The sequence below is a fragment of the Triticum urartu genome, chromosome 7A, assembly GCF_056163025.1.
Source record: "Triticum urartu cultivar PI428250 chromosome 7A, HENAU_Tu73, whole genome shotgun sequence".
Lineage (NCBI taxonomy): Eukaryota > Viridiplantae > Streptophyta > Magnoliopsida > Poales > Poaceae > Triticum > Triticum urartu.
Genome location: NC_141879.1, coordinates 724,925,004 through 724,997,092, shown reverse-complemented (window position 1 = coordinate 724,997,092; position 72,089 = coordinate 724,925,004). Strand labels below are relative to the sequence as shown.

Sequence of the window (72,089 nt, the reverse complement as noted above, 5' to 3'; positions counted from 1 at the left end):
CCTCTCGCGTGATACGCGATTCCGATGCGACTGCGTGCCAAGTTTTATAGATGGAAACTTCTTTAGATGCAATGCCATCTCAAAAACAACTCAGAAACAATTGTATGATTGATCATAAAACACATGCATTGTTGTTCAAAGAACTGTCTCATGAATAAATTGTACCATAATTGCGAACATAGTGTGAAACAGAAAAAAATGTTTGTTTGCAACAAAATAATCCTGGTTTGAAGCTTAAACTGGTTGAAAAACAATTGAGCCTACTCCATATTGTCTTCTCCACTGCCAAAATCCAGTGACTTCTTGCGTTGCGTCGTTGGAGATTGCGTCGGGCTTGGCGACGACCCATGTGCTTCAATCTTTTTCTCTTTAACATCAATATAACCATACAACTTAAGTTGTTCTTAGTCTTTCTTTGCCAACTCTCTAGCAAGACCCTCCATTTCTTGGATTCTCACTTCCTGTAGAAAACCATAGGAATTGTATTAGGAAGAACTCAAAAAAGACGTAGCCATAAACTAGATGCATGTAACATTTAAAATTTGAACCTCTGAATCAATGCCATCCTCGGGAAAACAACCCGCAGTTCTATTGTACACAATGTACAGGTGACATGTCTTGCTGCCATTCAGATCAAAAAGCATTTTTTGTACATCATCTGGTCCTGCAATCAAGAACATTCCTTCTGGTAGCTTCCACACAGACCCGGGTAAGAAGTAGTACAGTTCTTCTCCCAGTTTGCAACCAAAAGTATCTCTCATTTCACTCATAATGAGATCGTAGGTCACTTTGGCGGGTTCAAAAATTCTGACTTCTGCCGGGTGTTCATCAAAGTATGCTCTCAGGACATGTGACATCTCATCATCCCTACTAACAAAAAATTCCATGACCAGCACCTAGTATCTCACATCAGAGTTGATACATTCAATGAGTAAAGGGGCAAACATAATTATTTATGTGCATAGCAACATTGCGGCGTTGTTACCTGCTTTTGTTGAATGTATCCTTCATGTGGAGTGACTGGGGATTGTGCCATCTCAAACCTTCTCGCCTTGTTATGTGGAATGTATCCTTCATGTGGTGTGACTGGGGACTCTGCCATCACAGGCTTCTTATCCTGCGTATGAAACGTCGACAGTGGGTTTACACACAAGTTTTGAAAGGTCATACCATATCTTGGGTATGCATCGTTGCGAGGTACTTACAAGGGGAGAATTGATGATATGTTGTTGGGGTGGACTGATGTGGCATTGAACGGGTGACTCTATCGCAATGTCTCGAGTGAATGGCGACTATGCCGTCTCATGATGCTTAGCCTACATACAATCGCCGACATAAGGTTGCCACAAATTGAAGATGTTTGTATCATAGAATACGTAAGTCCTTAATATATAGAATCGGTGCGAGATACTTACAGGGGGAGAATAATTGAAGACATGTTGTCGGGGTGGCCGTGAGATCGCACGGTCTTCTAACATATGTCCTTCCAAGCGGACCTTCTCCAGCATGGCCTTATAATCGATGTCCGACCGCTCCTGTAGCAGCTTACTGTCCATATCCGCACGTGCCTGAAACACATACGCATCCATCCTGACTCGCTCTGTCTGTATAACACTGTCCACAAGCTTCCGGTCCTTCTGCAACGTTTGATGCATTTCCTTGTAGCCAAGGACAAACTTTTTTTCCATGTACTCACAGTCCCTCTTATACTTTTCTTCAATCTCAAGACGCATCTTCGCCATCTTACGGGAAAACTCCTCACGCTCCTCCTTTATCATCCTGTCCACGTATGAACGTTCTTTTTTCAGTTTCTTATCTACCTCATCGCGATCCTTTTGCACCTTCAAGTCGATCTCCCGGCGCGCTTCATGCAAAGACTTGTCGTACTCCGCACGGTTGTTATGCGCCTCTGAGACCCTGGTCCCTACAGCAACACATATACCCATAGTATGAAAACTGTATCCACAACCTCATCCAACTAATTCGAAACAATACGACCATGAAACAATATTCAGAACCAGTTCTTACGATCAACTACTACAAACTATCAATCAAAAAGCTCTTGCATGACATCCTATACTCGAATTACACCAGAACTACTCAACTATGGCAAAACCTGGATTTTCTAATCTCTTCGGAAATGACTTCTTTGTCGAATCAATGGAAAAAATAATCAGCACTGCAATCGAAGATGGGAGCAGCCATGGAGGAGACCTTTTTAATCCGGCGTTGGTGTGGAAGCTTGAGAAGCGATGGCGTGATCCCGGCGATGGCTATGTGAGGAGAAACAAGGTAGATGGGGTGGTTAGGATAGGGTAGATATGCGGTATAATGGGAAGGTATATATCCGTGATTGTAGGGTTAATTAGTTATTTTAAAGTAATGCGCTTCGATGCAAGTTTTTTTAAACGAGCGTGATCTTTTCGGGGTTTCCAAAACATGTGCACTGACCGCGGGTCCAACCACATATCATAGAAGCCCGAGCCATCGCCGTGCCCGTGCCAAGCCGCCGCCCACCATTGCCTCCCTTTCCCTTGCCCCACCAAATTGTTATTCTTCTCCAGCGACGAAGCCTGCCATCGCCGGTGGACGGTGAGAGACGAGAGATGTCCATGTCCAGTTCGGCCTCTCCGTCATCATGGCCGCGGTATGGTTCACTGCCGATGACCAGATTCCCCGACTGCCCATGCATCGCGCCACTGAAGCATTTGATAACCATATCGGAGAAGAATGGAAACCATGGGCGGGAATTTGTGAAATGCGATAGCAAACCAGAAGCGGGGAAGGTTAAATCTATGTTCTGTTGTGTATTTTTGCTATGAATTCTGACCCCAGATTTATATTTATTTCCTCGGAATTGTGATTTAGGGTTTCCCTTCCCTATTTCAGAAGCTGAAAACATGCAAGCATTTTGAGTGGCTAGATGAATACGTTGAGAGGCTTCAAACGGATGGCTTAATTGATTTGCCCATTGATTTGAGGCACGGGGCAACCCTAGAGGCAGATCTGCCATCGGCGGTGGATAATAAGGGCTATGCCAATGTTCCTCTGATGGTGGCGGATGCGGAACTCAAGGTGGAATTGAAGAAGATGAACAATAACTTAAGGTACTTGATCGATCTGAATAAGCACGCAAATCTGATGGCCGCGGGATTTTATTTTTCAATAATTGTTGTGGGATTTGTTTACATGTTGATCATCACACATTAGAAGTTGTTAACAAATTATTTCAGTCAGCTTCTGTATAAGCAATGTCATTTGTGCTTAAGGCCTTGTATGACCAGACCAAGGAAAAGCTCATTCGTAATCTATTGGAAAGGAAAAATAAAATTGAAAACTGATTTCTTGTTTCCAAAATAAAATTTGTGCTTAATGCCTTGTATGACCATATTCTGCCATGTCTTGGGGCACAACAAGATGAGGCAGTTTCTGTTTGAACAACAAATTTTTTATGTTAGCAAATTTGTAACGTATTCTTCTCTAAAAAAGGAAGAGCAATAAATTCATTCCAAGAATTTGCAGAAATAATTGTCAACCCATTTTCGTTGGTAATTACGAGATATGTTCGGTGCAATTAGTGGCTAACTGGGTTTTTTTGAGGAATAGTGGCTACTTGGTTTGATACATGCCAAACGTTACGTTCAGATTAGTTGCATTATTTCGTTCATTTTTTACCCAAAAAATCTATACAAAGTGTTAATTGGACAATGTGAACAATGTGGCATGAAGGTTGTCGGATGGTACTGGATGGAATACATTGTAAACCAACCCTAAACCCAAAAAACCAAAAAACCCTGAACCCTAAACCCTGATAACCCTAACCCCCCCCCCCCCAACCCACACACACACACACACACGAAACAGTAAAAACATTCAAAATTTTGCCCCACGTGGAAACCATTATGCATGAATTCTCTATGGGGTCATGGGATGCCATGAAGAAAGTTTGGGATTATACACGCAAGTACGATCTCTGACACGCGCATTTCCGGCCTAGCATCACAACACCCCGAAAGCACTAGCTGGGTTCCTCACCTGTATGAAACCAACCCAACATCGATCCGGTCCAGTGGATGGATGCATGCTCTATGTGGCACGAAGTTTGTCGGCCGATCCAGTCAACGGACCGGATCGATGCTACCGGAGGGAATCCATTGTAGACCAATTCTCCACCAATGTCTGGTGTGTGCTACGTCCACCATAAGACAAACATAGTTACGTCAACCCTAGAACCCTTAAACCCTAAACCCTGATAACCCTAACCCCCCCCCCACTAAACCATAAAAACATTCAAAATTTTGCCCCACATGGAAACCATTATGCATGCATTCTCTATGTGGTCATGGGATGCCATTAAGGAAGTTTGGGATCATTAGTACATATACGTGCAAGTACGATCTCTGACACGTGCATTTCCGGGCTTGCATGTCAACACTCAACCCTAAACCCTGATAACCCTAACCCACCCCCCCCCCCACTAAACCCTAAACCCTAAACCCTGATAACCCTAACCCCCCCCCCACTAAACCCTAAACACTGAACCCCTAAAACCCTAAACCCTAATAACCCTAAACCCCTAAACCCTAAACCCCTAAACGAGTTGACAAGATTTTCTTATTTCTTTATATCATTTATCCAAATCTCACATAACTCACGCGGCCCACCCCTCCCTAAATCCCGCGATTACAGCTCCACATTCTAACCACCCGGGCCGTCCGCACCTCCCACGACCGCTGCAAGATCAGATCGGAGACGCCGGTCGCCCACGGAATAGAGGAGTCGGCGGCCACCACTCGCTGCCCACCGCCAACGTGATCTGAGGGCTCGGACGTCAGTGTTCTTCTCGCCGCCTCCTCCTCGCGTGAACGCGCCGTTTTTCCTTTGTGCCGTCGACCGCGCTATACTGGCACTTATAGTTTCCCACGCACTAACCGCCGCCATCTACTCGGTGGCACCATCTCCAAGATAAGGTATTACCTGATCGTAACTCTTTATAATCGTTGTCCGCCGCTCCTTTAGTAGTTGAACCCTCATAGGTTTTGCACCCAAATAGGTTCTGTGCTTAAACCCATAAGTTGATCATATGTTAAATGACCTAGTTAATTTTGTGAAAATTAATTCTCTGCTAATTTTGTTATACATTTTCCAATTTTGTTCAGATTAATTGAGCTGGATTTTATCATTGCATAAGAGCCAGCAATGTCAGTTTCAGATACGAACCTTCATAATGGAGAAAAGCCCATCTCCGAAATTACCGATGCGGTAAGTAATTGACTGTTTGTGTACAATCGTTTCGTACACATAATTCATGTGTACTCAGTATAATTTAATGGCATGTAACAGGAACTCGCCGAAAAGCATGGTCATATGAAGTTAGTATGCTCACAGACAAGGTTCGAAAAAACCATGAAACTGTTGTCACAAGACCACAAAAAGTACATCATATCAGAAACCAGTCTTGGCGGTCTAACCCAGATGCATGAAGTGACCCTATGATGCATAATGTTGGTTAGATTAGCCAAGAGCATAGATATGGACACGCAATCCATTACCATCGGTAAAACGCCAATTCCTATAACAAAAGAGGACGTGCAAGGTATATTTGGCATTCCGATAGAAGGGGAGGATATAGAGCCACATAGGGAAATGCAAACCGACACAGAATTGTTTACCGCCTATGTAAACAATGGGCAAATTTTGATTTCTGACCTTGAAACGGCGATCCGAGCTTCCAAAGCCCCAGACGGCGATTTCCTGAGACGGTTCATTCTGTACACAATTGGTACTGTTCTAGCACCAACAGCACAACATTATATGGACTCGAAATTTCTCAACCTTGTTACAGATCTTGAAGACCTTCGGAAATTTAACTGGGGATGTTTCACACTTAATCACTTCTTCAAGTCCGTTCACAAGTTTAGAAATCGAGATCACGTAAATCTACAAGGAAATCTAATTCTGCTCCAGGTTAGTGATAGATCACTACTTAATGTCCTTTAATTATTGTTCTGTTGCATATCTGTATGGTGATGAACTAATTTATTGTGTAGTATTGGTACTGGGAGCACGTGCGTAGTGGCCGATTAATATATGCTTCTAGACCCCCTCCATTGATCGCACGATGGGACGAAATGATGGCTACTTTAAGAAGCGATGCTTACGAGAAAGGAGGTCTTCATAACGGGCTGGTACCTATCTACAATTGAACTTTCTATATCTGATTTTTTATTTGGTACAAATGGTTCATTATATTTTATAAAAATAGGCTGTCATGGAAATTTGTGCTCCTCAACGACCGTCCGAGAATTCTAATAATTTTCCAAGAAAAAAAGATGAACATGTGCATCAACATGATTCGTATCGAGCACCATCACAAGGACAGCAATTTAGTAGCCAGCAAGTATGTACTCCAAGGACTATTTGTTTTTGCAATATCACAAATAGGTGTCATGGAACCTCATTCATTTAGCTATTGTTATCAACGAGGTTTTATTTTGTTTACACAGATTGAAATGGTAGTTGAAGTCATGAATGCACGCATTACTGATCATGAAAAGAAGGTAGGCAGGAAGTTAATGGAAATTGAGCACAGATTTGATGTCAAATACCAGACTCTAGGTGAAGACTTGATCGACATGAAGACTAAAACTGACACTAATCCTAGGTTGTCGAAGGCCGAGGACGAAATTAAAGACTTATGGAGGGAACTCCATGTATGTCATACTGTGCATTTTGTATTTTTTTATGAATATTTTCCTTCATGTTCATTATTGTTTGCATTGTTACAGGAATTAAAATACGAATTTACAAGCAACCGACAATCAGTGTCACAGAAAGGAGGCATGCAGGTGATCAATATGGCCCAACACGTCAATATCCAAAAGTAAATAACTAATGATGAACTACCTTTCTTCATTGTAGGATCAAGTCAATGTGTGCAATTCATGCCTGACAGGAACTCCTAGGGCTAACCAATTCACGACAGGGACTTCGAGTACACCAAGTGCAAGACATGTGACGGAAAACAATGAGGAACCACAATTAACTCCGATGAAGCCTGTCTTTGGTAATGATTACAAGTTCACGGTTGAGGACATAGAGACAGCCGTTTACATCCGCGGAACATACGACCCTGTTGAAATAGCTAGAATCGAAGACATTTCCCTCACAACAGAAAATCTGAAGCGAAATTTGGACGACAAATACATTTATGGTGATGTAAGCCCATTATACTCTATTCTACATCATTACTGCAACAACTGTCTTATTATTGTATGATTAAAAATTTGGCAGGTTATTATGGCATATGCTCGCATTAGCCAAATTGAGAATGATACTACCTCAATCATATCCCCTCAAGAAACCGAAAAGCTGTTAGAAATGAAGGGGTGGTTCCTGTTGGACGTGCAGCCTCATGGTTAGCTCGTGTAGCAGGAAAATTTGTAGGGCGCCGAAAGGTACACGTTTTCCACACTTTCATAGTTTACGTACACACTGTACACGAAAAATTTCGGTTCTCAACCCAACCCAAATTTTACTGCAGGTGCATGTCCCACTCAATGTACACCAAAACCATTGGATGCTAATGATGTTTAATTTTGACAAAAAAGAAATTCAGACTCTAAACTCCATGAATTATCATTGCGACAAGACCAAGGAAGATTCTCTTGTAAGTGTTCTCTTGCTGCATCTTTTGATCCGCATGGAACATGAGCTCCCAAAGTATCGTAACCCTATGTATAACTCGTCGTACCCTAGGTGGACTCGATTCAGTTCTGCATTAACGAAGCTGTCAAGAAAGGGTTGATATCACCAGCTAATAACATCAATTTTGCCTAATGGACCAAAAAATGCTATGAGAACATACAACAACAGACCGATGGGTACGCATGGCCTCATAAATTATTATTTGCATACACGAATAAGATAACTGATCTTTAACTAAACATCGCAGGACTTCCTGTGCGGTTTGGACACTGCAGTACATGTTGTCATGGAACGGGGATGAAATGACCGATATTTTGAACCAGGTAATTGAATGCCTAATTTAAATTTGTACTTTGTTTAGCTTGAAAGCTATGCTGACGTCAGTGTCGGTTATCCAATATAGGCAAGGATAGATATTTTCAGGTGGAAAATATGTACAGCCTTACTGCATTCAAATTGCAATGCGCTTCGTCTCGAATCATATAAGTTCCCCATAACGGTTAGCGCTACATGAAGAATATATCATTTATTTCATAAGTCTCATGAATAGAACTAACGCAGCACTCTCTCTTATACAGAAGGAGGTGTACGATGCCCGGCAAGGAGTTCTACCTGATGCTTCAGAAGAGGACGTACAATTAGTCAACAATCCTGATGGTTCCAACGAACCTGACACATCCAACTCCCAGAAGGATACCGGTGCACCCAACTCCCCCAAAAGGAAGAGAGCACGTGGACGCCCGAGAAATGTAGTCGATCCCGAGCAAGCAGCAAAAACAAAGAGTCTTAAAGAACTGAAACTTAAATTTGACAACAAGACCATAGCCAACCAAGTGTCTTCGTTACCATCACGGTCACGCAGAGAGCATAAACCAGCACCAGCTTTATTGAGCCCATTCAAACACAAATAGGTAGCATCAATTGATACATGCTCATGCTCATGCTCTACTTCTAGCATCATTTGATACACGTTTTGTTCTTATCATAAAGTGGAAATAGGTACTTTTGGCAATCATGAGCATCCTCTACTTATTACAATATCTAATGCATTGATACATTCTCATGCTCATGCTCTACTTTTAGCATCATTTGATACACGTTTAGTTCTTATCAGAAAGTGGAAATAGGTACTTTTGGCAATCATGAGCATCCTCTACTTATTGCAATATCTAATGCAGTGATACATTCTCATGCTCATGCTCTACTTTTAGCATCATTTGATACACGTTTAGTTCTTATCAGAAAGTGGAAATAGGTACTTTTGGCAATCATGAGCATCCTCTACTTATTGCAATATCTAATGCATCATCAGTACAAAGCTTGATTTGGCAATAGGTGGAATCGGCAATCATTTGCATGCTTTAATTTTGTCAAAAATTAATGCATAGTTCAGTTGTAACTGCTCATAGATATGGCAGGAACATGCTGAGTTATACACTAAACATAGTCATGCCAAGCTATAACTACCATAGTCATATTATTGGAGTTCCTAGCATGCATCACCGTACGGCAGAATAACACAGCAACCATAACATAGACCACAGTACGATACTTGAGTTGCTAAGGCCTTGTACAATGCAAGGTGCTTAGGGGAGTTGCTTATAGAAATAAACCAGGCTTTTCTTAAGAACATGTGCTTATTTGTACAGGGTAGACGCATAACTAGGCGTCTCTCCTATAGAAATAGGCACCGATGCTTCAGAAATACCCTGTTTATTTTTCTAAGCACCACCCTAAGCATCTAGCATTGTACAAGGCTTAAACATGCATCACCAAAATAGTATTAACAACTAGGAACACTAAACCAGAGTAGCAGCAAACTCTTAACATAAACGGCAGATCAACCACCGCTCAGCATAGGTTCAGACATACCATAGGACATCAGTTTTAGACTCCAACAACAAACAAACATAGATAACATAACAGGACACGGCGGTCCTGGGGCAGCAGCAGCACTCTAGCAGCATATCACTTCTCTCCCTTCTTCAATGCATGTTGTAGGGCTCATTGACTTTGACAATCTCGAGGAAGCGTGCGTAGGCAGCATGTTTAGCCAGAGTACTGGCTTTATGCTTCTTACCATGTCCATTGCCAGTGCTGAAGGCATGCTGGATCATGCCATCTATGCCGCCACCGATCACCTTGCAACAGAAAGGGCACCCAATCTTGCCAAAGAAACGGTACTTGATCTTCCCAGCAATCAGATGCCTCAGGGTGTACCGGCTCTTGCTGTGCCTGCTGTCCATGATGTAGTCCACGTCGTCGTCATCCTCCTGTGAATTAGTGAATTAGTACACATAGAAGAACTCAGCTAATCTATTATGGTACATTGAGTTTAATTACAATGTTTTGAAAGTACACATGTGTAACATGGCAACTATCTATTTGCTAGAAACAAGGCGTATGTGCACATACATAATTGAGCCAAAGAAATTGACATGCATAAATATGGACAGTGGAATAGTTGCATTTATAGATTAGTGCACAAGTAGTACATAATTAACACATGAAAGACTTCATGAAGTGGCTTGGTTTAATGATATTTGATACTTGTTACAGGTGTAATTCTTATTGGAATCAGAAAAATGGCTTCATTATACTCCTCCATGTTTCACACAAGAGGGTTTGTTCTATCTACTGGAATGAAGAAACCATTATTCTTTCTGACAGCAGCAATACTGCTTCTCCAACATTGTTAGACCCTGATAAGTTTCAGAAGGAAATTGGTAAAGGAGCTATGGGGTGTCTCACTGCTCATATTGATGAGAGATGTGGCTGTGATCATCTAGATAACATACTGTGGAAAATTGGCTAGATGAAATGTTTTGATTTTTTGGTATCCAGTGGATATGTACTGTCAGCCCATAATTATTAAGGGAGCGATCACTTCCTTTGCAAAATGGAAATCTGTATAGAATTTGCAAATGGATCATCTATGAACATGTGTGCAAACTAATCATCTATGAACATGTGTGCAAATTAATTCATCTACATAAACTAAAATGAATCAGGAACTGCAGCATTTTATCACTGTCCTTGGGAAGCCAATGGAGAATCCTTCCATATATCCATTGTTTAACCCACTTTTTTCATTAATGTATCCCTGCCATGAACATTTTCTTGTATTTGGGTTCATTACCCCACTTCTTTAATTAATGTATCCCTTGTGAAACTTATGCTCATCTAATTAACAAGACAAACCCCAATGCCTTGAAAAAAACCCAGAGTATCTGCTGGAATCAGAATGTGAATCAGATTTAAAAATCCACATCCAACATGAAGATCTATGCTAGATCCCTACAATCCTACATACGTAGAACTAGCACGCCCAAGTGAAATTGATGCTCATCTAGTTTACAAGAAAAACCCCAATGTCATGAAAAAACAGAGGAAAAAACAGAGTACTACCTTATATAGCTCGTCGATGGCATCCTCGTCGAAGTCGCTGCCCTTCCTGCAATCTACGTTGAACTCCTTTATGACGTTCTCCTTGAAGAGCTCTTCGATTTCGTCATGCACCTTGCGCTTACGCCTTCTCATCTCCTCGTCCTCCAGATCTTCCCCGACCTTGTGCTCGCCGACGGGTGCCTCGACGGCTGCGATGGCAGCGGGAGCAGGCACAATGGTCGCTGCACCAGCAGCTTCCGCCGCTACGGCGGACTCTGCCGCTCCACCTACGGCTACAGCCACGGCAGCAGATTGCGCTGCTCCGATGGTTGCCTCCGGCTCGTCCGCCACATCTTCACGTCCGCGCTTCATCGTCAGTCGAAGACAGGAGGAGGGAGGCATAGGAAGGGAGGAGGGTGGTGAGGAAGGAGGAGAGGGTGGTGAGGTGGTGAGGAAGGAAGAGAGGGTGGGGAGAGGACGAGGGTTTTCTACACGATTTGGGGAAGAAATGCACTGCTCCTGCCTCTTGGAGTTACCGAGAAGCCGCGAGTGCCGATTTGACTTGACACACCCACCCGGCCGTCCCCATTCCACGTGGGGACGTGGCGGTCGTGCACGCGGTCGTGCACCTCCTGCGGTTTGCCATCAATTGCTATCGGTCTCACAAGTGGGTCCCCTTGTCATCCACACAATCGAGCCACCACATGTACCACATTTTTCTTTCTCCCCATCTCGACCACTCCACATCTTTATGTCTCCCCTTCTCGACCAGCACCGCCGCCGCCGCCATCTCCCGACGACCCCTCTCTTCGCTGCCGGTGCGCGGCCGCCGCCAACTCCGGCAAGTACGTGAGATCTTCCCTCTTCTTCCCTTCCCCAACCGCATCTCCCTACGGAGGCGAATCTGAGCCGATTGGTATGGACTGAAACTTAGTTTTTGGATTGGATCTTGATTTGGTTTCTATGGTTTGAGACCAAATCAATCAATTAGTTTAAGCCGCCACTACCACCTACTGCTGCTTCAAATCCAAGAGCCGCTATTGCCGGCCGGAGCTCGTCGGCTCTCTCGAGCTTTGACGCCATGTCTGATCTAGATTCATGACGTGCCCTCACATATGACTTTGTCCATGGTTTGAACCTTTGGATTCAATCCAAAAGTTGAAAACGGTTTGGACTGGGTTGGATGATCAGCGTGTATAGTTCAGTTTGGTCTAGATTCTAAATGAAAATATCTGGATTGGTTTGGTTTTGATGTGTGCCGTGGATTGGACTGGTTTTAGTTTGGATGCCGAACTATTCCCAGGTTTAGATGAGACGGGCATTGCCATTGTCATTGGCATTGCTTTATTACGTAGATGATATAAAATAGATTGATTGGCCATTGCCAGTATAGGTTATCACTATGATTTATTATATGTATGATCTTTGTATTGTACTATGTACAATTCATCTTAGAGTTCAACATGTTCTGTGTAGAATGGAGGAAGCACAATGTGGACGCTGCAACTCACGGTGCCGGACCAGCCTTTCTTCTGCTACGCTGTTCGGCATCTACTTCCAGCCTTCTTTTGTTTTTGCAGCGGTAACAGTTTATATGAACCTTCTGACAGTACATTCTTTTTGTTTTTTTGCTATTTCCACTAATGTATTGTGTCTGTTATTTGTTTTTATCTTACACAGATCGTACCATGCAATGTGAGATTGGCATTCAATGAGCTCATCGCAGACACCATGACCTTCGACGCTCTTGGGGGCCCATACACTATGCAGGTCGAGAAGGGGCGAAAGATAACCCAGATAGGAGGAGATGATTGGGATCGTTTCATAGCCCGCATGCGTCTTAGTGGGGGTGAATTGATCAGCTTCTCGTTCCGAAGAGATAGGCCCAGGATTTTGTTGGGGAACGTAGCGTAAATTCAAAATTTTCCTACGTGTCATCAAGATCTATCTATGGAGAGACTAGCAACGAGGGGAAGGAGAGTGCATCTACATACCCTTGTAGATCGCTAAGCGGAAGCGTTCAAGTGAACGGGGTTGATGGAGTCGTACTCGTCGTGATTCAAATCACCGATGATCCTAGTGCCAAACGGACAGCACCTCCGCGTTCAACACACGTATGGAAGGGAGACGTCTCCCATGCCTTGATCCAGCAAGGAGGAGGGAGAGGTTGATGGAGATCCAGCAGCACGACGGCGTGGTGGAAGTAGCGGGATTCCAACAGGGCTTCGCTAAGCGCTGCGGGAGGAGGTAGATGTGTCACGGGAGGGAGAGGGAGGCGCCAGGCCTTAGATTGGTTTGCTCCTCCTTTTCCCCACTATATATAGGGCCAAGGGAGAGGGGGAGGCGCAGCCCTTGCCCCTTCCTCCAAGGAAGGGTGCGGCCAAGGGTGGGGAGGAGTCCATCCTCCCCAAGGCACCTCGGAGGTGCCTTCCCCTTGTAGGACTCTCCCCTTTTTTTCTCTCTTGGCGCATGGGCCTCTTGGGGCTGGTGCCCTTGGCCCATATAGGCCAAGGCACACCCCCTACAGCCCATGTGGCCCCCCGGGGCAGGTGGCCCCACCCGGTGGGCCCCCGGGACCCTTCCGGTGGTCCCGGTACAATACCGATGACCCCGAAACTTGTCCCGATGGCCGAAATAGCACTTCCTATATATAATTCTTTACCTCCGGACCATTCCGGAACTCCTCGTGACGTCCGGGATCTCATCCGGGACTCCGAACAACTTTCGGGTTACCGCATACTAATATCTCTATAACCCTAGCGTCACCGAACCTTAAGTGTGTAGACCCTACGGGTTCGGGAGACATGCAGACATGACCGAGATGACTCTCCGGTCAATAACCAACAGCGGGATCTGGATACCCATGATGGCTCCCACATGTTCCACGATGTTCTCATCGGATGAACCACGATGTCAAGGACTTAATCAATCCCGTATACAATTCCCTTTGTCTATCGGTATATTACTTGCCCGAGATTCGATCGTCGGTATCCAATACCTAGTTCAATCTCGTTACCGGCAAGTCTCTTTACTCGTTCTGTAACACATCATCCCGTGATCAACTCCTTGGTCACATTGCGCATATGATGATGTCCTACCGAGTGGGCCCAGAGATACCTCTCTTCTTACACGGAGTGACAAATCCCAGTCTCGATTCGTGCCAACCCAACAGACACTTTCGGAGATACCCGTAGTGTACCTTTATAGCCACCCAGTTACGTTGTGACGTTTGGCACACCCAAAGTACTCCTACGGTATCCGGGAGTTGCACAATCTCATGGTCTAAGGAAATGATACTTGACATTGGAAAAGCTTTAGCATACGAACTACATGATCTTGTGCTAGGCTTAGGATTGGGTCTTGTCCATCACATGATTCTCCTAATGATGTGATCCCGTTATCAACGACATCCAATGTCCATGGTCAGGAAACCGTAACCATCTATTGATCAACGAGCTAGTCAACTAGAGGCTTACTAGGGACATGGTGTTGTCTATGTATCCACACATCTATCTGAGTTTCCTATCAATACAATTATAGCATGGATAATAAACGATGATCATGAACAAGGAAATATAATAATAACCAATTTATTATTGCCTCTAGGGCATATTTCCAACAGTCTCCCACTTGCACTAGAGTCAATAATCTAGTTCACATCGCAATGTGATTAACATTCACAGGTCACATCGCCATGTGACTAACACCCAAGAGCTTACTAGAGTCAGTAGTCTAGTTCACATCACTATGTGATTAACACTCAATGAGTTTTAGGTTTGATCATGTTGCTTGTGAGAGAGGTTTTAGTCAACGGGTCTGAACCTTTCAGATCCGTGTGTGCTTTACAAATCTCTATGTCATCTCCTAGATGCAGCTATCACGCTCTATTTGGAGCTAATCCAAATAACTGTTCTGCTTGGAGCTATTCTAAATTGTTGCTCCATTATATGCATCCGGTATCTCTACTCAGAGCTATCCGGATAGGTGTTAAGCTTGCATCGACGTAACCCTTTACGACGAACTCTTTTACCACCTCCATAATCGAGAAAAATTCCTTAGTCTACCAGTTACTAAGGATAACTTTGACCGCTGTCCTGTGATCCATTCTTGGATCACTCTTGTACCCCTTGACTGACTCATGGCAAGGCACACTTCAGGTGCGGTACAGAGCATAGCATATTGTAGAGCCTATGTCTTAAGCATAGGGGACGACCTTCGTCCTTTCTCTCTATTCTGCCGTGGTCGAGCTTTAAGTCTTAACTTCATACCTTATAACTCAGGCAAGAACTCCTTCTTTGACTGATCCATCTTGAACATCTTCAAGATCACGTCAAGGTATGTGCTCATTTCAAAGTTCCATTAAGCGTTTTGATCTTATCCTTATATATCTTGATGCTCAATGCTCAAGTAGCTTAATCCAGGCTTTCCATTGAAAAACACTTTCCCAATAACCCTATATGCTTTCCAGAAATTCTACATCATTTCTGATCAACAATATGTCAACAACATATACTCATCAGAAATTCTATAGTGCTCCCACTCACTTCTTTGGAAATACAAGTTTCTCATAAACTTTGTATACACCCAAAATCTTTGATCATCATCAAAGCATACATTCCAACTCCGAGATGCTTACTCCAGTCCTTAGAAGGATTGCTAGAGCTTTGCATACCTGTCAGCATCTTTTAGGATTGACAAAACCTTTCGGTTTGTATCACATACAACCTTTCCTCAAAAACCGTCGAGGAAACAATGTTTTGACATCCTATCTGCAAGATTTAATAAATAATGCAGTAATTTCTAATATAATTCCAACAGACTCTTAGCATCGCTACGAGTGAGAAAGTCTCATCGTAGTCAACTCTTTGAACTTGTCGGGAAACATCTTAACAACAAGTCGAGCTTTCTTAATGGTGACATTTACCATCATCGTCCGTCTTCCTTCTAAAATCCATCTGTACCTAACAGCCTTACGACCATCAAGTAGTATTCCCAAAGTCTACACTTTGTTTTCATACATGGATCCTCTCTCGGATTTTATGGCCTCGAGCCATTTATCGGAATCCGGGCCCACCATCGCTTCTCCATAGCTTGTAGGTTCATTGTTGTCTAGCAACATGACTTCCAAGACAGGATTGCGTACCACTCTGAAGTAGTACGCATCCTTGTCATCCCATGAGGTAGTGACTTGATCTGAAGTTTCATGATCACTATCATAAGCTTCCACTTCAATTGGTGTAGGTGCCACAGGAACAACTTCCTGTGCCCTGCCACACACTAGTTGAAGAGACGGTTCAATAACCTCATCAAGTCTCCACCATCCTCCCACTCAATTCTTTCGAGAGAAACTTTTCCTCGAGAAAGGACCCGATTCAGAAACAATCCCTTATTGCTTTCGGATCTGAGACAGGAGGTATACCCAACTGTTTTGGGTGTCCTATGAGGATGCATTTATCCGCTTTGGGTTTGAGCTTATCAGCCTGAAACTTTTCACATAAGCGTCGCAGCCCCAAACTTTTAAGAAATGACAGTTTAGGTTTCTTTAAACCATAGTTCATACGGTGTCATCTTATCGGAATTACGTGGTGCCCTGTTTAAAGTGAATGTTGTTGTCTCTAATGCCTAACCCATAAACTATCGTGGTAATTCGATAAGAGACATCATGGTATGCATCATATCCAATAGGGTGCAGTTATGATGTTAGGACACACCATCACACTATGGTGTTCCAGGCTGTATTAGTTGTGAAACAATTTCCACAATGTCTTAATTCTGTGCCAAACTCGTAATTCAGATATTCATCTCTATGATCATATCATAGATCTTTTATCCTCTTGTCACGACGATCTTTCAACTTCACCCTGAAATTACTTGAACCTTTCAATAATTCAGACTCGTGATTCATCAAGTAAATATACTCAACATCTACTCAAATCATCTGTGAAGTAAGAACATAACGATATCCACTACATGCCTCAGCACTCATTGGACTGCACACATCAAAAATGTATTACTTCCAACAAGTTGCTTTCTAGTTCCATTTTACTGAAAACGAGGCTTTCAGTCATCTTGCCCATGTGGTATGATTTGCATGCCTCAAGTGATTCAAAATCATGTGAGTCCAAACGGTCCATTTGCATGGAGTTTCTTCATGCATATATACCAATAGACATGGTTCGCATGTCTCAAACTTTTCAAAAACGAGTGAGTCCAAAGATCCATCTACATGGAGCTTCTTCATGCGTTTTATACCGATATGACTTAAGTGGTTGTGCCACAAGTAGGTGGTACTATCATTACTATCTTTTGGCATGAACATGTGTATCACTACGATCGAGATTTCAATGAACCATTCATTTTAGGTGTAAGACCATTGAAGGTATTATTCAAATAAACAGAGTAACCATTATTCTCCTTAAATGAATAACCGTATTGCGATAGACGTAATCCAATCATGTCTATGCTCAATGCAAACACCAAATAACAAATATTTAGGTTTAACACCAATATCGATGGTAGAGGGAGCGTGTGATGCTTGATCATATCAACATTGGAAACACTTCCAACACATATCGTCAGCTCACCTTTAGCTAGTCCCCGTTTATTCCGTAGCTTTTATTTCGAGTTACTAACACTTAGCAACCGAACCGGTATCTAATACCCTGGTGCTACTAGGAGTACTAGTAAAGTACACATCAACACAATGTATATCCAATATACTTCTATCGACCTTGCCAGCCTTCTTATCTACCAAGTATCTAGGGTAATCATGCTCCAGTGGCTGTTCCCCTTATTACAGAAGCACTTAGTCTCGGGTTTGGGTTCAACCTTGGGTTTCTTCACTAGAGCAGCAGCTGAATTGCCGTTTCATGAAGTATCCCTTCTTGCCCTTGCCCTTCTTGAAACTAGTGGTTTCACCAACCATCAACAATTGATGCTCCTTCTTGATTCCTACTTTTATGGTGTCAAACATCGCGAATATCTCAAGGATCATCATATATGTCCCTGATACATTATAGTTCATCACGAAGCTCTAGCAGCTTGGTGGTAATGACTTCGGAGAAACATCACTATCTTATCTAGAAGATCAACTCCCACTTGATTCAAATGATTGTTGTACTCAGACAATCCGAGCACAAGCTCAACAATTGAGCTTTTCTCCTTAGTTTGCAGGTTAAGAAAATCGTCGGAGGTCTTATACCTCTTGACGTGGGCACGAGCCTGAAATTCCAATTTCAGCCCTCAAAACATCTCATATGTTTCGTGACGTTTCAAAAACGTCTTTGGTGCCTCAACTCTAAACCGTTTATCTGAACTATCATGTAGTTATCAAAACGTGTATGTCAGATGTTCGCAACATCCACAGACAACGTTCGAGGTTTAGCACACTGAGCGGTGCATTAAGGACATAAGCCTTCTAAGAAGCAATGAGGACAATCCTCAGTTTACGGACCTAGTCCGCATAATTGCTACTATCAACTTTCAACTAATTTTTCTCTAGGAACATAATTAAACAGTAGAACTAAAGCGTGAGATATGACATAATTTGCAAAATCCTTTTGACTATGTTCAGGATAATTAAGTTCATCTTATGAACTCCCACTCAGATAGACATCCCTCTAGTCATCTAAGTGATTACATGATCCGAGTGAGCTAGGCCGTGTCCGATTAACACGTGAGACGGACTAGTCAACGTCGGTGAACATCTTCATGTTGATCGTATCTTCTATACGACTCATGCTCGACCTTTCGGTCTTTGTGTTCCGAGGCCATGTCTTCACATGCTAGGCTCGTCAAGTTAACCCTAAGTGTTTTTGCATGTGTAAATCTTGCTTACACCCGTTGTATGTGAACGAAAGGATCTATCACACCCGATTAACACGTGATGCTTCGAAGCGACGAACTGTAGCAACGGTGCACAGTTAGGGGAGAACACTTCTTGAAATTTTAATGAGGGATCATCTTATTTACTACCGTCGTACTAAGTAAACAAGATGCATAACATGATAAACATCATATGCAATCAAATAGTGACATGATATGGCCAATATCATGTAGCTCCTTTGATCTCCATCTTGGGGCTCCATGATCATCTATTACAAGAACATGATCAATCTCATACATTACATATATCATTCATCACATCCTTTTGGCCATATCACATCACATAGCATACCCTGCAAAAACAAGTTAGACGTCCTCTAATTGTTGTTTGCATGTTTTACGTGGCTGCTATGGGTTTCTAGCAAGAACATTTCTTACCTACGCAAAACCACAACGTGATATGCCAATTGCTATTTACCCTTCATAAGGACCCTTTTCATCGAATCCGATCCGACTAAAGTGGGAGAGACAGACACCCGCCAGCCACCTTATGCAACTAGTGTATGTATGTCGGTGGAACCGGTCTCACGTAAGAGTACGTGTAAGGTTGGTCCGGGCCGCTTCATCCCACGATGCCGCCGAATCAAGATAAGACTTGTAACGGCAAGCATATTGAACAAAATCAACGCCCACAACTACTTTGTGTTCTACTCGTGCATAGTAACTACGCATAGACCTAGCTCTGATACCACTGTTGGGGAACGTAGCATAAATTCAAATTTTCCTACGTGTCACCAAGATCTATCTATGGAGAGACTAGCAACGAGGGGAAGGAGAGTGCATCTACATACCCTTGTAGATCGCTAAGCGGAAGCGTTCAAGTGAACGGGGTTGATGGAGTCGTACTCGTCGTGATTCAAATCACCGATGATCCTAGTGCCGAACGGACAGCACCTCCGCGTTCAACACATGTACGGAAGGGAGATGTCTCCCATGCCTTGATCCAGCAAGGAGGAGGGAGAGGTTTATGGAGATCCAGCAGCACGACGGCGTGGTGGAAGTAGCGGGATTCCAACAGGGCTTCGCTAAGCGCTGCGGGAGGAGGTAGATGTGTCATGGGAGGGAGAGGGAGGCGCCAGGCCTTAGATTGGTTTGCTCCTCCTTTTCCCCACTATATATAGGGCCAAGGGAGAGGGGGAGGCGCAGCCCTTGCCCCTTCCTCCAAGGAAGGGTGCGGCCAAGGGTGGGGAGGAGTCCATCCTCCCCAAGGCACCTCGGAGGTGCCTTCCCCTTGTAGGACTCTCCCCTTTTTTTCTCTCTTGGCGCATGGGCCTCTTGGGGCTGGTGCCCTTGGCCCATATAGGCCAAGGCACACCCCCTACAGCCCATGTGGCCCCCCGGGGCAGGTGGCCCCACCCGGTGGGCCCCCGGGACCCTTCTGGTGGTCCCGGTACAATACCGATGACCCCGAAACTTGTCCCGATGGCCGAAATAGCACTTCCTATATATAATTCTTTACCTCCGGACCATTCCGGAACTCCTCGTGACGTCCGGGATCTCATCCGGGACTCCGAACAACTTTCGGGTTACCGCATACTAATATCTCTATAACCCTAGCGTCACCGAACCTTAAGTGTGTAGACCCTACGGGTTCGGGAGACATGCAGACATGACCGAGATGACTCTCCGGTCAATAACCAGCAGCGGGATCTGGATACCTATGATGGCTCCCACATGTTCCACGATGTTCTCAATACCTAGTTCGATCGTCGGTATCCAATACCTAGTTCAATCTCGTTACCGGCAAGTCTCTTTACTCGTTCCGTAACACATCATCCCGTGATCAACTCCTTGGTCACATTGCGCATATGATGATGTCCTACCGAGTGGGCCCAGAGATACCTCTCCGCTTACACGGAGTGACAAATCCCAGTCTCGATTCGTGCCAACCCAATAGACACTTTCGGAGATACCCGTAGTGTACCTTTATAGCCACCCAGTTACGTTGTGACGTTTGGCACACCCAAAGTACTCCTACGGTATCCGGGAGTTGCACAATCTCATGGTCTAAGGAAATGATACTTGACATTGGAAAAGCTTTAGCATACGAACTACATGATCTTGTGCTAGGCTTAGGATTGGGTCTTGTCCATCACATGATTCTCCTAATGATGTGATCCCGTTATCAACGACATCCAATGTCCATGGTCAGGAAACCGTAACCATCTATTGATCAATGAGCTAGTCAACTAGAGGCTTACTAGGGACATGGTGTTGTCTATGTATCCACACATGTATCTGAGTTTCCTATCAATACAATTATAGCATGGATAATAAACGATTATCATGAACAAGGAAATATAATAATAACCAATTTATTATTGCCTCTAGGGCATATTTCCAACAGATTTTTGTTATCTATCTAAATTTGATTCCGGATAGTGAGGATGAAGTTCATGAGGAGGAAGATGGTGCTGATTCAGATGATGACGATTCAGATGATGATGAGAACCCACTTGTTGAATACCTGTATGCCCAAGGACTCAGACTGGGCGACGAGGAAATCGGCAACCTCTGGGACATGCTTCCGCTACGTGAAGACTACCTAGGGAAGCCATTCGTGACCCGCCTCACAAGGACGAATGTTAACCGGCATATCATGGTATGTTACTTAGTGTGGTAATTACATGATATGCATGCTTAGTTAGTGTAGTAGTTCATATGATATGCATGTTGTAGTACTGTGATGAGAGGCCTAGTTTAGAATTCATTTAGTGAAGAATTTTATGACATGCATGTAGTGTAGTAATATGCGATGATATGCTTAGTGTACGCAGTAATCTAATGATATGCCTAATTACTGTAGTAATTTGATGCTTGGCGTATAGTGTAGTGATGTGATGATATATATGCTCAGTGTTGAATCCAATGATATATGTGTCTTGAAGTGTATGCTTTGTTGATAATTGCATGTGACATGATCATATATCATGTCAACTGTTTTTAGAAATTACCTAAGAGGTTACTTGAACGCTGTGGCATCGACCCGGACGAAGAAGGCATGGCTGCTGGACTACGCCTTACCAGAACGGGCTCCATCACCAGCTGTGCCTATGCAGTGGACACGGACGGTCGCACTGTCTTGAGCAGGGCAGGGTGGAAGAAGTTCCTTTGTGGCAAGAATCTTCGGGTAGGACAGGCCATCCTACTCACTGTTGCGAACACCCGTCGCCATGACTTGACGATGATGATCACCATCCACCTCATTTAGAACTGGGGTGGGCCATGTATCAATGTGAAATGAACTTGTTATGTTAGCTCTTGTTTGCGAGTACTTGTCATGTATTACCGTACCTATATCTACTCATATCTAGGTACTATTGCTTGTGATGGATTGCAACTATTATTAACTGGTAACGAATGCTCTACTAGCTATGATTATTCCACTGTGTGATGTTTTATAGGCTGTAGTGTGACACGGTAACTGTTATATATGGTAGAGGCTTGTCTCTAAGACCTTGTACAATGCAAGGTGCTTAGGGATGTGCTTCCATTGTGTGATGTTTTGTACGTGCCAGGTTGTAGTATGAAATGCTAACTGTTCTCAATGTTGGAAAAAGCGGTAGGCGTAAGCGAGGCGATTGGCCTTCGCCTAGTGCCTAGGTGGTGCTTAAGCGTCCTAGGCGCAGCCTAGGCGGTAATATAGATTCTACTATCAGTGTGTATTTGTGGTTATTATATGTGTACTGATGTTAATTTAGGGCAGATAAATAAGTTAACTACCAGCTACTACCATTTGAATATGTGATGTTTGGCATTTCAGTGCAATATGGCATGATTTCTCGCTTGGTTAAACAATTTGTTGCATGCACTGCCTAGACTACCATTTATGCCCTAGGCGAGGCGTTTGGCCATCGCCTAGCGCCTAGGCATGCCTAAGCGCCTCCTAGGCACTGCCTTTTGCAACAGAGACTGTTCTATATGGTAGTGGTTGGTCTCTAATTGGACCGACATGTTGAACTAGTATCAATGGTAGAGGCGTTTCGTTATGCGCCACATCCAACAGTTCACATAATTAATTATCCAAAGATTAAGGTATGAAACCCTTGGTCATACATAGCAACATTTCGTTCCTAAAAATTCAAGTACTTCCACATTCAAACTAACTAATACTACAAATTCGAAGGAACTACTTAATACATTAACAGCACATAAGGAAGTAGCCCTGGTCCAACGGCTTGAGAAATGACGAACAAAAACTGAAAGAAGAAGGATCAGCCAGTAGCAGCACCATCAGCCTCCCAGCCTCACAACTTCAGCCAGCCTGGTGAACTCCAGGTTTTTTCCTGCAAAACACACATGTGATGTTGGAGGCAAGAAAATAAATATGCCAGGGGTCTTGTCATGGCATCTAATCGCACGGAATGCTAGTACAAATGATGGAGAACAAAACATCCAACATGAGCAAATTCATAGGAGTTCTAGATCCATGGATACCATCAATAAAAAATGCTCAGTTTTAATTCAGACACAAGACTTGGTGAAAACATGCATATTTCATATCAGCAACATTGATATGGCATCTTTGCAAGCTTGGGTCAGTGACTTGTCTTGTGTTTCATGGCATGAAAATAATTTTAACAATAAATAGACATGAAATTGACCCAAACTCATGTACAAAGTTAGGCCATATGATGCATGGATTAATTCACACATAAATGACAAAATGCCAACTTTGTATAGAATTTGCAGTACTGAAATATTTCAGTGTGTACCGGTGTGTACTGAAACTGCAGTAGTGAAATAATTCAGTGTGCATCGGTGTGTACTGAAATTGTAGTAACGAAATATTTCAGTGCCTACAGATGTGTACCGAAATATTTCAGTGTCTACCACTACAACATTACTAATTTTGCCTAGGGCAGTACCGAAATATTTCAGTGCCTACCGGTGTGTACCGGTGTCCACCATTACAACATTACAAATTTTGCCTAGGGCAGTTCCGAAATATTTCAGTGCCTACCGGTGTGTACCGAAATTTCAGTGTCTACCACTAGAACATTACTAATTTTTCCTAGGGTTCATATGATGCCTAGGGTTCACATACATCATAATCCATCCTCCAAATCCATGTACTCAAATGTTGATGCAATTCATTGAGATTAAAATGCCATCTAGCATTCCCTCTCTGAGCTATTACGATCAGTATCACCACGATGTAAGCACAAGCAGTAGGAAGATGAGGAGTGGGGAAGCTTACTCTAAACATAGCTACCGCCGCCGTTCATACGAGGAGAGCGGCGAGGGAAGCGTGGAGAACGGCGGGGAAGCGAGGTCGCGACCACTGTCCTCCTCATCTTGCGCTTCGGAGTCCCGGTGACTCGGTTGGAGGCTGCACAATCTGCAACGGCACCTCGTGCACGGTGGGTTCCTGATCCAGTGGATGCTCTACCCTGGATCTGAACGCCCACCACCTCCGCCTGGTCCACTCGCTGGACGAATTGGCCTGCTCCATCGCCCAGAGGAGGATCTCGATCTTCTGAATCGGTTGCGCGGGCGGGGGAAAAGCTTTGCCCTCTCCTTCTTCGTCAAATTCTTGAGAGTGGCCATTGCCGTCCAGCTCATCTTCCTTGTGTTGTCAAACCAAGAACGGATCTCCCTCGACCTGGCCAACTTGACCTGGTCGCCGCCGGCGATCTGCACGAAGTCGGTGTTCTCGCCGCCGGCCATCAGCTCGATCTGCCGTGGAAGAGGGGGTGGGGGGGTTGCCTGAGTGGAGCGAAGTTGCAGCGGCAAGAAGGAGGAGATGACTGCGGTGGACTTGGAGGAGAGGGAGGACATGGCCGCCGATGAGTAATTGTGGAATGTGTAGCACCATGGCGGCGGTTATGCATTCGACGAGAGGGGCAGCGCGTGCAAATTTTCCTAGGACTAAACTTCCCCTAGATTAAAACGCGTCCCCACCTTGTCACGAGTACCGGCCCCACTCGTTTTAGTACTTTCGCGTACTTTCATTGGAGTACTACCCAGTACTTTGTATTTATCTGCCATTAGATCGACATCAACGAACGGTTCTAAAGAAGCCCAACCACTCTAAAACTTGTAATATTCATAAGAAATCCCTAGAATACTCTTGGCATGGCAAAGAGGCATGAATTCTCTAGTTTCTCAGACCCAACATAAAAAACATGGTAGTATTATAAATCACCCGTTGCGTAGCGCCGCGTCGACATCTTAACAGCGAAGCGAGAGGAAGATGCTGATCACCACAAATATTTTAACCCCAGCCATAAGTTTTGTTCGACCTACATCATTTGGATTGGATAAACTATCTTCGGCTGTAAGCTAACTTGCTGGAATGCAACAACAGAAGATTGTCTTGAACGCTAATTTGTAAAAGTAATAAGCAAGATACAATGAAAAATAAGATATCTAATTTAACTGCCCTGCCAGCAAGTTGCACCCAGATAGTAGTTATTCTGATTTCTAAACCAGTGTACTATTCTGATATCTGAAGCTAATTTACTCTGAGATAAGAGTCCAAGTGTCAGCATCAACCAGCTTCTACACCTACATGTTCTTCTATTGCCAATTTACCATCTTTCATAGATTTCTTCTTACTCTTCCTTTTCGTATGAGCATCACATCACAGATGAGAAAAGGGGAATCAGGAAACATGCATAAATATGAACAAGAGAATTCAAGGAAAGGCAAAAGCTGGTCTAAACCACAATGGACGAGCTCGATGCACTTGACCTTGGTACAGTGCTGGTTTCCCCACGCACGACGGCGACAGCGCTGCCCAGGCAGTACGGTGGGAATTCGGTCGGCGGTGTGTGCGGGGTGCGGTGTTCCCCTTTTATGAACCCTGAGCAATGTGTGTATGTGTGTGATGCAGGTGTTCTGAAGATGCAATTGTGGGAGGGAGGGAAACCAAAATCAGATGCAGCATGTGTTCCTGCTGATGCAGTTGTTCCACGAGCAGGAGATCAGCAGGGGCACGCCGGAGCACCTTGCCGCCTGAGGAGCCGGGCCCTGGTCAACAGAGAAAGGTGCTGTCAGAGAGAGAGAGAGAGAGAGAGAGGGAGAGAGGGGGGGGACTTGCTAGCGGAGGAAGGGTGGGGCAGCCGAGATGGCCGGACAACCTCAACCCTATCGAACGGGGAGAGGCGGCGGCGCCGATGGGAGGGCCAGCTCGGGGCTCCCCATGCTCGGGGAGGGGGCGGGGGGGATCTGTGTGCCGGTGAAGGAAGGGTGGGGCAGTGGAGATGGCCGGACGGCCTGAACCCTAGCGAACGGGGAGGGGCGGCGGCGCCGATGGGAGGGCCCGCTCGGGGCTTCCCATGCTCGGGGATGGAGAGGAGGCAGGGGGATATGTGCGCCGAGGAGAGGGCGGTGCCGGGCGGGGTGACGGCGAGGCGGACGGTGAATGGAGGGTGGGCAGCGGCGCGAGGAGAGGAGCGGCGCGTGGGGGGAGACAGGGGAGAGCGTGGGGTTGAGACAGGGGAGGCACGGGGAAGAGATAGTGGGCGGGTCGATTTGGGCCAAAATGAGGTCTTCGCGCGTCTATTTTCGCTAAGTCCCACGCTCACTCATAAGCCTGGTGCACCAGGGTAAGCCTAGTGCCATAGGAAAAAACACACGGTTTATAATTTTTTTATTTCAATACAAAAAGTTTATTAATTTTACTTTTAATAATTTATGTGTTTCATTTTATTGTATTTTTATGATACTTATTTTAGTTTTCTTTTTATTGTATTCTTATTCTATTTTTATTTCATTGTTTTTATAAATGATACTCTCTCCCCTTATTTCATTATTTCCACTCTTTAAAATATCGGTCAATATTCCGGTAAAAGTTTGGGCGTGTTTCAAGTAGACCTCACCTGTGGCCGCCTGTAAACCACACCATCTCTGATGTAGTCTCTAGGTATCGAGAGGGAACGAGTCGGATTTGTGAAGGAAGTGTGGGCCCTATTGCTCAGTTGGCCTCGAAACTTCTCGTGCTCTCAAAGAAGGCCATCGAATGACACGTGTCAGGCCCCCGTATTTTTCGGACCCGCCTAGAATATTTGAGACATTTATTGCACTGTTAGGGTTTCGGAGCCAGAAATTGCAGATCTGCAAGGCGGCACATGAAATCATGCCCAGAAGCGGCATATAAAATCCGATGTGATGTCTTTGCGACATGCGTAGGCCTTTTGCAGGCGAGGGAGGGGCAGGCCCAGCCACCGGGGGGCAAAATTACCTCGGCTCCATGCCTGATCCAACCGCTTAAATCCTCGAAAAATTATATAATGCCAGAAACCCTCGGGAACTGGCATGGTGTCATCACATGGCCCCTGTAGGGTGTGGTAAAAGTTTGGGCCTGTTTCGAGTAGGCCTCACATGAGGCCGCTTGTAAACCACGACATCTCCGATGTAATCTCTAGGTATCGAGAGGGAACGAGTCGTGTTTGTGAAAGTAGTGCGGGCCCTGTTGCTCCGTTGGCCTCGGAACTTCTAGTGCTCTCAAAGAAGGCCATCGAATGACACGTGTCAGGCCCACGCATTTTTCGGACCCGCCTAGAATATTTTGAGACATTTATTGCACTGCTAGTGTTTCGGCGCCGGAAATTGCAGGGGGAGAAACGGCCTCGTCGGGTCGACACGGAGGCAATCTTGCGGTGGGTTTGGCACGGACCTTGTTCCGAAGTGTTCCTATTGGCTGACCTACCACAACCGGGTGGAGAGGTCCATTGGTCAAAGCCCGTCCGGCAAAAGTCAAAGGGTTAGATCTCCTGGTCAACCGCTGCAGGGTTTGGCGGGACGGGGGCCTTGGGGGTAGCAATGCTACCAGAGCATCGCGCGGGCCCCTCATACATGCCTTAAGGTGTGGTGGCATGTCCGAAGAGGTAGCACGCGGCTCCGGGGTGTGGCCCCCCTCACGGACGACGATGACACGGTATAGTAAACGTTCTGCGGTAACAGTGCAGCGTGAATATTATTGGTTACTCGGAGCACGATGAAATCATGATTTTATTACACGGCATGGGCACACGTGATATAGGACAGATGGTAATTTTTCATAATGTAGGATCTTTGGGGACATGGCGTGGGCATCATTGGTGACTTCGCCAATCACAAAATGTTGTGCAATCTTAGTATCTCGGAGGTATTCTTAATGTAGGATGTGTGTGTGCGTATTCATAGTATACCAACCTGGCAAAACTGAAAAAGGAGCACAACACTAGCTTTTGCACACAGAAAAACCAACCAAAGTAAAAATACAAACAAAACCGAAAAATCCTCTGAGTTTGACACCAACGTCTGTCACCTGCCAATGGCACTACAACCGCAACAGCCATCAAAGAAAAAAATGACCGATCACTTCCACCACCAAGCTCGACGCGGCTCCATTGCTGATGTAGTTTTGCGGACCTCCAAGATGGCTCTCAATAAAGGCGAAGCCATTGTCGTTGAATGAATCAGACCGAGCAACACCCTAGGCATGCAATCGAACACCAGATCAAGCACCCCCACAGGACTAGACGTCGGAGGAGGAAACCATACCCGCCCGCCACAAACCATGAACCACGAACCAAGCATACAATCCACCATCTTCCAGATGTCGCATATGCAAACGACAAACTGCATCCGCTCCTGGACTATCTCACAAGATCCACGCCGATGCTGGAGCATACGTCGTCGCAACGGCGGAGTCAAAGGACACAGGTCCACCACGAGGATACCACCGCCGCCGCACCATCCTTACTTAAACGGACTGGTTTTTAAATCCAACCCAACGTGGATCACCTCGTCGAGGAAGGATCTGAAGATTTTTTATTCGGTGCAACCATCGCCACCACCAAAGCAAAGATGATGATACGCCCAAAACCCTAAGCTACTAATGCCTAAACCGATCCACACGCGTGGATCCGGCGACCCCCCTCACCACTGGCAACCAAGGTCGTCGGCGGAGAGGAGCCGCCGGAGCACGACAGCGGAGAGGAAGCGCCTTGACGACTGGATGCTAGATCGCCTTTTTTTTTGCATGGGTCGCCTTTCTTTCTTAGAAAAAGAAAGTGATCCTAATTTCTCGTATGTACATGTACGTGAGCATCTATGATTATACTGTTTCAAAAAATACTACTATGAGAATTGTATATGGCCACGTGTCTCCACTCGATTACTAGTGTTGGGTAGATATGTATGATGCACTAACAAATTATAACAACCGATCCTTTTTTATAGATGGAAAACTACCATCCTTGTAAGCAGGCGAACGCATGCAGGCGAATCTAACAACTTCTGTTGCGTCCATATACAGCTTCACAACAAAAATCTAGGCAGCTGCTAGGTAGGTTTCTCGGCTTCTTCGGCAGGTGGCGACTGATAGATCTCGGCAATGGTCGGTCATTGCGCCCCGGCGTGCCACTGCCCCTCGCCTGCAGCGGCGTTCATGCCGCCGGTAGCCGTCAACCATTCGCGCTCGACAAGCAACAAAGCCAGATCTTCAACGGCGCCGCTCCTCGAACCCAGGCCCAGACCTGCCGTCGTCGACGACGAATCTCACCGAAAGTTCCGGGTATGTAACATCCTGGAACGGATGATCGATCTGCATGCGTGAATTCTTGACAGAACTCTTGATCCTGTCGCATCGATCGTACCTAGTTTGGCGTTTCATTCTTAATTTTCCTTGGCGTATACAGTAGCAGTACTCTACATCTACATGTTAATTTGTGGAAGTCCGTGTGATGCATGCATTGTGCAGTACTTCGGCGTCTCCGGGTACATGTTCATGGCCGCCGTCATAGTGGCCTCAATATTTTGGCCCGATTGGCAAGACTCACTCACCACCGCCATCGTGTTCTCCTACTCGACGGCGATGATCCTCCTGCTTCTCAAACATTGGGACAGCAAGGAAGACCAACCAGCAAGGCGATGCCATGAAAGCACATGGGTACGTAACGCCGCGCACTAATGCTCTACCTTAACAAAAGAATTATTAGCCAGATTGTTAGGATTGATCCATATCGTGTGAATTTTTCGTCTTCTAATTTAGGTGCAGATGTTGGTGGTCACCGGGATCATGTTGATCTCCTTGGTGTTGATGGTCTCCATTTTCCCTAATAAGTGGGATCACGTGGCCATGATTGTGTTCGTCTCCCTGGTGGCCGCCGCGTTTAGTTTCTTGCTTCTCAATGTCTGGGATGCGCAACATGAATGGGAACGGGCACAGGCTGCATCGGCAGGATTTGACGAAACGTCCACGGATCTCGCATAGCCTTCTGTATTCCACATTCCGGAGAAGAAAATATTTCCATGTATAAGTAAATCCTTTTTTACATTTACACTTTTCTCAGTGTTCTGTTTGTTCCCTATATCTTATTAATTGTCGCTCAAACGGATGTATCTAACATTGAAATACGTCTAGATACATTCATTTCTTTTCTTTTTTGCGGGTGAAAAGGGAGTTTATTGATCAATCAGGTAAATCGTTCTTACAGAGGTCAGGCACATCACCTGGCCCCGAGCCGAGCCACACAGCGGTGCACTCTTCCAGTCTACCAAAATTAGCTAGGTAATGGCTCACGCCATTTTGCTCACGGGCCACATGAGCAAGCTTAAAATCTCTCCCTTCCCTCATTAATCTCTTGGTTTGGTCCACTAGCATGGCATAACGTGACCGGTCTTTCTCAGGCCTAGCCAACATATTGTAGCCGACGAGGCAATCCGTCTCGATCTCAATGGGTAGCTGCGTCCATTGTATGGCGAGGTTGACGCCCTCCATGCATGCCGACAGTTCTGCTTCCAGTGCGTCCGAACACACACGTAACTGCCTACAGGAGGAGAAGATGATCGCTCCCGAGCTGTCTCGGAGCACCATTCCTGCGCCCGCCGATCCACTGCGTGGGCAGAAGGAACCGTCAACATTTAGCTTCGTCCATCCAGCCGGCGGCAGCACCCACTTCGCCGTTTTTATTTTATTTTAGAAAAGGAGGATGACCCCCGGTCTCTGCATCTGGAAGATGCATACGGCCACTTTATTGATTATTCTCAAGGACCTTACAAAGTATTACAACAATGTGCCTGAATTCACCATCTTGGCAACATATGCCACTACTCCTATTCAAAATGACGAAGGGGTGCTAGTTGGGCCACTACCCGAACCACTCACCTAAGCCTAACATCAAAAGCCGGAAGCCGAAACTCATTCGGAAGCCCCAGCCGAGCCACATACCGGGTCTGGGGCACAATCCGGTCAGACGCACTCGTGTGTCGTCGCCGCCATCTTCCACAGGTCCGTCTTCAGATCATATTGAGGCTTCTACCTTGTCTGGCCACTCTACCATCGACATCACCATGACGCCGGACAGCAACCTCCTCCTCCGCGAATCCATCTCCGTGCATCGGACGCCGAGCCTCCACAGCGCCATGCCGCCGATATCCGTCGCCATCAATGTGTGAGATGAAGCACCGCTCCACCATCCCCCCAGCCAGCACTTAATCCAAAAACGATGCCCCCAGGAGGGAAAGCGATAAAACGCCATCATCATCCGATCCGGAAGACCCAGATCTAGGGTTTCCCCCGGAGCATCCCGAGCCTGATGACGCAGACTGCAACGACGATGCCTCGACAAGGGAATGACATCTAAGACGCCGCCATCGTCCGCCATGACCGTAGTCGGCACGATTTTCATCGGCAGTTGCTCCACCAGACGTGCGCCGCCGACGTCGCTGGTCCCTTCAACCGGAGCAAACTCCAAAACAATGCCCTAAAGAGGGACTACGACGCAAAAGCGCCACCATCGTTCGATCCCAAGGAGATCTAGGGTTTCCCCCGAAGTTGCTCGCGCTGTCAAGGACCAGACAAGGATAGAATCCCGCGGATCTGCCCAGCTGCCGACGAGTCGCACCCACCACCGTGTCGACGACAGACCAGCGATCAAGGCCCACGCATGGGCATAGATCTGGCCGCGCCGCCGTGAACCGATCCGGTCACGCCACCGCCGTCCCTGGCGGCCGCGACGCACCAGATCGCGAGACCTCCTGCCGCGGGGAAGCGAGGTTGCCGATGCGCCGCCACCACCCGTCGTGGCATCCGGCCCGCCCTCCACGCTCCGGCCCAGGGGCGCTGTCCCGCGCCAGCCCCACCCGAGCGAGAGGGCCCGAGTCCCCGCCGCCGCCGTTGATCTGACCTGTAGAGGAGCCTGCAATATTGGCGTTCTTGGCTGCGCCACATCAACCACCTGCTTGCCCTTCATTGGATCAGCGTTGGGGTCATTCTGAAGGCCAATCAAGGAATCCACATAGCTGAGTAAAAAACGTCGGGATGCGACCACTGGTGGGGCGGGCTTGTTATGCGTCAGCTCGTTCCGGACATGCCAGCAGCGCCAAAGCGTCATCATCAACTCCATCCTCTCCGTCTCCGGCAAATCAGAGGGCTTGGGCCAGCCACTCCGTGCCCGTTCACTTGAAGCTTGCTGCCGATAGAATTCTCCACTGTTCGGCCATGGCTTGCCACAGCCCCAATGCTCTTGGGCATCTGCGAAAAGCATGAAAAGTGTCCTCCGGCTTAGTTGCACAGAGGGGACATATGTCAGAAATTTCCAATCCGCGGCGTTTTTTATTTACCCAGGTGGGTAAGCAATCGGTGAGTAATCTCCAAACAAAGGTCCGAACCTTAGGAGGAGCAGGGCACCTCCAAATAAAAGCCCAGACGGCTCGTCGCCCGTCCGGTGCCCTGCTCGCCGCGACTAATGAAGGCCGGAGACGATCCTCCAGAGCAAGTCGATAAGCACTCCGTACCGAGAAGCATCCATTTCTCTCAGGCGCCCATGCAATAAGATCATTGCCCATACGAGGTGATGTCTTGATCATTGCAATCTCGTCTGCATCTACTGGAAAGAAGGTCTCCCGTAGTAAGTCTTGGCGCCATGAACCATGGTTGTCCAGTAACTCAGCCACCCTACGTAGCCTGCAACATCCTTGCGGCGTGATCGGCCGGCACTCACCATTCCTTGGGATCCATCTATCACGCCATATGCGGATGGAACTCCCATTCCCAACACGCCATATCAAGCCCTTTTTGAATAGTTCTAAGCCATGCTGCACCCCTTGCCAAGTTCCAGAAGCACCCGAGGAGAAGACCGTGTCTTCGAGGCTCCCATTTGGATAGTACCGAGCCTTGAGGAGACGCGTTCATAAACTGTCCGGGTTCGAGAGCAGACGCAAAGCTTGGCATGTGAGGAGGGCCTGGTTGAACATGCGAAGGTCACGGAACCCAAGCCCACCCAGCGCCTTCGGTTTTATTAGATGGATCCATGCTCGCCAGTGCATTTTCCTGCGCCCCTTCTCAACTCCCCAATAAAAGTTACGTATCATCTGCATGAGATCCTCGCAAATCGACACCGGAAGTCTGAAGACGCTCATAATATAAGTTGGGATCGCCAAAACTACAGACTTAATCAGTACTTCCCTTCCACTTTGTGCAAGCAGTTGGGAAGCATCCCATTCCACCATTCTCTTCATGTACTTCTGTTGCAAATTCTGGAACTTGCTTTTAGACATGCGTCCATTTGGAGTAGGTAGTCCTAGATAGCACTCCTCAAAGCTTTGTTGCTGCACCTCCAGCACACGTACCACCTCCTCTCGGATCACTGCTGGGAAATGCTCCCCAAACAGAATGGAGCATTTTTGAGGATTAATAAGCTGGCCAGTAGCAAGTGCATAGGTAGCTAGCGCCTCCTTGATGTTATTGGCCTGTTGTACTGTAGCACGGAAGAAAAGCAAGGTGTCGTCGGCAAAAAGAAGATGTGAAATACCCGGTGCCCGCGGGGACACTCGAACTGGCGTGATTCTTTGGGTCTGCACTCCCTGTTTTAAGATAGCCGCCAAACCGTCGGCAACAAAATGAAATAAAAATGGGGATAGAGGATCTCCATGATGTTGCCCACGCGACGGTGCAAATGAATCTGAGAGGGATCCATTCAGATTGACACAATACCGGACCGAGGTGACGCATGTCATGATCCATCTCACCCACTGGTCCGCAAAGCCCATCTTTTGCATCACTTGCTCTAGGAATCTCCAATCCACCCTGTCGTATGCCTTTGACAAATCCAACTTGTAGGCACAGAAACTCTTCGCTGGATCTTTCTCTTGCCTAATATAATGAGTGCACTCAAACGCAATCAGTGCATTATCTGTGATAAGTCGCCCTGGGACAAAGGCACTTTGCTCTTCAGAAACAACATCACCTAGGATCGGCCTTAGGCGATTAACCAAACACTTTGCAATGATCTTATACACCACATTACATAAGCTGATTGGACGGAACTCTGCTAAATTCCTCGGGTTATCCACCTTTGGGATGAGCACTATGGTGGTAGAGTTCACCCCCTCTGGCATGGTCCCGGTAACAAAAAACGTTTTCACCGCCGCAATAATATCCTCTTTAAGAGTGCCCCAATGACGCTGAAAAAATCTTGCAGGAAATCCGTCCGGACCGATCGCCTTGAGAGGTCCAATCTGAAAAAGAGCATCACTGATCTCCTTGTCAGTGAAAGGTGCACACAACTTTGTATTCATCTCCTCTATGATCACTTCATCGATCAGCTCCACCACTGTGCCAGGATCAAGATTTTGGTCAGCTTCAAACAAACTACGAAAATAGGATAGCGCCATACCTGACATCACATGATGTTCCGTTTGGTAAACACCATGAGCGTCCACAAGCCCTTTAATTTTATTCTTTCGAGCTCTCCAAATTGCTTTCCGGTGGAAAATTTTGGTATTGCGATCACCATGTTTTAACCACTCCAGCCTAGAGCGTTGAAGCCACATCATTTCCTCTTTGTAGAGTAATTCATTCATAAGGTCAGCAGCCTACCGAATTTCGTTGCGGTCAGCGTTCATGTTTGTGAGCTCCTCCAAACGTGTTCTGGACTTCTCAATTTCTCTAGTAATGTTCCCCAGCTTCTTGTTGCTCCCTATGTAGTGCTGCCATAGTTGACCGAAGAGCATTGCTAATCATGCCCAAGTCCCCTTTCGCACCTGCACTGGACCAAGCCTCCGCCACCACTTCTGCTAGCGCTGGCTCGCGCTCCCACATCACTTCATACCTGCGTGTTCTCCCTACTCGGACCTGGGTTTCCTTGATGCAACGTATGATTAATGGGCAGTGGTCAGAACAAGGTGAAAAGAGGTGGGCCACCTCCACCTCAGGAAAAATATCTCGCCAAGTGTTGTCAGCCACCGCCCTGTCCAACCTAACCTGCACATTTGCTCTACCGCTTCTCTTATTATCATAAGTATAGGGATATCCGGAGAAACCCAGATCGACTAGCTGACAAGTCTCGAGGCAGTCTCTAAAAGCGACCATTTGGGCTTGGGGTCTAGGAGTGACAGAAAGGTGTTCAAACTCCCAGAGTGCCTCATTGAAGTCACCCGCGACAATCCATGGAATGTCAGACGTGTTCTTCAATCTGCATAGACTCTCCCACATAAGATTCCTGTTTTCCACCCTTGGTTCTCCGTATACAAAAGTAACCCGCCAAAGGGGGTCGAAAGCTGAGACACGAATATAAGCATCAACCCATCTATCATTAACATCTTGAACATCGACTTGCAAAGTTTCATGCCAAAACAGAGCTAATCCTCCACTCTTTCCTTGAGTACTTATTCCATCAAAACCCTTCAGTCCTAAACGATTACGGATCCTAGCCATATTACGTTTTTGTTGCCTAGTTTCACATAAGAACACCAGCTTCGGGGAATGGACTCTACATAGAGCCTGAAGATCACGAACTGTGCGAGAGTTCCCCGCCCCTCGACAGTTCCACACTAAGCAATTCATTGTGACTGACGGGGTGCCACACTTGGCCCCGTCAGTATACCAGCGGCCCCAGGCTGGTTGCCTCCAAATCCACCTCACACTCCTTGCTGCTTGCTTCGTCCTCCAGTTTATTTTTTGCTTTGACAACTCCAGTTTGTATGAATTGTTGAGGCCCTGACTCAACACGAAACGGCCCCTGATGTCCCTCCACCATGGCCGTCATGGCGTCTGCATCGGAGCTTTCATCGGGTGTAGCCTCCGTTCCATCGTTCGGCGGCTTCGGGAGGGTAGAGTCCACCAGGGGTGCCCCTTGATCGCCCCCACCGCCTTCAGGCTTCTCGTTGGCTGCAGCCGCCAGGAGCGCTAGCGCAAGCACCGTCGAAGACATGACTGTAGGGAGGACTTTCTGTTGGGGATCGTAGCAGAAATTCAAAATTTTCTACGCATCACCAAGATCAATCTATGGAGTAATCTAGCAACGAGGGCAAGGAGACTGCATCTACATACCCTTGTAGATCACTAAGCGGAAGCGTTCAAGTGAACGGGGTTGATGGAGTCGTACTCGCCGTGATCCAAATCACCGATGATCCTAGTGCCGAATGGACGGCACCTCCACGTTCAACACACATGCAGCCCGGTGAAGTCTCCCGTGCCTTGATCCAGCAAGGAGAGAGGGAGAGGTTGGGGAAGACTCCGTCCAGCAGCAGCACGACGGCGTGGTGGTGGTGGAGGAGCGTGGTACTCTAGCAGGGCTTCGCCAAGCACCGCAAGAGACGAGGAGGGAGAGGGGTAGGGCTGCGCCAAGAAGGAGATGTTCTCGTGTGTATGGCAGCCCAAAACCCCACTATATATAGGGGAAAGGGAGGGGCTGCGCCCCCACCTAGGTTTCCACCCCTTGGGCCCTGGTGGGGGGGCGCACCAGCCCACCTGGGGCTGGTACCCTCTCACACTTGGCCCACACAGCCCTCTAGGGCAGGTAGCCCCACCTGGTGGACCCCCGGGACCCTCCCGATGGTCCCGGTACGTTACCGATAGCACCCGAAACTTTTCCGGTGACCAAAACAGGACTTCCCATATATAAATCTTTACCTCCGGACCATTCCGGAACTCCTCGTGATGTCCGGGATCTCATCCGGGACTCCAAACAACATTCGGTAACCACGTATATCTATTCCCTATAACCCTAGCGTCATCGAACCTTAAGTGTGTAGACCCTACGGGTTCGGGAACCATGCAGACATGACCGAGACGTTCTCCGGTCAATAACCAACAGCGGGATCTGGATACCCATGTTGGTTCCCACATGTTCCACGATGATCTCATCGGATGAACCACGATGTCGAGGATTCGATCAATCCCGTATGCAATTCCCTTTGTCTAGCGGTATTGTACTTGCCCGAGATTCGATCGTTGGTATCCGATACCTTGTTCAATCTCGTTACCGGCAAGTCTCTTTACTCGTTCCGTAACACATCATCCCGTGATCAACACCTTGGTCACATTGCGCATATGATGATGTCCTACCGAGTGGGCCCAGAGATACCTCTCCGTCACACGGAGTGACAAATCCCATTCTTGATTCGTGCCAACCCAACAGACACTTTCAAAGATGCCCATAGTGTACCTTTATAGCCACCCAGTTATGTTGTGACGTTTGGCACACCCAAAGCATTCCTACGGTATCCGGGAGTTGCACAATCTCATGGTCTAAGGAAATGATACTTGACATTAGAAAAGCTTTAGCAAACGAACTACACGATCTTGTGATAGGCTTAGGATTGGGTCTTGTCCATCACATCATTCTCCTAATGATGTGATCCCGTTATCAACGACATCCAATGTCCATGGTCAGGAAACCGTAACCATATATTGATCAACGAGCTAGTCAACTAGAGGCTTACTAGGGACATGGTGTTGTCTATGTATCCACACATGCATCTGAGTTTCCTAACAATACAATTCTAGCATGGATAATAAACGATTATCATGAACAAGGAAATATGATAATAACTAATTTATTATTGCCTCTAGGGCATATTTCCAACAGTCTCTCACTTGCACTAGAGTCAATAATCCAGTTCACATCGATATGTGATTAACACTCAAGGTCACATCCCCATGTGACTAACACCCAAAGAATTCTGGGTTTGATCATGTTATGCTTGTGAGAGAGGTTTCAGTCAACGGGTCTGCAACATTCAGATCCGTATGTACTTCGCAAATTTCTATGTCATCTTGTAGATGCAACTACTACGCTACATTTGGAGCCATTTCAAATAACTGTTCTACTTGGAGCTATTCTAAATTGTTGCTCCATTATACGTATCCGGTATCTCTACTCAGAGCTATCCGGATAGGTGTTAAGCTTGCATCGACGTAACTCTTTACGTCGAACTCTTTATCACCTCCATAACCGAGAAACATATCCTTATTCCTCTAAGGATAATTTAGACCGCTATCTGGTGATCTACTCCTAGATCACCTTTGTACCCTCTTGCCAAATATGTGGCAAGGCACACATCAGGTGCGGTACTCAGCATGGCATACCGTATAGAGCCTATGACAAAAGCATAGGGGACGACATTCGTCCTTCCTCTTTCTTCTGCCATGGTCGAGCTTTAAGTCTTAACTTCATACCTTACAACTCAGGCAAGAACTCCTTCTTTGACTGATCCATCTTGAACACCTTCAAGATCATGTCAAGGTATGTGCTCATTTGAAAGTACCATTAAGCGTGTTGATCTATCCTTATAGATCTTGATGCTCAATGTTCAAGTAGCTTAATCCAGGCTTTCCATTAAAAAACACTTTTCAAATAACCCTATATGCTTTCCAGAAATTCTACGTCATTTCTGATCAACAATATGTCAACAACATATACTCATCAGTGCTCCCACTCACTTCTTTGGAAATACAAGTTTCTCATAAACTTTGTATACACCCAAAATCTTTGATCATCTCATCAAAGCATACATTCCAACTCCGAGATGCTTACTCCAGTCCTTAGAAGGATTGCTGGAGCTTTGCATACTTGTTAGCATCTTTCAGGATTGACAAAACCTTCCGGTTGTATCACATACAACCTTTCCTCAAGAAAATCGTCGAGGAAACAATGTTTTGACATCCTATCTGCAAGATTTCATAAATAATGCAGTAATCGCTAATATAATTCCAACAGACTCTTAGCATCGCTACGAGTGAGAAAGTCTCATCATAGTCAACTCCTTGAACTTGTCGGAAAACATCTTAACGACAAGTCGAGCTTTCTTAATGGTGATACTTACCATCATTGTCCGTCTTCCTTTTAAAATCCATATGTACCTAACAGCCTTATGACCATCAAGTAGTTCTTCCAAAGTCTACACTTTGTTTTCATATATGGATCCTCTCTCGGATTATATGGCCTCGAGCCATTTTGGAATCCAGGCCCACCATCGCTTCTCCATAGCTCGTAGGTTCATTGTTGTCTAGCAACATGACTTCCAAGACAGGATTACGTACCACTCTGAAGTAGTACGCATCCTTGTCATCCCACGAGGTTTGGTAGTGACTTGATCTGAAGTTTCATGACCACTATCATAAGCTTCCACTTCAATTGGTGTAGGTGCCACAGGAACAACTCCTTGTGCCCTGCCACACACTAGTTGAAGAGACGGTTCAATAACCTCATCAAGTCTCCACCATCCTCCCACTCAATTCTTTCGAGAGAAACTTTTCCTCGAGAAAGGACCCGATTCTAGAAACAATCCCTTATTGCTTTCGGATCTGAGACAGGAGGTATACCCAACTGTTTTGGGTGTCCTATGAAGATGCATTTATCCGCTTTGGGTTCGAGCTTATCATCCTGAATCTTTTCACATAAGCGTTGCAACCCCAAACCTTTTAACAAATGAAAGCTTAGGTTTCTCTAAACCATAGTTCATACGGTGTCATCTCATCGGAATTACGTGGTGCCCTATTTAAAGTGAATGTGGTTGTCTCTAATGCCTAACCCATAAAATATCGTGGTAATTCGATAAGAGACATCATGGTATGCATCATATCCAATAGGGTGCAGTTATGATGTTCGGACACACCATCATACTATGGTGTTTCAGGCTGTATTAGTTGTGAAACAATTTCCACAATGTCTTAATTCTGTGCCAAACTCGTAATTCAGATATTCATCTCTATGATCATATCATAGATATTTTATCCTCTTGTTACGACGATCTTTCAACTTCACCCTGAAATTACTTGAACCTTTCAATAATTCAGACTCGTGATTCATCAAGCAAATATACTCAACATCTACTCAAATCATCTGTGAAGTAAGAACATAACGATATCCACTACACGCCTCAGCACTCATTGGACTGCACACATCAAAATTTACTACTTCCAACAAGTTGCTTTCTAGTTCCATTTTACTGAAAATGAGGCTTTCAGTCATCTTGCCCATGTGGTATGATTTGCATGTCTCAAGTGATTCAAAATCAAGCGAGTCCAAACGGTCCATTTGCATGGAGTTTCTTCATGCATATACACCAATAGACATGGTTCGCATGTCTCAAACTTTTCAAAACGAGTGAGCCCAAAGATCCATCAACATGGAGCTTCTTCATGCGTTTTATACCGATATGACTTACGTGGCAGTGCCACAAGTAGGTGGTACTATCATTACTATCTTATATCTTTTGGCATGAACATGTGTATCACTATGATCGAGATTCAATAAACCATTCATTTTAGGTGCAAGACCATTGAAGGTATTATTCAAATAAATAGAGTAACCATCATTCTCCTTAAATGAATAACTGTATTGCGATAGACATAATCCAATCATGTCTATGCTCAACGCAAACACCAATCTCGATGGTAGAGGGAGCGTGTGATGCTTGATCACATCAAGCTTGGGAAAACCTTCCAACACATATCGCCAGCTCACATTTAGCTAGTCTCCGTTTACTCCGCAGCCTTTTATTTCGAGTTTACTAACACTTAGCAACCGAACCGGTATCTAATACCATGGTGCTACTAGGAGTACTAGTAAAGTACACATTAACACAATGTATATCCAATATACTTCTATCGACCTTGCTAGCCTTCTCATCTACCAAGTATCTAGGGTAATTCTGCTCCAGTGGCTGTTCCCCTTATTACAGAAGCACTTAGTCTCGGGTTTGGGTTCAACCTTGGGTTTCTTCAATAGAGCAGCAGCTGATTTGCCGTTTCATGAAGTATCCCTTCTTGCCCCTTGCCCTTGCCCTTCTTCAAACTAGTGGTTTCACCAACCATCAACAATTGATGCTCCTTCTTGATTTCTACTTTTGTGGTGTCAAACATCGCAAATATCTCAAGGATCATCATATATGTATCTGATATATTATAGTTCATCACGAAGCTCTAGCAGCTTGGTGGTAATGACTTCGGAGAAACATCACTATCTCATCTGGAAGATCAACTCCCACTCGATTCAAATGATTGTTGTACTCAGACAATCTGAGCACAAGCTCAACAATTGAACTTTTCTCCCTTAGTTTGCAGGCTAAGAAAATCGTCGGAGGTCTTATACCTCTTGACGTGGGCACGAGCCTGAAATCCCAATTTCAACCCTCGAAACATCTCATATGTTTCGCGACATTTCAAAACGTCTTTGGTGCCTCAACTCTAAACCGTTTAACTGAACTATCACATAGTTATCAAAATGTGTATGTCAGATGTTCGCAACATCCACCGAGGACGTTTGAGGTTCAGCACACTGAGCGGTGCATTAAGGACATAAGCCTTCTATGAAGCAATGAGGACAATCCTCAGTTTACGGACCTAGTCCGCATAATTGCTACTATCAACTTTCAACTAAATTTTCTCTAGGAACATATCTAAACAGTATAACTGAAGCGCGAGTCACGACATAATTTGCGAAGACCTTTTGACTATGTTCGGGATAATTAAGTTCATCTTATGAACTCCCACTCAGATAGACATCCCTCTAGTCATCTAAGTGATTACATGATCCGAGTCAACTAGGCCGTGTCCGATCATCACGTGAGACGGACTAGTCATCATCGGTGAACATCTTCATGTTGATCGTATCTACCATACGACTCATGCTCGACCTTTCGGTCTCTTGTGTTCCGAGGCCATGTCTGTACATGCTAGGCTCGTCAAGTCAACCTAAGTGTTTCACGTGTGTAAATCTGTCTTACACCCGTTGTATGTGAACGTTAGAATCTGTCACACCCGATCATCACGTGGTGCTTCGAAATGACAAACTTTCGCAACGGTGCACAGTTAGGGGGAACACTTTCTTGAAATTTTAATGAGGGATCATCTTATTTACTACCATCGTTCTAAGCAAATAAGATGCAAAAACATGATAAACATCACATGCAATCAAAAAGTGACATGATATGGCCAATATCATTTTGCTCCTTTCGATCTCCATCTTCGGGGCTCCATGATCATCATCGTCACCGGCATGACACCATGATCTCCATCATCGTGTCTCCATGAAGTTGTCTCACCAACTATTACTTCTACTACTACAGCTAACGGTTAGCAATAAAGTAAAGTAATTACATGACGTTTATGTTGACACGCAGGTCATAAATAAATTAAGACAACTCCTATGGCTCCTGCCGGTTGTCATACTCATCGACATTCAAGTCGTGATTCCTATTACAAGAACATGATCATCTCATACATCACATATATCATTCATCACATCCTTTGGCCATATCACATCACAAAATACTTGCTACAAAAACAAGTTAGACGTCCTCTAATTGTTGTTGCAAGTTTTTTACGTGGCTGCTATAGGTTGCTAGCAAGAACATTTCTTACCTACGCCAAAACCACAACGTGAATTGCCAATTTCTATTTACCCTTCATAAGGACCCTGTTCATCGAATCCGATCCGACTAAAGTGGGAGAGACAGACACCCACCAGCCACCTCATGCAACTAGTGCATGTCAGTCGGTGGAACCGGTCTCACGTAAGCGTACGTGTAAGGTTGGTCCGGGCCGCTTCATCCCACAATGCTACCGAATCAAGATAAGACTAGTAACGGCAAGTAAATTGACAAAATCGACGCCCACAACTACTTTGTGTTCTACTCGTGCATAGAAACTACGCATAGACCTAGCTCATGATGCCACTGTTGGGGATCGTAGCAGAAATTCAAAATTTCTACGCATCACCAAGATCAATCTATGGAGTAATCTAGCAACGAGGGGAAGGAGAGTGCATCTACATACCCTTGTAGATCGCTAAGCGGAAGCGTTCAAGTGAACGGGGTTGATGGAGTCGTACTCGCCGTGATCCAAATCACCGATGAACCTAGTGCCGAACGGACGGCACCTCCGCGTTCAACACACATGCAGCCCGGTGACGTCTCCCGTGCCTTGATCCAGCAAGGAGAGAGGGAGAGGTTGGGGAAGACTCCGTCCAGCAGCAGCACGACGGTGTGGTGGTGGTGGAGGAGCGTGGTACTACAGCAGGGCTTCGCCAAGCACCGCAAGAGACGAGGAGGGAGAGGGGTAGGGCTGCGCCAAGAAGGAGATGTTCTCGTGTGTATGGCAACCCAAAACCCCACTATATATAGGGGAAAGGGAGGGGCTGCGCTCCCACCTAGGTTTCCACCCCTGGGAGTGGCGGCCATCCCTAGATCCCATCTAGGGGGGCGGCCAAGGAGGGAGAGAGGGGGGCGCACCACTAGGTGGGCCTTAGGCCCATCTGAGCCTAGGGTTTCCCCCTTTTCCCTTCTCTCTTCGCCTTGAGCCCGGGTGGGGGGCGCACCAGCCCACCTGGGGCTGGTCCCCTCTCATACTTGGCCCACGCAGCCCTCTAGGGCAGGTAGCCCCACCTGGTGGACCCCCGGGACCCTCCCGGTGGTCCCGGTACGTTACCGATAGCACCCGAAACTTTTCCGGTGACCAAAACAGGACTTCCCATATATAAATCTTTACCTCCGAACCATTCCGGAACTCCTCGTGATGTCCGGGATCTCATCCGGGACTCCGAACAACATTCGGTAACCACGTATATCTATTCCCTATAACCCTAGTGTCATCGAACCTTAAGTGTGTAGACCCTACGGGTTCGGGAACCATGCAGACATGACCGAGACGTTCTCCGGTTAATAACCAACAGCGGGATCTGGATACCCATGTTGGTTCCCACATGTTCCATGATGATCTCATCGGATGAACCACGATGTCGAGGATTCGATCAATCCCGTATGCAATTCCCTTTGTCTAGCGGTATTGTACTTGCCCGAGATTCGATCGTCGGTATCCGATACCTTGTTCAATCTCGTTACCGGCAAATCTCTTTACTCGTTCCGTAACACATCATCCCGTGATTAACTCCTTGGTCACATTGCGCATATGATGATGTCCTACCGAGTGGGCCCAGAGATACCTCTCCGTCACACGGAGTGACAAATCCCAGTCTTGATTCGTGCCAACCCAACAGACACTTTCGGAGATACCCGTAGTGTACCTTTATAGCCACCCAGTTACGTTGTGACGTTTGGCACACCCAAAGCATTCCTACGGTATCCGGGAGTTGCACAATCTCATGGTCTAAGGAAATGATACTTGACATTGGAAAAGCTTTAGCAAACGAACTACACGATCTTGTGCTAGGCTTAGGATTGGGTCTTGTCCATCACATCATTCTTCTAATGATGTGATCCCATTATCAACGACATCCAATGTCCATGGTCAGGAAACCGTAACCATCTATTGATCAACGAGCTAGTCAACTAGAGGCTTACTAGGGACATGGTGTTGTCTATGTATCCACACATGTATCTGAGTTTTCTAACAATACAATTCTAGCATGGATAATAAACGATTATCATGAACAAGAAAATATGATAATAACTAATTTATTATTGCCTCTAGGGCATATTTCCAACACTTTCTTCAGAAAACAGTGCCCAAAGGTGTTCTGTCGATCTGGTGGTTCACGATCTCGATGGACTGTTGCGTCCCAAGCGTCCGGGTCAGGGAGATGTATCGGGTTACCCAGGTGTTGTTCCTTGGCGTATGAGTAAGGGATTCCATCTACGATGGACTCCTTGCTCGTGTGGAGTTGTAGTCCGAGCGGCCACGGGAGCCGGGGAACGACTGCGCGGACGAAGCCGCAAGCGCGCCATAGGACGGGCGGCGCCCGCGCGTGGCAAAGGTCATCATACCTAACTGCACAATCATTTGATTCTTGGCCAACGGAGTGACGAAGATGAGATAGGACTTTAACTCTTATTGACCTCCAAGTTAGATACATCCATTTCACAACAATTAATATGTGATAGACGGAGCACTAGTTTAATTGGCATCCAACTCTTCATGATTTTCATGTGGGTGACTGAAATTTAACAACCCATGACTTAGTCTTAATGCGACACAAAGGGTGAAAAACGTAAGGTTTGATTACGCGGATGATAACCATGAAAAGGAACATGGACGGAAGGCTGAATCAACTACTCCACCGGATTAGCATAGCCTCATAAATTAAAATTACTCAGAGAGGCGAAAGCCCTGACTGATCTCGGTTAGTGCTGGCAGCGGTGTCATTTCCCTCCTAGTAAGCGTTGTTGAGGAGCCTCCTTGTATTCCCATGGGGATGGCTCTCCAGGAGAAATCACTAACTCCGGGTCTTGGAATGGGCGACGGTGACGGCTATGTCGAACGTCCTTGGAGTCGTCGCCTTGGAGAGCCAGGACGCGGATGTTTGCGTGGTTCCCTCTTGTCTTTGGATTGGTGGCCCCGGATTGTCGATGTTTGTGTGTCGAGGCCAGCTTCTCCACATGGCTTGGGTGCAATTCGCGTTGCCCCTCGAGACGGAGGACAAAGGATTTTCATCTCGCGAAGAATCAGCAATTGTGTTGCTGGAAGAAGTGTTATATGAGGACTTCGAGATCAAATAGAGAATATGTATCTCCATTCCTCGTGAGCCATTTATTTCTCCGAAATTACAGATCAGAGTGATAAAACACGAACCGCACGGAACCCACCTTTTTTTTACCGCCACTATGTGTCTGCAGGGGAAACACAACCCGGCCGCCTCTCAGGAAAGGGGGGTGGGCCTACCTATCCCGAGGGAGCAGCTGAGAGGTTCCAACGTTTGATCATCCGCATTAGAGAGTTCTGCAGGTCCTTGAGAGAATGTTATCCAGTCAGTTATGACTTGACCATGGTCTGAGGTGAAATGGGTCCCGGTCACTCGTACGTGGGAGCAAGGGATCAGCCAACGATCGGACGAGCTCCAAGCAGGGAGGAGAGAGGGAGGCAAGAACCATGCTTTCAGAGAAGTGGCGGTCCGAATCCATTCTGACAAGATAAAATAGCAGACTAAGTTGAGCTGTAAGGGGGGTCTCGGTCGATGCGTCTCATAGGGGGTTGTCTGACTTAACATCGAGGTGGCAGGCCCGGATGATTCGGTTTAGTGGTTGTGGTTTGCGAGTGGTCGTCTTGTACAGCTTGGGCTGTGAACTGTTGGTTCGTGCGGCACTGCAGCTCGAGGTCAAGCAGTGGTACGTCTGGCCGGCCGGCGGCCTCAGATGGTGGTGTTGGTGGGCTGTGCAAGGCGCGGTGAAGCAATAGGAAGTCAAGGCGGTGACCTTGGAATTTCAGCAACTTTGATGGCATTTGCTTCGTGTCGTGTGGGCGACGAGATGACCTTTGATGTTGGTTGTGGGCGCTTTGGGAGTAGCAGATGGTGCATGATCTTGTGGATTGCTTGTTCTTCATTGACCACGGAGAGTCCCGTGTCTGCTCCTCCCATAGCAGTTGTGGATTCTTCTCTTTTTTAGTTATGTGAGGCTGGCTAATTTGATGAAACAGTTTTTCGTTGGCTCATGTATGTGAGGCTGGCGTATTTTTGTTGAGCTTGATGTGCCATCGGCATGAGTGGGCTCAGGTTTTCACTTGGTTAATTTTCCGCAGTTGACTGAGCAACAATCTTCTTAATTAATGAAAAAGGAAAAGCTTTTGCCTTGGTTTCAAAATAATAATATTCGAAGGTATTTTCATTTGGCTATATTCGTGTTGTATGTTGTCATCTGCGCCTACAAACTCTTCACCTTAGTGCCACCAATGTTACATTTTTTTGTATGATTTACATATGTTATGATCGAGCTCATCATGTGTTTCTCTTGACTACGCAAAAAGGCCTATCACCTGTTACAAACAATCTTTAGGGATAAATGTCACATGATCTTAAGCCTAGTATTCGAACACCTAATGTACATATGACATAACAGGATTTGGGATTTATTACGGGTTTTGAGGGAAGCCTTTAGACTGATCGATGCACCCCTCATGTGGCCTATGGCTAAAACTTGCGTTCTCCAACAACATGGAGATGGGCGGGGGAAAAATACATGAACTCGTAGCAAGCAGCAGGAGTGCCGCCATGACTGGCCTTGCGACGGCTAGCGGTGGAAAGGACCTTCGAGTCCCTCAGACCCTTCTCTTTAGGATCAGTTATTAGAGAGTCCTCTCCTTACCGTGTCAAAACCACGTTAGCTCACAAATGATAGGATCTCCCTTTTTTAATACTACGGGCTGCGGAAGAAGATGATCGTGTCATGTTAGTTTTGAGGATTTTGGCATGCATGTGCATGAATGGCTGTAATCTCCAGTAGTTTATGTAATGGAATTTGGTGGAGATACATGAGCCACAGATTCAATCTCGTTTCATGATAGTGTCGATTATTTTTGTGAACTACTGTAATCTATACTGGTTCTATAAGGAAAATTAGTGTGGAGACATGACCGCTTCATTATTTGAACAAAAAATGACCTCGATTATATGTACTGCCCGTCATACGTGTACTGGACAAAATCCTGTGTAATTAATTTTATGCGTATGCATTAGACAGATTCTTTGTAAATGAATAAGTTTAATATTAAGGTGAAGAGGCAGAAACAAGTCTCACATAATCAAACATATTTGTTATTAGATGTTCTTGGTCAGCGAGACATATTCGTGTGGGAGTGTGTGCTTTATTATGGGCAATCTGGAATTGCAGAAATGATTCGGTTTTTAACAGAACAACAAATACTCACTTTTTGCAGGTTATCTTCAGAGCCACTGCATTGATCCGTATGTGGTCGCTACTCACTCCGACGGAGGCCAGGGAGCGTTTGGTTACTGCATCTACCCAATGGGAGATGGTAGTTCGGGCTATTTTCAACCGATTTGGATGGCCGTCATGTAATAGGATAGGCATGTAGTGCTCTTATCTTTTCATGTCAGCCGGTTGTGGCTTTTTACTTGTACTTCTTTGGCTCTTTGGAGCCTCTTCTTTTGTTGTTTGAGACCTGGATGCTTTTGTTGAATATTTTGCTTTTTAATAATATTAGCCGTATGCACCATTCAGATGCAGAGGCTGGGGCATACCCCCCTTTTCGAAAAAAAATTAGATGTTCTTGGTGAAGAAAACAAAGTTCATAGGAAGGGAAAACGTAAAATCTAATCTTAGCATATTGACATACATTTAGATGTGTAACATATCAACATCTATGGCACCAAATGTGCTTCATTAGATTCATTATGAAAATCGTATATATTTATGTATATAGTTGATATTGTTGATATTGTAGATATTTGCAGATTTTCCTATAGGCCAGGTCAAACATAATGTTTTTAGTTGTAGGACTTCAATTATTTTGAATTGAAGGGAGCATTAAGAAACCAAATGGTTGATAGTCTAACAATTCAGGTAACTAAATCAGTTGTTGATTAAGGTACTGCCCATGTATGTGCGGGGGTGGCTTTGCTAGTTTCAAAAAGAAGGGAGATTCATGCATGTGGGAGCTCATCATCAACATGGGCACGTGATGCTAAAGCACCCTATCTCGAGGAACCTAATAGTCAATCGACATTGCATAGAGACGGGAGGAGCCACTTTGCTTTAATGAGCACACTAATTAGTTCTTACCGTGATGTTAGAGCAAAGGACGAATCTTCTACAGAAATACCTATTTGTTGGTTCCGAAAGGGAAAGCTCCAGCTAACCCTCTTCAGGAGGACAAGACATTCTTACCGTGCCCCTTTTTTAATTCTATGACTTGTTCTTTCCATCAAGCCCACCTGCATGCCCCCTTTTCAGTACACCCAGCTAGCTAATGCATGTATAGTGTGCGTGTGCGTGTGTATATATACAGACCCACCAACTTTCCCCCTTCCATAGCCCAGCTAACTAGGAGTAGCACATCGATCAGCAAACGAACGTCCGGCAGGCACTCAACACAAAACACAAATATGCGTTCAGCTCGCGACCTCCGCCTCGCGGTCTCGGCCCTCCTCCTCCTCCTTCTGCTTTCAGCCGGCGTCCTGGCGGCAAGAGCCCAGCATGAAATCGGTGAGCTCTGCTCCGCTCTCTCAAACAAAAATCTTATATCTTAAATCCAGCGCATGTACGTGCATTTCTTGATTAATTCTTTCATCATTAATTAATTTTACCAAGTATATCTCTTGCATGCAGACGATGAGTCAGAGTTCAGCTACATCCGCGGGTCGGAGAACGGGCCGGAGAACTGGGGCAAGATCAAGGAGGAGTGGGCGACGTGTGGCACCGGGCGGATGCAGTCGCCCATCGACCTCTCCGACCGCCATGCCGCACAGGCACCCAACCTCAGGTACCTCAATCACTCCTACCTGCCTGTAGATGCCTCCATCATCAACCGCGGCCACGACATCATGGTCAAGTTCAACGGCGACGCCGGGAGCCTGTGGATCAACGGCACCGCGTACCACCTCAAGCAAGTCCATTGGCACTCCCCTAGCGAGCACCGCGTAAACGGCCGCCGGTACAGCCTCGAGCTTCACATGGTTCACCTCAGTGCCGACAACAAGACTGCTGTGATCGGCATCCTCTACAAGATCGGCAGGCGCGATCATTTCCTTCACGAGGTATGTTACGTGTCTCTAATCCATCTCCTGCCAACCAAACTTTCTTTAATTTGCACGGAGTTAAAGTTGTCAACTAATCCATAGTGCAGCTGGAGCCTTACCTGAAGAGGATAGCAGATACCAAGGAGAAGGAGGAGATGGTAGGCATGGTGGATCCCTGGGAGGCGAGGGGAGATGGCGAAGCGTACTACCGGTACATGGGCTCCCTCACCACGCCGGCGTGCGATGAGGGGGTCATCTGGACCGTCATCAAGAGGGTACCTACGTTGTTAATAACTTTTACCGAGCACATTTAGACCCAGATTCTAAAATTACGGGAAATTTGCTTACGGACATACGAACAATACTGCTCAAAAGTACATGCATTTTGCAGGTTGCCACCGTGTCGACTCACCAACTGAAGCTTCTCACCGACGCTGTCCATGATGTAATTAAGTTGTTCCATTTATTAATTTCTCTAATCTTTTTTCAAGAAAGCAAAGTGCATAAATTTGTATGTTTGTACTGTGTGTAGGGCTTTGAGATGAACGCGAGACCCCTTCAGAAGGTGAACGGAAGAGATATCAACTTTTTCTGCCCTGATGATCACCATGAGCGCTATTACGCTGCCGCTGATCAGTAATTAGGTTCAAACTTCAGGCAGCCTGAGGGATAGACATCATGCGTGTTAATGTAAGATAATCTCGCTCATTACGTACCTTAATTTGACTTGCTTATTATTGCCGATAAATAGTTGTTTCTAATGGAAAATATATATTTTCCCATGCCCTCAGTTTTCGGAAACCACGACGAAGAACCATTGATTCGATGGAGCATTGCAATGATGGTGACTCTGCACCAAGCGGAGATGTTCATAGTCTCGGCACGTTTGTTAATTCCATTGTAAAGTCGAAGTCACAGACATGTGTCCAATAAATAATTTCAAGCGGAGATGTTCATAGTCGTTGTTGTTAGTATCTTCAATAAATAATTTGATGACATGTGTCCAATCTACGCCATCTTATTTGCGTTTTCTTTCTTTCTGTTTCAACAAAAAGCGTCTCTATCACGGATGTGCCATATTGTTGCCAAGATGTGCTAGCTCATGGATTTATTTCTTCAATCATTGCACATCAGATCAAATCCATCTTATTATGTTGTATCGTTGCCATCTTTAATTACAGTCCCTTTTTCATATTTTATTTAAATCTATGTATTCTTCTTCTTCTTCAAGAAAGTGTGCTACAGAATCTGAAAAAACAAGTGTGCTAGAGATCTATATTTGTTCGTCTTCCTTCTTTACCGCACTATATACGGGTGCTAGCATGCCCAGTTGAGTGAGATAGTGCTATGCTTGTGTTGTTGGCTTAGTATCATTCACATTTTCCTCAAATTAAGTCTTGACACTTGTCATGAATTGGATCAAGCAGTTTGCACGTCTGGAGATGTGCATGGGCCGACCAATAATGCCTAGCTACTGCACTGCAGACCGTCCATGACAGGAGCATCTCCCATAGGCTGTACGAGATAGCAATAAGGTTTTGGTTCCCGAATGAGGCAATTTTACCGAGGGGACTGGTAAATGTGGTTACCACAGTTACCAGGAAATACCGAGAATATTTTGAGCAATTTTACCGAGGGGGACTGGTAAATAAGTGAATGAACGAATATTCGAACCAGAGACCTCTCAAAATAGGAACTAGGTTGCTATCAACACGCCAGAACCAACTCTCATGGCATTAATTAGATCCTACGTACTTTACATTACAGTAAATCGTGTGTTTAAATTCAAAATTTTCAAAAAAAATGGTATTTTTTTCTCAGTATGGCGATTTACCGAGGGGCACGGAAATACGCGGTAACCATGGAAAATCTTGAAATTTCGACCGGTAACCAAAACAGTGGATAGCATGCAGGTGCATCTCGCGTACGACGTCGAGCACTCGAGCTCACTTTTCCGGGGTCCTTTTCAATTGTACCTATCCCATAGGCTGCGAGACATCACATGGAATTATACGAGAGAGACAGAGACAGAGCGCAAGAAGTCTAGATTTACTTGATACATTGGTGCCTACCTTTGTCGATTCTGCCGATGTCCCATTCATAAGATTATTTTAGGTTTGTACTCTGATGTTAATTAACCTGCCGATTAGTGGAGTAGGTACGAAAATGTGGAGCAGGTAACAAAATCTGGGTAGATTATTCAAAATGTTATCTGCCGTGCGGAGGGTGTGCGGCTGTTTTCCTACCTATTTATGCTCAGGTCCCTTTCATCAGAATAAGGAGGACACTGAAATTCATGTAATCTTCAACTTCTTCTCCACGGCTTTATTCAAAAGGTAGCTAGTAAACGCAAACTCATGCAAGTGCTTTTTGTTGCTGGTAAGTAGTACTAACGTGCTCGTTTGGAGTTATACTAGTCAGATGCCCATACATCAAAGTTCTCGCTCCATCTGTTCTAGTCTGACAAAATATAGTGGAACACATCAAATTATCAGGTGGAGCATCTTTTCCCGGTCTTAGTGTTCACACTGCAGAGTAGAACATATGCAAACTAATTAGTACATGAATAAACAAAAGGTGCAGAGACGACGGTGCACAAGTTTAAATTTATGTTGAACATTGAATGTCTCGGAAGGACCCTTCCTCGGACCCTGCGCAAGCGGGAGCTACATGCACCAGGCTGCTCTTTTTTTATTGAATGTCTTAGAAATACTACAATACTAGTATTCTAGGTAAATATGCATGTTGTAATTACCTTCATGCTCAAGTATTTGTACAAGCAAGAAGTTCCTAGAAATATTAGGAAACACCGATGTCCGGAGAATTTCTGTGCTGTGGAATATCACAAATCCTGTTGGGTGCATCATGTTTCATGTTTCCCTGAGCACCGGCTTCAGGCAAGCTGTAACTCAAGATGGGGGGCCTTTCAACGACCCCAACCCGGCCTGCGAGTGTGGCATACAACCAAGGAATGGACCGAATGAGTGCATTGTCACAAATATATCTATACCTATCTCTTCGCTATACTACTTAGAAAAACTAAAGGATCCCATTTCATCCTCTCCTTTGTACAACCTTCCTATGTCCCGGCCTTTTCCCATCTCCTGTTTATCTTTTTCTCTTCCATCTCTGATTTTTCTCTAAAATAATAATAATCTTTATCAAATCATAACTGCTTAACAAGAAGATGGCATTTCCTCCCATCTCTGGTCTTTCTCTGAAATAATATCTTTTTTCGTAATTCAACAAATTCTTACCAAATAATTCTTAACAATAAGATGGCAGGTAAATCATGGCACATACAAAGTCTTGCTAAGATTTTATAAAACCAATGTAATAATAGACGTGCAATCACATGCTAATTCTTTATCTCTTCTAATTAAAAACAATGTAAGGTTCCCATTCCACCACTCTTTTGTACAACTTCTTATATACGTTCCACTCTTTTTTCCTCTTCGATCCTCCAAACTCTCATTTTTCCCCCATTCATTCTACCCAAAATATAATAAATTGTCGCATGTTTTATAACCATACCCAAAATGAAAACATAATTTGTTTGGCAAGTCATTAAATTCTTACCAAATAAGTGTTTAACAATAAAATGACAGGTAAACCATGGTGATTGCACGTATCAATATAATAATAGACGCGCAGTCATGGGCTATTTATGTAGAATGTTTATACTCTCATTGCAACATAGCGGCAATTGTCTAGTACTACTTGAAAAGAACGTAAGGTTACTGTTTCACTGTCTGCTTCATCCATCCTCTCTGTCCCTCCTTCCCTTCTCATGTTCACTTTTTTCTTCCATCTCTGATTTCTCTCCAAAAAATATATATTCTTTGGTAACTCAATAAATTCTTACCAAATAACTGCTTAACAATAAGATGGCAGGTAAATCATGGCAAATGCATACACAATCTTGCAAAGAATTTAGCACACCAATATATTAGTGGACGTGCAATCACACGCAATCTAATAGAATGTTTATACTCCTGTTGCAATGCACGGGCAGTTATCTAGTACCAATACAAAAGGACCCAAAGGGTGGACCATCAAACCACTTCAATCCAACGACCTAGACTACTCCAATGGTGAGTGCTTAATATGTTTAGCAAGCAATTAATATCATACCAAATACCAATGTCAATGAAAATCACATAATTAACACCCAAATAATATCTTACCTAATATCGACGTGTAGTATACTGCCTAATACTCCCTCCGTCCGCGAATAAGTGTACTTCTAGCCTTTGTTCTAAGTCAAAGTTTTAAAATTTTGACCAAATATATACAAAAGAGTAGTAACATATATGACATAAAATTGATATAGTGTGAAATTACAATTCAAAACAAATCTAGTGATACTAATTTAGTGTCATAAATGCTGCTACTTTTCCCTATAAAGTTGGTCAAAGTTTTAAAATTTTGACTTAAGACAAAAGCTAGAAGTACACTTATTCATGGACGGAGGGAGTATCAGTTATCCTACCTAATATCTATGTTCAATTAAAGTAGTTTCTAATATCAACGTGCATTGCCCGTACACATTACTAGTATATACAAAGGACTGATATAGGATTAGGTGGCGATTAGGTGGTGGCTGCAGCCATAGAAGGAAGACTGATGAGAGCAAGCATGTAGCAATAGTCAGGATCATACGATCCATACTAAATTTGTAGTCCTTAGTGAAGTTAATGCCTATACATCTATCGTACTCATAAGGAACTGCCCATTTTCACATAAATACATGCATGTAAAGAATTAGTTTAATTGGAGCTTTCTCTCATGTATATAGAGTATTAGGGCATATCCCAGGCATGTACCCATTTTAGGTCTATTTGTCATGACTGTCATGTCCAGAGAATTTTAGCCGGCCAACACGAGCGCCAGCTTCGGTATTCCAAAATCCCCGAATCTAGCCCCAATCAAGAGGTGGCGTAGGGGAGTCAAGACGTGCGCCACGTCTGACCAACAGTCCTTCCTTGCACCCTTTTTAACATCCTCCTGGCTCACTCTTTACATCACTCCAACCCAAACCCTTAGTCGCTACCCCATCGCGATGGGCAAGAAGATGCCGTAGAGAAGCGCGGGCGCTGCAGGGCACTGTGGCTGCTCATCGGCTACGGTACGACGAGCCACCGCAGCGACGGATCTGGTAGGAATTTAGGCTGCCATTCGCGCCGCCAAGGTGACACCCAACCACCATAGACTGGTCTGTTCGCACCACCACACCGCCACGTGTCACCTGGGCCATCAACCTCCATCGCGTAGGCATGTGTCAAGCAGGAGCCCTGTTACGAATACTGGTCCAGTTTCGAGTGGGAGGCGGAGTCCCCGCATTTGCAACCACCAGATATCAAGTCCGACTGACATATCTGGGAGGGGCTAAGAAACTCTTTGATTGACTAAGAGCCCCCACAGGTGTAAGCCAGTTGTCATGGCGACCATCTTTAGTGCCATCCATCCCACGGCACCGCATCCCCACCAACAGGGCCGGCCCTAGCATCTTAGAGGCCCTTGTGCGAACTTCTGAACTCCACCGGCCATGGGCCCTCGCCTTGGCACGGCTCTGACTGCCACGACTATCACCAATAATGTTGTGGCAGGTGTGTAGTGGCCGCGACCCGTCGGAAGAACCGACAACGAGTTTCATCCAACGAGAAAAATCATTGGTTGCATGGTGCCTAATTAGTGGAGTATTGCATGCTTTTTTTAGCTTGAATCGGAGTATTGCATGATGCATGGGGCCTAATTAAAGGAGTGTTGCATGCTTTTTAATTTTTTGGGAAGGAGTATTGCATGCCGCGACTCATACTTGCCAAACTAAATGGGATTTTTGGCTGCATGGAATGGATACACATCTCACACTGCATAGATCCGGCATTAATTGAGATCAATAATCAAGGATATTAGCAGATTGGCTGATTTCATGGCCAAAATTTTTACCGCAGAGTTAATTCCTAGCTTGGTCGCGCGGCGGGAGTAGGTGACTGGCTGAATGGTTGTCTCTTGGCTGGTCTTTTTACCTTCTCTATCTTTTCTTCTTCCTAATATGCTTATATATCTACTAGAGACATGCAAACGGATGGGCCCCTGCTTTGGCTGGGCCCTAGGCGGTCGCACTCCTCGCCATGCCCAGGGCCGGCCCTGCCCACCAAGAGTTCTACCTCGATGGGTCGAGTGGGTCAAACGGTTAGGCGTCCTCATTGCGCTCGCAATGTTCCACCATCTTGGAATGATGCTGGGTGGTCCACTCAATGTCCTTCACGAAGACACAAGTGGCGTCGCCGCACGTTCTCGCCGAGGCCTAGGTTACGGATTAGTCAAATTTGAAGGGGTCTGAGGCCCACCGCCTGCGCCTCCTCAATCAAGAGTTGCTTCGTATGGCCATCATGTAACCGGATCATGACATCCTCCACAAGGCAGAGGACGACCACCACAGCCAAGAGGTAGCCGAGAGACTGCAACGCAGGTGGGACGCTGCATCCCAGGTAGATGCCACAGTGGCGCACACGGCTAGAGTGACTACGGCAGTGGCGGTGATGACGATGGCACTAGCAGTGTCCTCGAAGGACATGCATCCCAGGTCGTCGTCCAGCTTATCCAATAGATTTTGGTTTTAGATTAAGTTACTTCCATATAGTTTGCTTGTGATATATCCGAACTGCAATAAAATTTGGAATTTTAATAGTTGAAAATAGGGGAGAAATGGGTGATAGCATTTGGTGGTTAGGCATCTACTGACCACACATATGTGTGGACAATGGGGTCGTCCATTTGGGTATTACCCTCTAAGATGCCCTTAGATTCAATATGTTGGTGCACGAGAGTGAATGACATACGTGTTGTTGGGAGACAATGTGACGGGGATCATGAGCTAACTGCCGAGTAAGATTACAATGGACGAACAATCTGCAGAAAGAACTCTGTCAAATACTGGTTTTATGGCTGGGCTTTGATTCTAGTACTATATGGCTACGGCGACTGGACGAAGACCAAGGGAGCATAGACGAACATATTATAGCTGGGTACAGGTCAATATTTATGGAGGGCATTAATTGCACGATTCCCCCTCTGATCATTCTTCCCCTCACATCTCTTTCTCACTTCTATCCCCACCTTCCACAGATCTGATCCCCTCCGCCCACCTTCCCGTCGTCCTTGGCCTGGTGATGAGGAGCTCCACGGCTCCCATGGCCGCGGCATCGCTCGTACTGCTGCTGGTGTCGCTGGCGGCGGCGGACATCCAGATACCCTACAGGGAGAGGAGCGAGGAGGAGACGCGGCGGATCTTCGTGGAGTGGAAGGCCAAGTACGGGAGGAGCTACGACTCCATCCGCGAGGACGAGCGCCGGTACGCGATCTTCAAGGACAACCTGCTGCGGAACATCGACCAGCAGAGCGCCGCTGGGATCCAGCGGCAGCTCAACAATTTCTCCGACCACACCCATGGTGAGGAGTTCAGAGCCTTTCGCCCATGTTACATTCCACTAGATGGCTACGGCGACTGGACGAAGACCAAGGGAGCGTGGATTGCATACATGCTGTTTGTTTCTACTTTCATTGTTGTTCTTGCATTTTGTAAATTGCATGCATAGTCCTGCGACTAGTATATTTCTGATGGATGTAAATCCTCGATTGACTAAGATTTATTTGTAGATTTTTATTGGTCATCTGGAATAGGTTGTCATGTGGAAACAGTTTGTCATAGACACATCACACTTTTTTTTTGCGTGGTAACGAAGAGCTTTATTCATATGAAGAGGCACCGGCCATGTCAGCCATAAGGCTGGTGACCAAGAAGCCCGGAGGGGAGCCCATCCAACACTCCGTTGCCTCCTTTGTGCATGCTTGTTACGTACAGAGGTGGGCTGGAACGTTTGCATGTCTCCGTACATGAATTACATCAAAAGAAACTAAAGTAGCAGCTAGCTCCTCTATATCTAAAAGTAACAGCGCTATAACAGAGCGCGAAGTCCAGCGCGATTTCCAGAGGTTCACTACCTCCAAGCTATTTGTCTCAATCTCCACAGGCGCAAAGCCACGGAGTGTTGCCACAATCACACCTTCACGTACAGTTGTCGCCTCCGCAACGAGATGATCTGTAATGCCTGGGCATGGTTTGCACCAAGCAGCAAGAAAATCTGAAGATGAACGAGCCACACCTCCAATCCCTCCTCTATGCTCCTGCATAGAAACACCAGCGTCGGTATTGATCTTAATCAACTCTCCCTCTGGTGGCCTCCACCCATGGCCTGGCAATATACTTGCGTGCTTGCTCGGGAGCTCCAACACCATCAGAGCATCTCTGATCATCTTAAGTGACTGAACTGGTTCCATGCTGGCCTTGTCATGGGTAACATTGTTGCGTGAGGTCCAGATAGCACTACTAGGAAAAGGGTTACTAATGGCGCACCAGTTTTGCCTACTAATGGCGCACTACTGGTGCGCCATTAGTATCACGCCACTAATATTTCTTACTAATGGCGCACCACTGGTGCGCCATTAGTATACGCCATTAGTATAGAACACCATGCGCCATACTAATGATGCACTGTTGGGTGATGCGCCATTAGTATGAATATTAGGTTTTTTTACTTTTCAGAATTTTGCATAGGTTACAAAATATATTATTGGACAGAATATAGACAGCACCCCCAGCAAGAGCAGATACATCGAATACAATAGAAGATTAGTCTTCGAATACAATTCATCATATTAGTCACCGAATTCAAAAGACCGAACAAAGATAGAACATTACAAGTCTCGAGACCACGAGTAGCGAGTTTTTCGGAAGTAATACTAATCCTAACAAGTCCTACTAATCATCATCATACAACTTCAACTCGTTATTAATAACAAGTCCTACGATCATCATCTTGATAGTCATCGAACCAACCCTACTTAATTGTTCTTAGCACATGATCATCAGTATTAGGCAGGACCTAAATACCCTATTTAAGGTAAAATAGCATAAAACAATATAGACCCCGACTCTCCATTATGGAGAATGGAGAACATCCTGTCTCCAATTCTTGTGCTTCGCTTCCTTTTGCTTCCAAGAACCTCCTTACGACTGTCCATACATTTTTTCCATCCTTTGATTTTCATGTCTCCACTTCTTTTAGAAATCTCGTATGGACAGTTGAGATTGGTAGGATGACCTGGCTGTATGTTCAAAACATTAAGACTACCTTTCTTATACATCAAATGAGGCACACAATTCTCTGGGATTATCTGTTGAAAAACATAGTAATAACTTCATAGTTAGCAATGATGTACTAGTTTTAGAAGTATGCAAAAGATGCACGGATGTCGTAATAGTAAAAATCTTACCAGGGTATCTCCATGGTAGTTACCGTAGTTGAACACATGCACTAGTGGCACGTATTTACCATAATGTTGAGGAGTTTGATTGTGGATATTGTAATTCTCAATGTCAGTACAAAATTCGACCAGATGATTTTTCTCCTTGTAAGTTGTTAATTCAGAGCCATCGGTGTAGTGGTTTTTGTCTACCATCTCCCGCACATTCTTTGAACAATAAAAATAAGCTGTCAATGGAAATAAGCTGTCAACTATTTTGAAATAAACAATATAAATTAGCTAATAACTATGTTTGAGAAACTCACATAGCGGTAGAACTGGAGGCGTATCAACAAGGACCCAAATGTCCATATTGTCTTGGTCGATGTCAGGATTACCAAGATCCATGGTGATAAGCATACCCTCATCAAAACCATACATCTTGCAAAATGCTTCCCAATTTTTGCAATCAAAATGGGTTACGCTCTCAGAATTATATAGATTTACTTCAAAGTCCACATCGTGATGAGTCCTTAGGTGAATTTTCTTTGTTTCAGAAATTTCATGGTCTTCAAAATCCATCCTCTCCAAGACATAGCGTCTTACATGGCATGGGATAAGCTATACTCGAATTGTAAAAGATGAAAATTACATGTTGAAATAGTTGAAGTCATGCTTAATTATGAAAATAACACTTGTCGTCGTTGTGTACCGTTTCAACTTCGAAGGTCTCCTCGAGCTTAATGCTGAAGCGTCGATCATCGTCCAGGTGAGGCATGTCGCACAGACCTCGATCGTCGTGGCACCAGTAGCACTCCCCCGGGAGACTTTCGTCGTTCGATGATGATGACGACATATCCTACGTTCATAATTCAAAACTACATCATTTAGGGTTTGTCGACACCGAGGCATCCTAAAAGCTAAGCTTTTATCATTTAGGGTTTGTCGACGCTGAGGCACCCTAAAAGCCTAAGCTTTCATCATTTAGGTTCTTATCGACACCGAGGCACCCTAAAAGCCAAGGTTTTATCATTTAGGGTTTGTCGACGTCGAGGCACCCTAAAAGCCTAAGCTTTCATCATTTAGGTTTTGTCGACGCCGAGGCACCCTAAAAGCCTAAGCGTACATCATTTAGGTTCTCATCAACACCGAGGCACCCTATAGAAGCCAAGTTAAGTTTTCATCATTTAGGGTTTATCGATGCCGAGGCACCCTAGGTTGGGCCTAATCACTTGGCACTAATCACTTGGCTCTATTGCCACCTATGTTGGGTTTATCATCTAGGGTTTATTGATACTAAGGAGAATTCTAAGTTGGGCCTAATCACTTGGCTCTATTGCCACCTATGGTTTAATGCAGGAAAATGGCGGGGCAGTTGATCCTACTTAACTAAGTACTAAGATACCCCGGCCCATGCATTAGTCACAAGTACCCCATATGTCCTATTTTTAGCAAAGTCATGCTAAAATTCACGGAAAATTTCGGCATGACCTTTGCTGAAAATAGGACATATGGAGTACCCGAATTTGCCGAAACGGAAGTTAATCGACATTCCAGCAAACTCAAGGGCCTCTCGGGGTACCTGCAAATTCATCATGACACAATGGTCGAAGACAAAACCCAGCAAACTAGCAAGATGATCATCATCTTTGCAAGTCATTACTTGTCAAATACAGAAGAAGGAACAATTTATTTGTGACATAGTTGGCCCATACAGAAGAAGCAACACCCTGCACTAGCCTAAAAACAAGTGAAGTTTCACCCATATAAGAACAACTTTATAAAATCAGAGAAGTTGTTATGTTTTTTCTACTGCTAGGAAAAACATCAATCATTGAAAATGAAAATCTCAGTACCAGCATTTTGAACTTTGAAATGAAATACAGTAGTAGTATTAGTAGTATATGGAGTAGTATCTTGTCTAGTAGTAGTATTAGTTGTATATGGAGTAGCAAGTTTTGCCTCAGAGACCGCAAAAGCTATATTTTTTCTCAATTCAGATAGCTAAGTGTAAAACCACGTCAAGTTCTGTTTTAATACTCTATTTCTCAATGCATGCAATTGGTTTCATAGCTTTGTGTTACTGTACAGACCTATTTAACCCTAGGCACTTTGCATATACAAGCTATATAGTCTGAAATCAAATGCATACAGCTGAGACAAGCATCGACCATAGCACTCCACAACCATGAACTTGTACAGAGGGGGAGAGAGGCGAGACAAGTGGTCACCTTGGTGACAGGGGAACCAAATCCAAACAAGTCGAACCCACAACAGCAGCTTCTCTGTATCCAAGTTGAACCAAGTCCTTCCTTCACACAACACAATAGCACAACACAGCTATAGATGAGAACACGTCAGAGATTGGAGGAGATGAAGAAGAAAATCAGCAAGAGACAACCGGAAAAGGGATTCGTACCTTGTTCTCCTGCTGGACGGTGGGGAGGTCGCGGGCCTCCTCTCCTGCTGGACATGGGGCCTCCTCTCCTGCTGGACGTGGGGCGGCTCCGAGGTTTCTAGGGTTTCGAGGGGGGAGGCGGCGCTCGAGGGGGAGGAAGGGGAGAGGGAGGCGGCGGGGGCGCGTGGGCGGCTGCGGCGCAGTGGGTCGGGGCAGCGGCGGCGGTGGTGCTGTGGAGGGAGGGACGAGGGAGGGAGCGGCGCGGTGGAGGGAGAGGGACGAATCGAAGTAGTCTGGCGAGAGGGAGGGGGGAAGGAGCGGCGCGGTGGTGTATGGATGGGGGAAGATTACTAATGGCGCACCCCCAGACGGTGCGCCATTAGAATGTTTTTTTTCATAGCAATGGCACACCAGGGCGATAGTGCGCCATAAGTATTCTTTTTTTAGATAGCAATGGCGCACCAGCCACCCGTGCGCCATAAGTAAGAATTTTTTTTATTTTAAAAAAAATGAATATGAATATGAAACAGTAATATTTTTTTATAAAAACAGTAATAATTGTTGTTTAACAACAATTGTAGTCTACACTTTATTATTATTATTTTAAAAATGAATATGAATATGAAATAGTAATATATTTTTTATAAAAATATATATAATTTTTTAAAAAATATCATCAAATTTGTTATTTGAAAATATCATCGGCGGCGGCGGTGGAGCGGGGGAGGGTGCGGGGGGTGCTCGTCGGCGGCGGTGGAGCAGGGAGGGTGCGGGGGGTGCTCGTCGGCGGCGGTGGAACTACATATGTACGTGGCGAACGAGAAGCACCGCATATACCCTCTCCCAGCTGTGAGGGTCAACCTGGAACATGATCCCTTGGATCTGTTGGTGAAGGCCTTCGAGATGAGCGGGCGGTTATGCCTCGCCGTAAAAGTGCCCGGCTTCCCTCCGACTCTTCAGTTATGGGTTATGTCTCTGCCACCGCAGGACCAGTGGGCCGACAGTGACGACAAAAAGTTGTGCTGGGATTTGCACTACAGCTTCACCGCATACTACATCAACAATAATGTACCGACTAGCGTTTGGTTTGACAATGGCGAGAAGACGTTGTGCGTCAGGCAAGGGGATGTCTTGTTCAATCATGGCACGAGAGGACGCTCGCCGGAGCCGTCTCGATATTCTTATTGTCCAGAATGCGACCAGCGACTCGAGCTGCCGCCAACACCGTCGAACTACATATGAAACATTTTGAGGGGCTATCGCCCCAGCTTGCAAAGTAATATATATATATATATATACTAATGGCGCACCGTGGCAGAGTGCGCCATTACTAGTTTAAACTAGTAATGGCGCACTTTGCAACGGTGCGCCATTAGTAGTTTTGCAAAAAACAGAATAAAAAATACAGTAGTGGCACACTCCATGGCTCATGCGCCATTACTAGTTAGAACTACTAATGGCGCACTTTGCCAGGATGCGCCATTAGTATGTTTATAAAAATGAAAAAAAATTGTTACTTGTGGCGCACCTTGTGCCCGGTGCGCCATTAGTGTCTTCCACACTAATGACGCATCGCCACATGGTGCGTCATTAGTATATAGTAGTGACGCACCACTTCTCTGGTGCGCCATTAGTATCAATTTCATCTATAGCCCTTTTCCTAATAGTGTAGCCCACACAACTGTAATGTTTTTTGCCCTGTCTGCCGCATCAAACCTAGCATCACAGAGAATACCTCCAGACCATGTCAATTCATGCAATTCTGTGAGCTTGATATTGAGCCACTCGCCTGCTTCTCTCCAGAACCTCCTAGCAAGGTTACACTTTATCAATGCATGATACATGTCCTCATCAGCTGCCAGACACACTTTGCATCTGGCTAGAGTTGTAATATGTCTATGTTTGAGAGCACTTTCGACACGAAGAATTCCTCGAAGCACTCACCACCAGAACACACGTACTTTTGGTACCACGTTCAACTTCGAAAGTCTTGTCCATAACTGCTTATTTGTCTCCGAAGCTTCTGTAGCCAACCCTTCTTCTAGAGCACGATGCTCGTTACAAATCATTAGAGTTCGGTACGCTGATTTTACAGTATAGACTCCATCCTTCTCTGCTGACCATGCCCAAAAATCCTCCCCTCCCAAATGCCTTAAGGGAATATTGAGTATTGCATCGGCTTCAGGAGGAATAAAATTTTCTCTCACTACATTGATCTTCCATCTCCCGGTTTCTGCATCGACGAAGTCTGAGACCCTGGCCAAAATAGCACCCACTATCTGCACGGACGGCCTCATGGAGAGCAGCCCTGGAATCCAAGGGTCGCCTCAAATCGAAACCGTAGTACCATCTCAAATCCTTTTAATCATACCAACACCTAGAGGCTCTCTCCCTGCCAAGATGGCACGCCAAGTGGACGAAGCATGTGGATGTGCTGAGGCCTCCCAGAAGTCTGTATTCGGGAAATACTTCCCTTCGAGCACCCGTGCACATAGCGAGTGAGGGCTAGTGATGAGTTTCCAACCATGTTTCCCTAGAAGGGCTAAGTTAAACAGCTACAAGTTCCTGAAACCCATCCCTCCTTTCTCCTTCGGTGTAGCAAGAGAATCCCAATCGATCCAGTGCAAGGATCGACGATCAAGTGAGCTGCTCCACCAGTAGCGCGCCATACATGATGATAAACCCTTGCAAACTTTCTTCGTGAGCTTGAAGCAGCTCATAGAGAACGCCGGTATTGCCTGAGCCACGGATTTGAGCCGAACCTCTCTTCCTGCACATGAAATCAAGCGTTCTGTACCCCCCTGCAGCTTGCTTCTCAATCTCTCATTTAGGTGATCAAAGGTGCCACTTGTGATCCGCCCAGTTGTAGTAGGTAAACCAAGATATCTCTCACTGAAGGCTTCAACCGTGATTCCTAGAAGACACTTCAGACTTTGTTTGACTGGATCTGGTGTGTTGGGACTGAAGAAGATAGAGCTTTTTTCTTTGTTTACACACTATCCGAAACACTCACCATATATCCTTAGAACTTGATTCAACCTTTGGGCGCTTGCTTCTTTTGCATTCATGAAAATTAAACTATCATCATCAAATAGCAAGTGATTCACCCAAGGCGAGTGATTGCTCACTCTAATTCCTCTATCCACCTGTGCCCCACCCAAATTGTTCAACAGACTAGTGAAGCCTTCTGCGCAATGTAAGAACAGATAAGGCGAGTAGGGGTCCCCTTGACGTAAACCCCTCGATGGTGTGAAATAAGGCAGCAATTCGCCATTCACTCGTACCGTGAACCTGACTGAGGTCACACATTTCATTGTCAGTCTAACAAAACTTGTGCTAAAGCCCAGTCTTAGCATGATGGCTTCCAGATAGTGCCACTCGACCCGGTCATACGCTTTCATCATGTCAAGCTTGACTGCACACACGTGATTTCTCCCCTTCTTTCGCCTCCTCGTCGCATGAACACTCTCATAGGCGATTAATACATTATCAGTGATAAGACGGCCGGGAACAAAAGCACTCTGCTCCTCACTTACAATCTCACCGAGGAACGACCTCGCCCTGTTGGCAATACATTTGGATGCGATTTTGTGTAACACAGAACATAGCGAGATGGGTCTGTACTGCAAGATACGTTGCGGGTACCTTACCTTAGGTATAAGAGTAATGGAAGTATCATTCATTCCCACAGGCAGCTCGCCTCCATTCAAAAAGTCCAATACAGCCAGCATTATATCTTCTTGAAGAAGATCCTAATGCCGCTAAAAAAACCCCGCTGTAAATCCATCTACCCCTGGTGCTTTGGATGGTGCCATTTGAAACAATGCCGTCTGGACCTCTAGGGCTGTGAACGGTTTATCCAGGTATTCATTCATAGCCGGCGTCACCTTGGGCGGAACTTGATTGATCAACTCATCCATAGGCCGAAAACCCTGAGATATATATAATGCTTCATAAAAACCTTGAACTTCTACACAATTCTCCTCAAAAGTCTGACTCGTTGAACCATCGGCTTTCTCCAAGAACTCAATTTTATTTAAGCGCTTACGTTGAGCTGCCTGGGCATGGAAATAGCCCGGGTTACGGTCCCCCTTGCGAAGCCAGAGAACTCTAGATCTCTGCCGCAACCATATCTCCTCCTGTCGGAGGGCTTCACGCAATTGTTTTCCAACTGCGCGTTCCTCATCTGTAGGGCCCCGCCCCATGGAGCAGGCTCATAGACGATCGAGCTTCGCGCGCAGTTTTCGGACTTTGCGTGTTAAATTCCCAAACTCCTTCGCTCCCCAACTAGCAAGCTGTCGTTGCATGTCGCTGAGAGCACCAACCACTCCGGCCAGACCATGTTGTCCCGATCCCTTCTTCCATTGTTGAATTACTAGCTGATCATAGTCATCATGTGTTTGCCAAACATCCTCATAACGAAATTGTCTAGCAGCTCATGTGTTGTTTCCGGCCAAATTCTCCCATGGGTCAATCATTAGGAAACAGTGATCAGACTCCGCGGTACTAATATGCCGGGCATGCGTATCAGGGAATATATGGACGTACTGGAGGTTGCCAAACCCACGATCAAGCCTGGCTTTTACGTTCGCGCGTCCGTGCTGTCCATTATCCCATGTATGCTCAGTTCCTGACCAACCAAGATCCTTGAGCGAGCAGTCATCCACCGCCTCTCTGAACGCCCGCATTTGATATTCAGGTCGTTCCGCCCGTGAGAAGTGTTCAGAGGCAGTAAGGGTCTCATTGAAATCACCCACACAAAGCCAGGCTTCATTCCGAATTGCAAAGAGTGTACATAGGAACCTCCAACTGTGGGGGCAATCTTCCACTTTCGGAGCTCCATAGAATCCAGTGACCCTCCACTCTTTTGAGTCTCGGGTCTTCTTCTTTACCAGAACATCAATGTGGCATGAGCTATAATTTTTCAACTCCACCTCCAGCTCATCCGACCAAAACAGACCAATACCACCACTTAGGTCAGTACTATCCACCGCAAAACATCCTGCAAAACCCAAGAGGTTCTGCAGATTCTCTACTCTTTTAGCTGAAATTTTTGTCTCCATAACAAAAAGGAGACCGGGCCCTTCCTGCTTCACCACACAGCGATGCTCTCGAACTGTCGTAGGGTTCCCAAGCCCTCGACAGTTCCAGCTCAAGCAACTCATTGCTCTGGGCAGGGCTGACTCACAGCCGCTGCCAAAGTTTCCGAATTATTCGGTGTTGGTTTCTTTTTCTTTGGCTCCCTCTCAGTTTCAGACCCCTCCTGTGATCCCTTGGGAGAAGCAATTTCATTCGTTGTTCCTTCCTCATCCTGATGAGGCGAGCATGTCAGGAGCGGTCGGTCTACCCTCCTATATACCTGGTTTTGGATCTGAGGCCCTTCTTTCCTTTTCTGATGAATTCTTGTGTTCTTTGCAGGTGAAGCTACCTCAGTTGTTCCCTTGTCCTCTGTGCTCGAATTATTTGTATCCACCTTGCTCTTCGGGGGAGCAGAACTCTCCCTTGTCGAACTCTCATCAGAAGCAGCTTTCTTCCAATCATCTTGCGCCTGTAGGCCTTTGCCGAACGGGAGGTCTCCATTCTCATCTCTCGTGCCCGGCATCTTATAGAAAAGATCCGAGTGACCCAGGTTGCCACAAGAGAAGCAAAAATGTGGTACATTCTCATAGACTGTATCATAGGGATCCATGCATTTTCTCCTCTTTGATTCAATCAGTATCCACCTCCTCAAGGGTTTATCAACATCAATCGTAACTCTCGCCCTTAGGTACCCCGCAGAATGATCAAATTGCACCGATGTTGCCTCTTTATCTATCTGGTGTGCTATTGTTGTACTCCATGGTTCTGCTCGTAGATTAAACGGGAGATTCAGCACTCGGGCCCAAAGCTGCAATTTACCAAACTTCAATTCTGAAGGTCGCATGCACTCATCGAATTCTGATAAGATCACTGCATTCTTGCTAAAGTGCCATGGCGAACCCACCACACACGATCACGATCCCTTTTACAAGCAAATTCTGCCACGAACAAGTTTTCCCCTGCCGGCCTAAAAGATAGACCTTTAGGATTCCCCCATGCCGGCCGAAGCGCACTGGATATAGTCTGGATGTGGAGAGTGTGTCGATGAAGTACTTTGCCTACCAACATCTACTTCTCCTACGCCCCTTCCTCAAGATCATCAAGCACCAGCGGAGTCGCTTCTTCATCAGTGATCTCCATCCTCCCCGGCGCTTCCGCGAGTCTGGCCCTCGCCGTCCTTGGCGAGACCGCTTCCTTCGCCTTTCCCCGATCAGCAGAAGATGCCATCGCCGATCAGAGGATCAAATCCCGCGCCCCGCCGAGCAGATCAGGCGGGCGCCGCCACGGGTCCTCCCGAAACCCTAGTCGCCTCACGGGGAGGCTCCTGATGTTTTGGAGGAAAAACTTGACACATCACACATATGCTAGCACAACTCGTGCACACGCGTACGCGTATACCCACGCAGCACACGTGCATAGCCGTACACACACGCGTACATGTACATGGATCTGTACACGGACATGTACACACACAGCACATATGCATACACGTACACACACATGTCTATGTACACACGCGTACACCTACACACGCATGTACACACGCACGCATCATACACATACACGCACACACGACGCACACATGTAGCACACACATACATGTACACGTCACACATGACCCACTAGTCATTGAGACAAAAATATGAAGGGGATCACTTTTACAAAGCCTTACCAAAATTTATCAAGTGCCCTTTGGGTTTGCAAATATGCAAAGTGGGATGGCAGACTTAGCAAGCTTTGTAAAAAGTTTGGGTGAGAGACCACTTATACAAAGGTTGTTGGAGGAGGTTTTGAAACAATTCCTTGTTTAACACTATTTTAAATTTTGTTTTCTTATTTGACACTGAGAAACTTTTTCTTCCCTATCTAACAACGAGTTTAAATTTTATGCCTTTTACGACACTTTCATCCATTTTAAACCTAAAAGACACCTAAAAAGACCCTTTTACCCCTTATGTAGTATTTGTGTGCACGGGGCGGTAGCACACACGTGCAGCATCAGTGGTAGGATAGTAGCGCACACGTAGCAGCACATACACACACAGCAACACACACGCACGTGGACACACACATCAGCAGACACTCGCAGCAGCAGCAACACAGGCACACACAGCACGAGCACACACACGTACACAAGAAGTAGCAAACACACACTCAGCAGCACGCACGCGCACTCCCACACACACACACACTGAGTAGCATGAACGCATGCGCGGACACACACACACTCAGCAGCACGCATGCACACACACTCAGCAGTGTGCGTGTGCGCACACACACAGCTGGAGCACACATGTACGCGCACACACACATGCAGCGGTAGTACACACGTCCACACAAATGTACCACATAAGGGCAAAATAGTCTTTTTAGATGTCATTTAGATTTAAAATGGACAAAAATGTTATAAAAGGCATAAAATTTAGACTCATTGTTAGATAGGGAATAAATTATATGTCGATGTCAAATAGGGCATAAAATTTAGAAAACGGTGTTAAATAAGGAATTCTCTCGAGGATTTTTGCCCAAGGTTGCTAAACAAATAGCAAGGTAGTGCAAATATAGAAAGGCTGTTGAAGATGCTCTAAGGAACAAATTTACAACTTACAAAATGCGACACCGCTATCGCCGTGCCATTCCTGATCCAAGCCGGGATGCCCCTTCAATACGAGGTTTTTGTGGATAGAAGGTGGATCAATTTGACTACAACAGCCACCCGCAAGCGAAACGCAACGGCCGGCCTAGTTCGGGGCTCCGCTGCAGGAGCGTGTATATCGTTTGGTTTGCTCTGGTTACCTTTTTGTTTTTCTATTGGTGCTTTTTTCTTTCTGGTTTTTTGTCTATTTTACTTTTTGGTTTTTATTTTATTATTCTTATTTTTTTTCTTCTTTGTTTGCTTTTTCTTCACTTTTTTCTAGTTTTCTTTTCTTTTTGCACTTTTATTTTTGTAATATGGTGAACATTGTTAAAATACAAGCTGAACATTTATTTAGTATTCCTAGTTTTCTTTTATTTCTGCACTTCTATTTTTCTAATATATGGTGAACATTGTTAAAATAAAAACTGAACATTTATTTAGTATATGGTAAATTTATTTTCTAATACACGATGAACTTTTATAAATACACACTAAACATTTATTTCTTATACAATGATCTTTTTTACGTACGGTGAACTTTCTTAATGTACGGTTAATTTTTCTTAATATATGGTGAACTTTTTTTAACAAACTTACCAGTTTTTCTAATATATTTTTTCTATTTTTCTATACTGGTTTTTAATGTTTTTAGCTCTATGAAAACTCCATCAATTGCTTTTCAGGAAAAAATGCCATAGAAATCGCAAAGAATAAAAAGAAGGAAACCCGCTCAAATGAGCTCGTGAGCACGGGTCGGCCCATTTGCGCCTCGCTTCAGGCGTCGGGTCGTCTATTTGTGGTGAACGTACGTCAAATAGCAGCACTCCTTCACTACTGCTACAATGACTTACAACGGTAGGCTAACTTGAGCACTGTTGGGTTGAAACATGTACAACACCAATTGAGGCCCGTTGAACTTGTGGGTTGGTTTGCGCTCCCTCCTGGAGCAAGATTATGTGGCCCTCTCCTTCCTCTTTCTTGGCGTTGAGTTATTATGCAGGCTGCTAACACCCCCCCCCCCCCCCCCCCCCCCCCCCCCGCGTCTTCAGTCACAACTTATCCCCAAGTTGATGAAGTTGGGGAATGACGCTGGAGATCGTCGAGGTTCTCCCATGTGTTTGGTGTGACAAGATCGCCATACAACCTCACCAAGCCTAGCTCATGAATGTTGCGAGAACAACGCTTCTCCAGGATCTTCATCGGAACATTAGCAACATCAGAAGCAGCAGGTAATTCAGAAGAAGCGCTTACAGCTGGTGTTAACACATGACAAAGTCGACAGACGTGGAACACTGTAAGGATAGAAGAATCCTCAACCAATTGGAGTTCGTATGTAACTTCTTTCACTCATCAGACCACTGAGTAGGGTCCAAAGAACTTGAAACTGAACTTGTGGTTAACACTGTGTGCCATTGACATCTGAATATATGGTTGCTGCTTCAATCAAACCTGATCATCCACAGTCAAGCGAAGTTCTTGGTTTATCTGATTGATTTTTCGTAATATGTTTAGCTCGCGAAAAATGTTGGCGCATGACATCCTGCATTTGTTGTCGTTCTTCCAACCAAACATTCAGTTTAGGCAATAATGTTCCATTCTCTACGTGATACCCAGCTGTCGTCATTCCCTTGGCCCATAATGAAAGAGGTTTTGCCCAAAGTTGACTAAAAAGCATAATTATACCATAATTCGGCAACTTCCAAGCAAACACCGCAAAGAAGTTTCAAGACATTGTTTCATGTGCTCTATTTGCCCCCCAGTTTAATTCAGAATGATGCAAGGAACTCATCTTTAACTCGACCCCTTGCAGCATGAATATCTCCCGCCAGACTGCCAGTAAAGACATAATCGCTATCTAAAGTCAGGGACTCCGACATACCGTGAAGCTTATATATGTGATCAATGTAGAGTTGTGCTATGGTATGAGCTGTATAAGGCTACGTGAGCCACTGGCAGAAAACTGGCATACATGGAAAGACTATCAACAAGCACCAAAATGTAGTTATAGTGTCCTGATTGCGGTAATCCCTGTTAGAATTAATCCGAGGCATACCGTCGATCATCCGAGGACCAATCAATCACACGAGCACGACACCGAAATTTGTTAACAAGGTTCACCGATATGGCTACATCCCCGGGCTTGACTACGGGCGCTCCTCCCCGTGACACCGTTACAATACCGCACACCGGCCACCCGGGCGCCGGCACACGCCGCCGGCTCTCCCTTGCGCGCCTGTGCTATTATGCTGGCATAGGTTACATCGTGTGTCTACCCCCGCTATATAAGAGAGGCCTAGGATACAAGTGTCCTACTAGGACACGACTCCATATCCTGTAAACACAATACAACTACAAGTCCAACTGTAACCTACCTTGTACACTATATTCGACAAAACTCTAACAAACTCCACCTTGGCGAATATTCTTCACCATCTTGAATTTGTCCATGCGTCAAACTTCCATGTACATTGGACTTGAGCTTATCCCATGAGCACCGCTGCTACTCCAAAGACTCCATGTGACTCCACCTGCAACTTGTAGTCCCTCCTTTTCTTGACCACAGTCAACACTTAAGCAAAATTAAGTTTCTTGTTACTCTAGTTTGTGCTCCCAACTTCCAGAGTATTCGTTCAACACCATCACACCCCGATCACTGACCTGTGTGAAAATGAACAACTCACATATTGGGTGTCACACATAAGAGTTATCTGAACTCAACATTACCGCTCCTTTCTTGACCGCCTGTCTGAAACTTGAAGGAATTTCACCATTGCTTGTAGTCATCCCAAGTCAAATTCGCAGTTGTCTCACCACATATATGACCACCAGAGCCCTGGCCCGTCTCCATGTCCCGTGCGCACCGCACGCGCCTCGCCGCTATTACCACGTCGAGCCTCCGCTGTCCCGGTCGAGTCTCAAGGGTCGCGAACCCACACCACTCAACCCCCACTGCAGAGTACCACCAATCATCACCAACCGATGACGAGTTTCACGCTTCCATCAGACCACTGGGCTCCAGTCCGAACTGCATGTCACT

General features: G+C 45.6%; 4 protein-coding genes across 4 annotated transcripts; all 4 read left to right on the top strand.

Moving 5' to 3' along the window:
- Positions 1-12,858: 12,858 nt before the first annotated feature.
- On the top strand, positions 12,859-22,189 carry LOC147962285 (uncharacterized). Its single transcript, XM_087535182.1, has 3 exons — positions 12,859-12,999; positions 21,326-21,580; positions 21,926-22,189. Exons 1-3 carry the CDS (start codon positions 12,859-12,861, stop codon positions 22,187-22,189), a joined length of 660 nt encoding a protein of 219 aa, XP_087391308.1.
- A 7,085-nt stretch (positions 22,190-29,274) lies between these two features.
- Positions 29,275-30,319, top strand: LOC147962284 (uncharacterized). The gene is made up of 3 exons (XM_087538046.1): positions 29,275-29,485; positions 29,672-29,860; positions 29,963-30,319. Exons 1-3 carry the CDS (start codon positions 29,306-29,308, stop codon positions 30,182-30,184), a joined length of 591 nt encoding a protein of 196 aa, XP_087394172.1. The 5' UTR covers positions 29,275-29,305; the 3' UTR covers positions 30,185-30,319.
- An 18,544-nt stretch (positions 30,320-48,863) lies between these two features.
- LOC125522371 (alpha carbonic anhydrase 5) lies at positions 48,864-50,637 on the top strand. Its single transcript, XM_048687431.2, has 6 exons — positions 48,864-49,095; positions 49,219-49,646; positions 49,736-49,903; positions 50,020-50,073; positions 50,161-50,318; positions 50,420-50,637. Exons 1-5 carry the CDS (start codon positions 48,864-48,866, stop codon positions 50,266-50,268), a joined length of 990 nt encoding a protein of 329 aa, XP_048543388.2. The 3' UTR covers positions 50,269-50,318; positions 50,420-50,637.
- A 6,061-nt stretch (positions 50,638-56,698) lies between these two features.
- On the top strand, positions 56,699-57,372 carry LOC125524196 (oryzain alpha chain-like). Its single transcript, XM_048689272.2, has one exon. The coding sequence runs from the start codon at positions 56,804-56,806 to the stop codon at positions 57,227-57,229; it is 426 nt and encodes a 141-aa protein (XP_048545229.1). The 5' UTR covers positions 56,699-56,803; the 3' UTR covers positions 57,230-57,372.
- The last annotated feature ends 14,717 nt before the right edge of the window (positions 57,373-72,089 follow it).

What these genes read in the sequence shown, in the direction of transcription:
- LOC147962285 (XM_087535182.1), top strand. Translation starts at nt 12,859, where the DNA reads ATGCAGGTCGAGAAGGGGCGAAAGATAACCCAGATAGGAGGAGATGAT. An exon ending in CCAGGATTTTGTTGGGGAAC is followed by an intron (nt 13,000 to 21,325) that starts GTAGCGTAAATT and finishes TATTTCCAACAG; the next exon opens with ATTTTTGTTATCTATCTAAA. An exon ending in ATGTTAACCGGCATATCATG is followed by an intron (nt 21,581 to 21,925) that starts GTATGTTACTTA and finishes AACTGTTTTTAG; the next exon opens with AAATTACCTAAGAGGTTACT.
- LOC125522371 (XM_048687431.2), top strand. Translation starts at nt 48,864, where the DNA reads ATGTATAGTGTGCGTGTGCGTGTGTATATATACAGACCCACCAACTTT. An exon ending in TCTGGACCGTCATCAAGAGG is followed by an intron (nt 49,904 to 50,019) that starts GTACCTACGTTG and finishes TGCATTTTGCAG; the next exon opens with GTTGCCACCGTGTCGACTCA. An exon ending in TCACCGACGCTGTCCATGAT is followed by an intron (nt 50,074 to 50,160) that starts GTAATTAAGTTG and finishes TACTGTGTGTAG; the next exon opens with GGCTTTGAGATGAACGCGAG.
- LOC147962284 (XM_087538046.1), top strand. Translation starts at nt 29,306, where the DNA reads ATGGTCGGTCATTGCGCCCCGGCGTGCCACTGCCCCTCGCCTGCAGCG. An exon ending in AATCTCACCGAAAGTTCCGG is followed by an intron (nt 29,486 to 29,671) that starts GTATGTAACATC and finishes TGCATTGTGCAG; the next exon opens with TACTTCGGCGTCTCCGGGTA. An exon ending in GATGCCATGAAAGCACATGG is followed by an intron (nt 29,861 to 29,962) that starts GTACGTAACGCC and finishes CTTCTAATTTAG; the next exon opens with GTGCAGATGTTGGTGGTCAC.
- LOC125524196 (XM_048689272.2), top strand. Translation starts at nt 56,804, where the DNA reads ATGAGGAGCTCCACGGCTCCCATGGCCGCGGCATCGCTCGTACTGCTG.